We start from the raw sequence: 59339 nt of genomic DNA, 5'->3' as shown, positions 1-59339 counted from the left end.
CACTTGGTGGTAGACTGATTACATTGCATAGCTTCCATCATGGAAGGGAGTGTGCGTTGTTCTTACTGGAATAGACACTTACTCTGGATATGGATTTGCCTTCTTTGCCTACAGTGCTGCTGTCCAAACTACTACTGCTGGACTTACAGAATGCTTTCCTCACCATAGTTGTATTCCATGAAGCTTTGCTCCTAACTAAGGAACTCATTTCAAAGCAAATAACGTATGGAAATGGGCCCATGCTCATGGAATCCACCAGTCTTTCTGTATTCTCAATCATCCTGAAACTACTGGTTTGATATAACAGTGGAAAGGGTTTTTGAGGACTCAGTTACAGCAAAGCTAGTTGGCAACTCCTCACATTGACGGGGCAGTGTCCTCCAGGATGTGGTAAATACTCTAAATCCTCATCTAATTTATGGTGCTGTTTCTTCCGTCATAAGTCTTCATGGGACCAGGAATCAAGAGGTGGAATTGACAATGATATCTCTCACTATGACATTTATACCTATGACCCACTAAGAAAATTTTTGCTTCCTGTGTCTGCACTTTTAGGTTCTGGTAGTTTAGACATTTTAGGTCCAAAAGGAGAAATTATGCCACCAGGTAAGAAAACAATTATTTCATTTGCTTAGAGTCGTGACTGCCACTTTGGCTCTTCATATCACTGAATCAACAAGTGAAGGAAGTTCTATATACTGCCTGGTGTGACTGATCCTGACTAACAAGGAAAAACTGAGTTGCTACTAGACCGTGGGGGTAAGAGGAGCATGTCTGCAATGCAGGAGACTTTCTAGGGGGCCTGTCTACACAAATGTCTGTGAGAAAAGTCAGTGGAAAACTACAAGAACCCATTTCAGACAGGACTTCTAATGGCCCAGATCTTTCAAGAGTGAAGGTTTGTGTCATCACACCAGACAAGGACCATGACCAACTGCTGACAAACGGAATGCAGAATGGATAGTGAAAGAAGACAGTTATAAACACCAGCCACGACCATGTGAGCAGCTGCAGAAATAAAAACTAATAGTAATAGGCATTTCTTCCTTACTCGGATAAGAATGTTTTGTACATATATATTAACTAAATATTTTTGTCTTCTTCTCCTCCATCATCCCCTTTTCTAACATAAGCTATATTCATATAGTTAGCTACATATCTCAGTATTTAAGTTACAGGACAGAAAATGTAGAGTATGAATCAAGAGTAGGAGTAGAATGAATTTCACCCAAAGACAAAAAAGGGCTCTTGTTCGTGTGGGGAACAGCTTGGTGTGTTTTATATCCTCTTCTTTGTAAAAGGTTAACGTTTTTGAGTGTACATTGATAATTGGATCATGTTAGGTATAAGAATAACTCAGTATTGTCATCATTTGAAGATTAAGTATAGTTTACAGAAATGTCTATGAGTGCCAAGTTGACACATAACAAATATCCCATATTTATGTACCTAAAAATAAATAAGAAATATGTCCTGGTAGACATGAGAGCCTTAAAATGATTGATCAGGCTGATAAAAGTAGGATTATAACTTTTAACCAGATAAATTTCCCAATCACTCCTTTATCTAGTTCGTCTATGAATACTAATAAGAATGAGAGTTTGACCTCCCTGGTAAAGCCCAACTCAAAAATCTAATCTAAACCGATCCTCAAAATATCCCTCTTTGTGTTTTTCTTCCTAAACATATCTCTAGAGCTTCATGCATTAGACGCTATCTACCTACCATTTAAAGTGAAGAATTCATAACTGAATATATTCTTCAAAGTATAATTTGACCAGTAAGAAAGAAGTCACGCCTACCATCTCTTGCCATATTCATGCAGCCTAGGATCATCATTTTCGTTGTCACCTCACACTCTTATTTCAAATCCAGCTTCTTCTGCAGTAAGAGCCCAACTTTCCCATCTTCCCCCTTGTGATTCCAACCCCAACAAGACCGCCACACATTTCCCTTTTACTAAAGAATTCATATATTTCCCTATCTCTTTCCTCATTTGTTTACAGCTTACTTTCTAAATCTCTGTAGCATAAGTTTCTCCACTATCTGATTCATGTGTCTCTCTATTCCTTCCCCACTTAACTTTCCTAATAATTTCCCATTCTGATTTGCAGCCCTCAACCGACTGTTTTCTTCTGCCTCATCAGGCAGCTTTCCTCATGGACTGACCAGTACCATCCTCTGACTTAAGTAATTGGGAAATAATCTGACAATGCAAGAGGATGCCCTAGTTTCCATTAAACATTTCCTGGATACCTCAAGCCCCAACATTACCTTACCTGGGTTTCCTCTGCAGAAATGTGGGCAGAACAATAGTATAGCAGTGAAACAGAGAGGGCAGGATGGGTCCACATTCACTCACACATTGGCTACTGATCATCCAAACAAGTCTTTCCTGGGATGCTCATCAGACTTCCTTCTCTAACCCTGGAAATCTCCATTTACTGTTGGGATGGCATAGGTGATATTGTCCCACACAGTCATCACTGTTTACACTAATTACCCTAGGGACAGAGCATCATCAGGAGCAACTGTATGTGTAATTCTGTAATGCTCTGGCAATCTGGGCTCAGATTTTGCACTCCAACAGCATACATCAGGACAGGTTAAGTAAGTGAATTTATTTAACCTCTACTAGTTGGGCCTTGAATCATGATATGCTTCCTCTGCCTTGAAACATATATTTCAGGTGCCTCTTTACACCAAAATGACAATTTGAACTTGGGCAATAAGATTCTCCATTAATGTTACCTGATCAAGAAGCTACATTTAATACCAGCTTAATCGTCTATGAGTCAAGAGTCAAAAGAGAACCTGTTTTCTATTTTCTGCTATTTGGGATCACTCAAGGCACTCTCTTCTTAGCTTCACATCTCCTTTCCTACTGAATCAAATCAGACTTTGCATCTAGCACTGTTTTTTTTTAGAATAAGCCCCTTCATGGCTGCACGAATGTTTCCTCAGGAATGAGACTTGACCTGAAACAAGCCAAACATGAAGGAAGAGGAGCACCGTCTGTTGAGAAATGAAATAGCCCCTAACCCAAAGGACCTATGATGTCCACTGAGGAAAACTGGAGACACTACATATGTGGCATCAGAGATTCCAACCCAGAGGGCACATCCTGAGTCTCTGCTGGAAACCTTTACTCAAGATGCCAATTACACTTGTTGTATGCATTGAGATAAACATTCCCAAAGGGCTTCCTTGGAGTTAGTTTGTAGGGGTCAGAAGAAAGAGTTATTTCAATGAGCAAGTCTCTGAAGACAACATGGGAGTATCTTCTCTAATGGTCAATTAACAGTGGAGAGAAAAATTTCCTAGAGTCTCTGGCCTGTTTTTTATTGCGGAATCAAGTTCTCTCTAGCCCCTTTCCATCCAACCCTTTTGAGAGGTCAGTCTGAGAAATATCTAGTCTCTATTACCCACAGGATCCTTCTGAGGGTTTCCTCATTTACCATATCACAGAAGAGAAGTCAAATAATGGAGATAGGAAATTACCACTAGCATTTCTCAACCTAGCTGTTAGTCATACTCCAATTTTACAGACTGCATTTATATAACATGTGAAAAGATTTCAGGTATAGCAGTAAAAGAAGAAAACGGCATATCCATACGTCTCCTTCTTATTTACTCTCATCTCATTCTCATACCCTGCTCTTTCTCTCCATTATAAGGATGTATTGAACTATTCTTTGTTACTGTATCTCACTCGAGATGCTAAAATATCTTACTTCACTCAGCTTATATTGTTTATTCTCAGTGAAAAACCAATACAGCCTCAATAAAATAATTTAATAATAAAAAATGTGGTTTATAGACACACACACAATGGGATACTACTCAGGCATTAAAAAAGACAAAATCATGCCATTTGCGACAACTTGGATGGGCTTTGAAGGCATCATGCGAAGGGAAGTAAGGCAGACAGAGAGGGACAAATACTGTATGATTTCACTCATATGTAGAAGATAAACAAACAAACAGGCACATGGATAAGGACAACAGATTGGTGGTTACCAGAGGGGAAGGGCATGGAGGGAAAGCAGAAGGGGTAAATGGACATATATGTATGGTGACAGATAAAAACTAGACTATTGGTGGTAAACACAATGTAGTCTATACAGAAGCTGAAATAGAATAATATACACCTGAAATTTACACAATGTTGTAAAGCAATATAACCTCAATAAAATAATTTAGAAAAATGGTTGATAGGTCAGTTGACTAGGCAGAAAGGCTAAAAGCATTTGTCACTTTCTGCTGGTATCAGAAGTTGCCCTCGTTCTTCCTTTTCTTTTTCTGCCTCTTCCTTCCCCTTCTCTCTCCTCCTCTTCCCATGCCTGCTTTTCCCTTCCTAGATAATTCAGTCCTAAAGCCAGTATATGGGGCACAATCAGGTGGCAGCCACATATTGGGTTGCAAGGTCAGAGAAGGGAGTCACAGTTGCTCCAAATCAGAGACAAGGTATGATGCATAGGATCTGCACCTGGAGGAGCATCCTGGCGTGGGCATGGGAGAGCAATCAAGGTAAGAAGGGGATCCATACAGAGGGGTTGCCTGGCGAGAGCAGCCAGAGCCTAAATACGGTGTGGAGAGCCCACATAGGATGAGCAGGGCATCCCTGAGAGGAAAGGGATGGAGTGAGGATTGGCCACATAAAAGGGAATTGATCAAATAAGTAAATATATTGAGGATGACAGAAGCCACCTTTCTCACTGTTTGAGAAAGGAGTCACTGATTCTGAAAGGGAGAAGTCCAATGAACCCTGTGTAGTCAGATTGGAATTAAATGTATTGGTGTAAATTCCTACTTTTCTATATTGATAGATTAGATAGATACAGAGAGAGAGAGAGAGATAGGTTAGATAGACAGATTGATAGATAGACAGACAGACAGATAATGTATGTGTGTATGTGTGTGTGTGTGTGTGTGTGTGTAGTTATAAAAACACATTTCTTACTTCTGTCTGCCAATGGGGCTTAGAAACAGTGAGACCCTAATAGCAATAAGCACACCTCCTGCCAGGATCTTGACTTATATATGTCATTTTCCACTAAAAGGAACCAGGACTCCTTGGAGAAATGGCTGATTCTAAGGCTAGGACTGGGAAAGTACAAGACAAGCCCGGAAGATCTTGTGCTAGAAAGCAGGAGAATGCTAAACAGAGATTGAGACATGTCAACAGGTTGCAGAAACCAGCCTGACGAGCTTTGACTGACCAAGCATGAACAATTTTATCATAATAAAGAATGATGGTAAGAGGTTATGACACATTGCATTAACTAGGAAACATGAGTACATACAGATAGATATAAAAATGGATAAATTGCAATTTGATGATATTTTCACAGTTTCAAAGTGCTACTGCTTAAAATTCCCATTAACTACATAAGAGAAATGGTAGTCTCGCAGTGGAGAGACCTGGCAGACAGCCCCTTAGTCAAGTGATCAGAGAGAGCATCACCAAGAATGGGGTGAATTGACTGAGCATCTCCTGATGGGATGCAGTGAGAAGAACTCAGCGTCACCTCTGTGACAGTGCTGCCAAGGAGGCAAACCTGAAAGAAATCCTGAAATGGTCAGACGAAAACAAACTGAGGAATATTCTACTCCTCCTGTCTGATTGTGTGTAATCTTCAAAAGAGCCGAGGTCATGAAATCCAAAGACTGAGCAAGTGTTCCAGACTGAAGGAACCTCAAGAGAGGTAACACTTAAACACAACATGTGGGCTTAGTTCTCCTGCTATAAAGGACATTATTGGGACTAGTGAGAGGATTCAATGGGGTCTGAGGATTAGATGCCAATAATGTGGCAGCATTAACTTTCTGACTTTGAATGTCAGTTTTGAGTCAATGTAGGAGAATATCCTTGCTTGTAGGAAATACAGCGCACTATGAAGTGTCAGGTGAGCAACTTACTCTGCGATGGTTCAGGAAAATAGTTCTTTGAACTGACTGTTCTGTAAGACGCGATCATTTAGGGGGTGGGGGATTCACAAAGACACCTTTTCGCTTACACAGCTCTCCTCTTCTCTCACCTTAGTCTTACTTGTGTTATTTTAATAGGAGGGGGCAGCACCACACAGTGATTGAGAGATGGGGGCTCTGAAGCTGGACTTCCTGGGTTTTGAATCCTAGTTCAATCCAGAACTGAGTCTAGACCAATCAGTGACTTTGGGACAATGAGGACAAGTCGCCCTCATTGCATAGCTTGCCCAACAGGGTTTGCACTGAATTTCAGCCCCTGAATACCCCTCAGATTAGTGTGATTGTGCACAAATTACCTCGGGTTTAGCCACTGTTGCAGTTCAGGTTTTCTAAATGCAGAGCCTAAGATGAGGATTATGGTGCAAATGGTTTACTGAGAGAGTGTTTTCAGGAGAAGGGAGTGAAGGGAGCTGAGCAGGGTAGGAGGAAAGGCTGAGTGAAGGAGTGGTCTCAGTGGAACCTGATCCCACGGGGAGCTCTGGAGCCAGAATTGCATTACAGAGCAGATCTCACTTTTTGGCAGGGGCCATCATTTGTACCCCATCAGTCAGTCATAGACTGGTCTCCCACCCTCCAGGAGGCACAACTGCCAGGTGAAAGGGCTTTAGTTTGGTCATGGATGGTTCTCCTGAGAAAGGGGCAACTGTGAGCTAGTAATAGCCAAAACTCCCAGCAACTAGACAATGGATGCACAGCCCAGTGAAAGGGATCTGGTACCTTTCCTATCAGTGCAACCATAAACAAGTTACCTAATACCTTAGCACCTTTGTACTTAGCGCCTCAGAGTCCCCATCTGCAAAATAGGGGGATAACATAGCACCTGTCTCAAGTGATGAGGAAATCAGATGTTGTGTGCAACATGTTTAGGGCACAGACCACGAAGCATGCAGTGACAGCTTAATAAATGTCAGCTGTTATTTTCAAAGATATATTATCCTCAGTCCTCAGGAGCCAATATTGGTTTTGAAGTTTGGCCTACAGCATGACCAACTCCAGCTTCATCTTCCATTTTAGGAAATAAAATTGTATACATCCTTCACAGAGTTCTACGTATGAAATCATTGGTGTCACAGCTGATGCCGTTGAATAATTTCCCTAAGAACAATATAAACATCCCCATTCTAGCAGTGACTTTGTCATCACAACTAAGCCTGACCAAACTTGGGGGCATGCACTGCAGTGACTCTAGAGAAATGCTCCCACTGTCTTCATGTGGGCCCTCACCTGCCCTCCCATAGCATTGCTTTTCTGGTCCCAGAATTCTGACAAGTCCCTCTGGTGATATTCAGGCTGTGCCGTCTCCAAAATAGATAACAAGCCAGAGTGAGACAGGTTTATCCCTACAACACTCAAAGATACACAGGGGACAAGGGAAATATCAAATCAACCTTGGTCAATTCAGAGATTCTCTTCTCCTGTGACACACTGGCTGAGACCTTCTGCAGAGTAATTATCATGGGGTGGAAGACCCTCAGTTCGGTGTCCAAACTTCCATATTCACTTCTTTTGGCCAGGAATTGTTCTCTCCATGGAATCCTGTTGGAAGATGCAATAACTCCTGGAAAGTTTAACAGTGTAAGTAAGTCTGCAGGTATGTATCGGTCATTCTATCGATCATCTATCTATATATCTGTCTATATCTCTCAATAAGCTGTCTACATCTACCTATTTATCTATCACCTATCTACATCTATCATCTCTCTCTCTCTCATCATCTGTGTATCTATATAAAAAGATAAGAAATATCTGAGGAGAAGCAGGCATTCCAGCCCCCAGTTGCTTGACTCTTTCCAACCCAGACATATGGAGATAAATTTTGCGATGACCTCTGGTCCAGCCTGTCTGCAACCACATGACAGACTTCAAGAAACAGCTGCCCATGAGGGTATTATGCTTAGTGAAATAGCTTAGAGGGAGAAAGTCAAATACCATATGATCTCATTCATAAGTAGAAGATAAAAATGGCAAACACATAGCAACAGAGATTGGATTGGTGGTTACCAAAGGGAAAGGGGGAGGGGGGAGGGCAAAAGGGGTGATTAGACTCACACGTGAGGTGATGGACTATAATTAGTTTTTGGGTGGTGAACATGATGTAATCTACACAGAATTCGAAATATATTACGATGTACATCTGAAAGTTATGTAATATTATAATCCAATTTTACTGCAGTAAAATAAATAAAAAAAACAGAGAGCTGCCCAGCTGAGCCTAGTCAACCCCAGATCCATGAACAGCATAAACGATCAATATTACTCACTGTTTTGGAGTGGTCTATTATGCCACAATAGATAATTGAAACATCTCTCACTCACTTCACGTAGAGTAATATGTATAGGATGCAGAAGATAATTAGAACTGAGACAAATAGGAGGAAGCAGAAATCACACACCATCATGGCCACAACGTCCTAGTGGCTTCACAGGTCAACTTGACTTATTTGGGAGGAGACTACAAAGTAGTGTGAATGCCAGGAGCAGAGAATCATTGGGGGTGTTTTTGAAAGCTGTCTACCACAGCCTGCAGCCAAAATGTGCCCTACTGAAAGGCATATGATGGGAACACAAAGGCTTGGCATCAAGCTGACCCAACACATAATAGTGCTCAATAATGTCAGTATGCTGTCATTCCCTTTTGCCCTGAACCATGTGACTCCAAAGGACACTCCTGCTTAGACCTCAACACTCCTTCCTCCGAGCTGACCCACAACCCCACTGCTGCTTCCAGTGATTCACTGTAACTTAAAGGTTTTTTGCTTCCTCCAATATCACATGTGGTTCCCTGTAAGTTCCCTTGGCCCTGGCAAATGCACATCTGTTTTGGGTGGTTGTTCCTGTTATCTTTTGCTACCTGACAAATTAACTCAAAACTTGGCAACTTACAACAACCATTTTATTTGGGTAATTGTTTTGTGGGTCAGGAGCTTAGGAAGGGTTTGGTTGGGCAGGTCTTGCTAGGAGCCTTTCACAGAGTTGCCATCAGATGGCGTGCAGGATGTGCCACCACAAGTCTCGACTGGACTGAACATCCAAGATGGCACATTCACCTGGCTGGAGCTCAGTTGGGGCTATGGACCACAGTGCTCCCAGGTGGCTCCTCCAGGTGGTTGGGGTCAGCCTGCAACATGGCTGGGCTCCAAGGGGGGATTCCAGGAAAGCAGCACTCAAGTCTAGAGATCCAGATGGCCTTGTTCTTCAGATTCTCCAGGCACATAAAACAACAAGCTAGGGAGTTAGGCCACACCGTGTGTCATGAGAATTGCTGGAACTCATTCCCCTGGGGGATTTCACCTTGCTTTTCCACAATTTCTTATTCCCCAGATATACATTGTGATTTTTAAGAAATGAAGAGAGAATTCACTTCCCTTTAATTTCATCTTGGAAAGAGATTCTCTGTAAGAGAATCCTAACAAGGAATGTGCCCATATGAGATGAATTAGTCAGCTCAGGATGCTGTAACAAAATATGAAACACTAGGCGGTCTAACCAACACAAGTTTATTTTCTCAGAGTTATATACGCTAAAAGCCCCAGATCCAGGCTCCAGGTGGATTGGTTTCATTTTGAGCCCTCTTCTCTTGGCTTGTGGACGGCCACCTTCCCTCTGTGTGCTCATATGGCCTTTCCTCTGTGCACCTGCAGGGAGAGAGAGAGCTCTGGTGTCTCTTCCTCTTCTAAGGACACCAATCCTATGAGATTATGACCCTACGTTATGACCTCATTTAACCTTAATGACTGCCTTAAAGGCCTATCTCCAAATACGGTCACGTTGGGAGTTAGGACTTAAACACAGAATTTGAGGTGGATACAGTTCACTCCATAACATGAGATAAGAAAGTGGCTCTCCAGTTCAGTCCAGTGTTCAAACATAAGCTCTTTCTTAAGTTAATTATTTTTAAATTGTGATAAAATCATAACATAAATTTTACTATCTTAACCATTTTTAAGTGTGCAGTTCTGAGGGACTAACTACATTCCCATCGTCGTGAGACCATCACAACCTTCCACCTTCGGAACTTCAGAATCACCCAACTGAAACTCTGGACCCATTAAACACTAACTCGCACCCACCCTCCCTCACTCGATCCTCTGGCCACCACCCTGCTACTTTCTGTCTCTATGAATTTGACTATAATAGGTACCTCATATAAGTGGGGTCTTACAGCATTTATCCTTTTGTCACTGGCCCATTTCTCTTAGGATAATGTCCTCAAGGTTTATCCATGTTGTAGTATGTGTCATAATTTGCTTCCTCTGTAAGGCTGAGTAACATTCAGCTGACTGCCATTTCCTCAGGAAGGATTCCTTGGACCTGCCCATGAATCTAAAGCACAGGGAAGTTTAGAGGCCCTTGGGAGGCCTTATAGGGCACAATCATGACTGCTGTGGGCCTTTGATATGTGAAGGAGGCACAGACCCAGAAGGATCCTTCTACCTTGGCTTTCGAGGAGCATGATGTTGGAACTATCTTACATGATGCCCAACACTGAAATGAGGGGTCTATTGATGATGGTGTCAATTTGGCATACTTACACAGTTGAAATTATCCTTTGCTTCAGAAGAGGAAGGTCTTTGGGGGTGCTCTCCAGGGGCTCTGATGAAATTGTGTGGCCTTGGGCTACAGTGGGTGACATACTAACTTTTTTTCTGTTTTTTTTCACCTGAGCACAGAGCCCCACATATACAGCCTCAGGTTAAAGATGGTCCCCAAGTCCTAACTGGCTGAGGGGAGGGATGACGCCTCTCTAATTTACAACAAGGACATTGAAGGTGTCCCCTAAGACCTGGAAATGTCCATATTTACTTTGTGCACTCGTGTTTGACCTGGCCTTTGATATTGGCCCAAACACCCATTCCATGATGCTTCCTCAGAGGAGGGGAAGTGAGGCATTGACTTCTATTTCTTGGCAGAGGCCCAGCTGCTAACTTCCTCCCAGATCTGCCTGTTCCCTCACCACAGAATTAGGGTTTGGGCTGTAATTTGTGGAGATGTTTCTGTGATGATCTGTCTGATTTTTCTCTCTCTGTTCATCCACTTTCCACTCTCAGGGTGCAGTTTAGATAACCCCAGCTGCTTTTCAAAAGTAAAGCCTAGTCTACACTGGGATTGGGATATGATTATTGGTGGCTTTCTTTCACTTTATTCATTTCAACTAGATCCAGAATTTTTACAGAAAGTGTTTCAATACCATCCTACCTAAGATATGCAATTTTTGTAGTAAGTACCTTTTCTTTTCTTCTTTTTCCTCTTAAGTCTGTTTATTTTTACCTTCATAGCTTATGGTGGAAGATATCTATTTAAGCTTCAGGTGGTTCAGCCAACACACTCTGAATTAATTCTCTCCTATTCTGTCTGTGTCCACCATTCCCTCATCCCCTGTAACTTACTCTTTCTCTTTCCATTGGCCTATTCCCCTTTAAAGTTGGAGAGAGAAATCAAGTTTTCTTCATTCATTCCTACTTCCACTCTCCTTTCACACACACCTCCCATCAGGACCTCACATTAGGACTCTCCCCACCTCTTATCTTCCTGCATTACTAGGGCATAAGTAAGACAGAGGGATCGCAATCAATGTCTGATCTCCTGGATCCACCCCTTCCTGCCTTGGCTATTACTAGTGTTGTAGGAAAAGTGGTGTTCCTCAGAGATGCAGTCCTTTGTCAGGAGGGCAGATCTAAGAGACTACGCAAATTTTTTCCTACAAAGTCATACATCTGCTAGTGTGTCCAAGCTTAGGATGATCATTGATAATATCCCTATAGAGAAGCTCTAAATTTCTGTGTCCTTCTATGATAAACAGGAGACAATGAAGAAAACCTACATAGAAAACTACCTAATCCAATCAGTAGCCTGATATACATGGGACAATAAATGATATGCAGAAAAACAGGAAAACCTGCAATAAGATGGCAGTATTAAGCACTCATATATCAATAATCACTCTAAATGTAAGTTAAATGGACTGAATTCTCCAATCAAAAGACACAGAGTGGCAGGATGGATTAAAGAACAAGACCCAACAATATACTGCCTCCAGGAAACACATCTCATCTCTAAACAAAAACATAGGCTCAGAGTGAAAGGATGGAAGATGATACTCCAAGCTAATGGCAAACAAAAGAAACTAGGTGTTGCCATACTTATATCAGACAAAGTATACTTCAAGATAAAACAGGTAAAGAGAGACATAGAGGGGCAATATTTAATGATAAAAGGGACTCTCCAGCAAGAGGACATAACACTTATAAACATATATGCACCCAACACAGGAGCACCAAAGTACTTCAGGCAACTATTAGCAAACCTAAAAGGAGATGTTACCAACAACACAATAACAGTAGGGGACCTCAACACCCCACTTATATCAATGTAGATCATCCAGACAAAAAGTCAACAAGGAGATAGTGGAATTAAACAAAAGACTATACCAGAGGAAATTAATAGATATGTATTGAGAGTACTCCATCCAAAAACAGCAGAGTATAATTTCTTCAAGTGCACATGGAACATTCTCAAGGATAGACCAAATATTTGGAAACAAGGCGAACCTCAATAAATTTAAGAAGATTGAAACCATGTATACTATCTTCTCCAACCATAATGCTATGAAGCTAGAAATCAACCACAAGAAAAAAGCAGAAAAAGGGACAAAAATGTGGAGACTAAACAACATGTTACAGAACAAGAAATGGGTTATCAAAGAAATGAAAGGAGAAATCAAAAAACATTTGGAGACAAATGAGAATGAAACTACACCATACCAACTCATATGGAACGCAGCAAAAGTAGTCCTAAGAAGGAAATTTTTACCAATACAGGCCCATGTTAACAAATAATAAAAAGCTCAAATAAACAATCTTAAACTGCACCTAACAGAATTAGAAAAAGAACAAACAAAGGGCAAAGTCAGCATAAGGATGGAAATAATAAAAATTAGAGCAGAAATAAATGAAATTGAAACAAAAACTGACTGTACAAAGGATCAATGAAACAAGGAACTGGTTCTTTGAGAAGATAAAAAATTGACAAACCCTTAGCCAGACTCACTAAGAAAAAGAACAAGAAGGCTCAAATAAATAAAAGTAGAAATGAAAGGGCAGAAATTACAATGGGTATCAATGAATAGAAAAGATTATAAGAGAATGTTATGAAAAACTATATGCCAACAAACTGGACAATCTAGGAGAAATGGATAAATTCTTGGAATCTTACAACCTCCCCAGACTGAATCAAGAAGGAATAGAGAATCTGAATAGACCAATCACAAGTAAAGAGATTAAAACAGTTATCAAAATCCTCCCCCAAAATAAAAGTCCAGGACCAGACAGCATCTCAGCAGAATTCTACCAAATATTCAAAGAAGATATATTACCCATTCTTCCCAAACTATTTGAAAAAATTGAGCAATACGGAAGTATTCCTAACACAATCTATGAGGCCAACATCACCATGATAACAAAGCCAGATTAGGACAACACAAAGAAGGAAAATTACAGGCCAATATAGCTGATGAACATAAATGCAAAAATCTTGAACAAAATATTGGCAGAACTGAATACAGCAATACATTAAAAAGATCATGCACCATGATCAAGCGGGATTCATACCAGGGGCACAAGGATGGTTCAACATCTAGAAAGCAATCAACGTGATACACCACATTAACAAAATGAGAAACAAAAAATACACGATAATTTCAATAGATTCAGAGAAAGCATTTGACAAGATCCAACATCCATTTATGATAAAAGCTTTCAATAAAATGGGTATAGAAAGAAAGTACCTCAACATGATAAAGGCCAGATATGGCAAACTCACAGCCAAAATCATACTCAATGGGGACAAAATGAAAGCCATCCCTCTGAGAACAGGAACAAGACAAGGGTGCCCACTCTCAGCTCTCTTGTTCAACATTGTACTAGAGGTTTTGGCCAGAGCAGTTAGGCAAGCAAAAGAAATAAAAGGAATCCAAATAGACGATGAATAAGTGAAACTCTCACTGTTTGCAGATGACATGGTTTTATATAGAGAAAACCCTGGAGAATCCATCAGAAAACTTTTAGAAATAATCAAGAACTACAGCAAAGTTGCAGAGTACAAAGTCAACTTACAGAAATCAGTAGCATTTCTATACTCAAATAACGAACTAACAGAACAAGAACTCAAGAATACAATTCCACTTACAATCGCACCAATAAGAATAAAATATCAAGGAATAAATTTAAGCAATGAAGTGAAAGACCTATACAAAAAAACTATATGACATTACTGAAAGAAATTGATAATGACATAAAGAAATAGAAAGATATTCCATGCACATGGATTGGAAGAATAAACATAGTTAAATTGTCCATACTACATAAAGCAATCTACATATTCAATGCAATCCCAATCAGAATCCCAATGACATTCTTCACAGAAATAGAACAAAGAATCTTAAAATTCACATGGGCAAGAAAAGACCCCGAATAGCCAAAGCGATACTGAAAAAGAAGAACAAAGCTGTTGGCATGGCAATTCCTGACTTCAAAATACATTACAAAGAGTAGTATAAAAACTGCATGATACTGGTACAAGAATAGACACATAGATCCATGGAACAGAATTTAAAGCCCAGAAATAAAACCACACATCTATGGAGAGCTAATCTTCAACAAAGGAGCCAAGAACATACACCTGAGAAAGGAAAGTCTCTTCAATAAGTGCTGCTGAGAAAACTGGACAGCCACATGCAAAAGAATGAATGTAGACCATTATCTTTCCCCATGCACAAAAATAGACTCAAAATGGACCAAAGACGTGAAGGTAAGACCTGAAACCATAAAACCTCTGGGAGAGAATATAGGCAGTATACTTTTTGACATTAGACTTAAAAGGATCTTTTCAAATACCATGTCTACTCAGACAAGGGAAACACAAGAAAAAATGAACAAGTGGGACTTCATCAGACTAAGGTGCTTCTGGTATGCAAAGGAAACCAAGATCAAAATGAAAAAACAACCCACCAAGTGGGAGAAAATATTTGCAAATCTTATGTCTGATAAGGGGTTAATCTCCATAATATATAAAGAGCTCACACAAATGAACTACAAAAAAACAAACAACTCAATTAAAAAGTGGGCAGAAGATATGAACAGACATTTTTCCAAAGAAGATATACAGATGGCCAATGGGCACATGAAAAAATGCTCAACATCACTAATCATCAGGAAATGCAAATCAAAACTACACTTAAGTACCATCTTACACACGTTAGAATGGCTATAACCACCAAGACGAAAAACAACAAATGTTGGAGAGCTTGTGGAGAAAAGAAAACCGTCATCCACCGCTGGTGGGAATGCAAACTAGTGCAGCCACTGTGGAAAACAGTGTGGAGATTCCCAAAAAAGTAAAAACAGAAATACCACATGGCCCAGCTATCTCACTACTGGGTATTTACCAAAATAACTTGAAATCAACAATTCAAAGAGACTTGTGCACCCCTATGTCCATTGCAGCATTATTCACAATAGCCAAGGGATAGAAGCAATCCAAGTGCCCATCAACAGATGATTGGATAAAGAAGATGTGGTATATATATGCAACGGAATGTTACTCAGCCACAAAAAAGATGAAATCGTCCCATTCACAACCACATGGTTGAACCTTGAGGGCATCATGTTAAACAAAATAAGCCAGACAGAGAAAGACAAACACCATATGTTTTCACTCAATGTGGAATATAAACAAACTTATGGACAAAGAGAATAAATTAGTGGTTACTGGGGGAAGGGGGTGGAGGGTGGGCACAAGGGGTAAAGGTACATACTTATATGGTGTATGACAAACAATAATATACAACTGAAATCTCGCTATGTTATAAGGTATTATGACCAAAATAAATAAATAAATAAAATTTTTGTGTCCTACCTGCAGAAACAGAATTTTATGTAAATATCATTTTGATTTGTGAAATACCTAGACTTTCTCTGTATTTTACTAGGAATGGCCCAAGCTTCCTATGTCTACATGCCAGGAAAGGAGAAGGGAATGAATAGCCTATGAGGTCTTTTCTCTCCATTGCATTCTGTTTTACTAGTGGTTTCAGGATAATAAAGACAAGCTTTCATTTTTTTCCCTATATTTAATCAAATTGCACCAGTCCTATGTCTGATGGACTGTTAATATGATGGTGCAACATTTTGTTTTCCCCATGAGAAAGATGGGAATACATTTCAGAATGACACGACCTCTTCACATTAACACCTGTATCAGTTGCCATATGAGTTAAAGTCACAAATTTCGCAGGAAGCATTGCATCTGGGGAGGGATGATGCAGATGAGGTCCTTTTACGTAGGAAGTTTGACCCCCTTCTTTTTTTTTTTTTTAAAGATTGGCAGCTGAGCTAACATCTGTTTCCAATCTTTTTTTCCTTCTTCTTCTTCTTCTCCCCAAAGCCCCCCACTACATAGCTGTATATTCAATTGTGAGTGCCTCTGGTTGTGCTATGCAGGATGCTTCCTCAGCATGGCCTGATGAGCAGTGCCATGTTCACACCCAGGATTCGAACTGGTGAAATCCTAGGCCGCCGAAGCAGAGCGCATGAACGTAACCACTCAGCCAAAGGGGCCAGCCACTCTTTTTTCTTTTAGATATCTTCTGCACCTGCCTTGTATTCTTTTCTAGGTATTTGTCTAAAATCTCTCTCATTCTTTGACCCTCTCTTGGGCTTCCTGTTTTTCTCTCCAGAAAAAAAAGTTTTGAAAATGTGGTTCAGAAACATTTTTATCATTTTATTTCATTTACATATATTCAATTTCCTAGGTGGGGCTGGAGCTGCTGACTGCTGACATTCTTTCAGGGTGAGTGAAGGGTAGGGAAATTTCAGCCTCGCTCCATCACCTCACTTACCAACCTATCCTCTCCCTCTCTCTCTCCACACTTCTCCTCACTTCTTTGCTACTATTTTCTGATTCCTACTTTTGTTTCCTCCCTGACTGAAGATTTCTTTGTGAAACTGATCATTACATTACACTGATTTAATTTGTTCCCTATATTGTGATATTAAATGAAACATTCTTTGTGGCCTCACCAATTAGATCCCAAATCATACTGATTCCTTGGTGAGCTGCTGAACGAGGTTCTCAAGGTTAGAAAGTGTGATCTATTTGACCATTAATTTTGTCAAAGACAGAGGAACTGTTATATTTTTAATTATTTCCTCTGAACCCGCTGCTCAATTCTAATAATTGTAGAAACAATATGCGTTTTAAAAACCTTCTATTAAGCATGACATTCATTAGGAGAAGTGAACAAATCATAAGAGCACAGCATGATGAATTTTCACAAAGTAAACCCATCAGGTAACCAGGACACAGATCAAGAAACAGAATGTCTACTGAACAACAAATGGGTCAATGAAGAAATAAAAGGAGAAATCAAAAAATTCCTGAAGACAAATGAAAATGAAAATATGGCATTCCAAAATCTATGAGATACAGCAAAAGTGGTTCTAAGAGGAAAGTTCATAGCAATTCTGGATTGCGGTACCTCAACAAGCAAGAAAAATTCCAAATAAACAATCCAGCAGTACACCTAAAGGAAGTGGAAAAAGAGAAATAAACAAAGGCCCAAATCAGCAGAAGGAAGGAAATAATAAAAATCAGGGCAGAAATAAATAAAATAGACTAAAACTAATGGAAAAAATTAACAAAACCAAGAGCTGCTTCTTTGAAAAGATAAACAAAATTGGCAAACCTTTAGGTAGACTCACCAAGAAAAAAAGAGAGAAGGCTCAAATAAGAAAATCAGAAATGAAAGAGAAGAAATTACAACAGACACCTCAGAAACACGAAAGATTATAAAAGAATACTATGAAAATCTATTCACCAACAAATTGGATAATCCAGAAGAAACGGATAAATTCCTAGAATCATACAACCTTCCCAAACTGAATCAAGAAGAAGTAGAGAATTTGAATAGACCAATCACAAGTAAGGAGATCGAAACAGTAATCAAAAACCTCCCCAAAAATAAAAGTTGAGGAGCAGACGGCTTCCCTAGTGAACTCTACCAGACGTTCAAAGAAGACTTAATACCTATCCTTCTCAAACTGTTCCCAAAACATGGGAGAGAAGGGGAGGCTTCCTAAGTCATTCTCCAAGGCCAACATTATCTTGATGCCAAACTCAGATAAGGACAACCCAAAAAGAGACAATCACAGGCCAATACCACTGATGAACAACGATGCAAAAATCCTCAACAAAATACTAGCAAATCAAATACATCAATACATTAAAAAGATCATACATCATGATCAAGTTGGTTTCATTCCAGGATTGCAGGGATGGTTCAACATCCTCAAATCAATCAACGTGATACACCGCATTAACAAAATGAAGAATAAAATTCAAATTATCATCTCAATAGATGCTGAGAAAGCATTTGACAAGATCCAACATCCTCTTATGATAAAAAGTCTAAATAAGTTAAATGGGTATAGGAAGAAAATACCTCAACATAATAAACGCCATATATGACAAACCCACAGTTAATATCATTCTCAATGGAGAAAAACTGAAACCTATCCCTCTAAGAACATGAACCAGACAAGGATGCCCACTATCACTACTCTTATTTAACATAGTATTGGAGGTCCTAGCCAGAGCAATCATGCAAGGAAAAGAAATAAAAGGGATTCAAATTGGAAAAGAAGAATCAAAACTGCCACTATTTGTAGACAACATATTTTTATATATAGGAAACTCTAAAGAATCCACTAAAAAACTTCTGGAAATAGTAAATGAATACAGTCATCTTGCAGGATACAAAACCAACACGCAAAAATCAGTTGCATTTCTATACCCTAACAACGAAGTAGCAGAAAGACAAATTAAGAATACAATCCCATTTACAATTTCAACATAAAGAAGAAAATACCTAGGAATAAACGTAACCAACGAGGTGAAATATTGGTACACTGAAAACTATAAAACATTGTTAAAAGAAATTAAAGACACAAAGAAATGGAAAGATATTCTGTGCTCTTGGATTGGAAGAATTAACATCGTTAAAATGTCCATACTTCCTACAGCAATCTACAGATTCAATGTCATCTCTATCAAAGTTCCAACAACATTTTTCACAGAAATAGAACAGAGAATCCTAAAATTTATATGGAACAACAAAAGACCGCGAATAGCCAAAGGATTCTTGAGAAAAAAAGAACAAAGCTGGAGATATCACATTCCCTGATTTCAAAATACACTACAAAGCCATAGTAACCAAAACAGCATGGTACTGGCAAAAAACAGACACACAGATCAATGGAACAGAATCGAGAGCCCAGAAATAAACCCATGCATTTATGGACAGCTAATATTCGACAAGGGAGCCAAGAGCATACGATGGAGAAAGGAGAGTCTCTTCAATAAATGGTGTTGGGAAAACTGGACAGCCACATGCAAAAGAACGAAAGCAGACCATTCCCTTACACCATGCACCAAAATCAACTCGAAATGGATTAAAGACTTGGATGTAAGACCCAGAACCATGAAACTTTTAGAAGGAAACATAGGCGGTACGCTCTTTGACATTGGTCTTAGCCGCATATTTTCAGGTACCGTGTCTGACTGGGCAAGGGAAACAAAAGAAACAATGAACAAATGGGACTACATCAAACTAAAAAGCTTCCGCACAGCAAAGGAAACCATCAACAAGATAAAAAGACAACCTAACAATTTGGAGAAGATATTTGCAAACCATATATCAGAAAAGGGGTTATATCCAAAATATACAAAGAACTCATACAGCTCAACAACAACAAAAAAACTAACAACCCAATTAAAAAATGAGCAAAAGATCTGAACAGCGATTTCTCCAAAGATATACGGATTGCCAACAGGCACATGAAAAGATGCTCAACATCATTAGCTATAAGGGAAATGCAAATCAAAACTACAATGAGGCATCACCTCACTCTGGTCAGAATGGCTATAATTAACAAGACAAGAAACAACAAATGTTGGAGAGGATGTGGAGAGATGGGAACTCTTGTACACTGCTGGTGGGAGTGCAAACTGGTGCAGCCACTATGGAAAGCTGTATGGAGTTTCCTCAGAAAATTAAGAATAGATCTACCATATGACCCAGCTATTCCACTGCTGGGTATTTATCCAAGGAACTTGAAAACGCAAAGCCATAAAGATACCTGCACCTCTATGTTCACTGCAGCATTATACACAATAGCCAAGACTTGGAAGCAACCTATGTGCCCATCAAGGGAAGAATGGATAAAGAAGATGTGGTATTTATACATGATAGAATACTACTCAGGCATAATAAATGATGAAATCCGGCAATTTATGACAACATGGATGGACCTTGAGGGTATTATGCTGAGTGAAATAAGTCAGAGGGAGAAAGTCAAATACCATATGATCTCACTCATAAGTAGAAGATAAAAACAACGACAATCAAACACATAGCAACTGAGAATGGATTGGTGGTTACCATGGGTGGTGGAAGGGCAAAAGGGTTGATTAGGCTCACATGTGAGGGGATGGACTGTAATTAGTTTTTGAGTGGTGAACATGATGTAATCGACACAGAATTTGAAATACATTACAACGTACATCCAAAAGCTATATAATGTTATAATCCAATGTCACTGCAATTAATTAATTAATAACAGAATACCCTTCAGGTCATATCAAGTTAGGCCAAAGTGTCTAGACCTTTGTATTCCTTCATCAATCAGTCATTGCTTTGGGCTACCCTGGGAAAGGGTGTGATATTCAGCATGGTGGCTACAGACCAACTTCCTACTCTGGGCCTCCCTCAAAACTAGCAGGCATTCGTGTCACCTGGTATATATGGGTTGAAGCAGAATCTCAGGTGTGGAATATGCTGCTGATAAAAACTGAAAAGCCTTACCTGGCATATACTTTCTTATTTATTAATAAGATGCAATAATTTGTCTTTTATTTTGTGTGTGATGTGCCAACATGCTCCTAATCAGTGGACACAAAAAACTTTACTGAAAATCAGGCAGGCCCCTGAAATTTAGAAGGGTTTATCTACCATCCTCTGGGGTGCGTATGTTTTACCAAGCCTAATTGTGCTATTTATTTTGTGTTCTTGTATGTTATAGTCAGTCAGATGCAGCCACAGATGGAGACACAGGAGATCTTTGGGAAATCAAAGTTTATTATACTCACAGTTCGTAGAAAGAGGTTGGACAGCATGCTATGCAGAGCCACATGGAAAAGCACCAGTGATGGTCAGGAGGCAAAAGGGTCCAGACCAAGGTGAGAGATTAGGCCATAGCCATTACTGGAGTTTCCAAAGGAAGATCAGAGTAAACACTTTAGGATTGGCTAGTTTGAACAATTTTAGTGCGCTCTCAGCTATAGGGATGGTCCCTAGCTTTCTGGACCTGGCCATGGGATGATTAAAGCAGAGGAATTTTGCCTTCTGGTGTTTATGGACCAAAGAGAAGAATGAATCTGAATTGATTAGTTTGCATATCAAAAGCATGCTCCTGGCTAAGCTCTTGCAATCTTCTGGTTGTCTGCTTTCTCTGCCTTTCCACTGAAGGAAATTAGAGTATCATTGCATGCTATCTAGTAAGCTTTTTGACTTTGACACTTAGCTTACAATTGGCAATTAATTGCTCTCACCTTTTCATTATCTTTTTCCATATTATCCATCTAGTCTATCAATAGTCACTCAATTCCATTGCCACTATAGTTAGTATTTCCCATATTTTTCTCAAATGCCTAGTATATCACACAAGCAAATACATCACGTTTCATTATTTCATCATCCGCAATTCATCATCATAATTCATCCAATTAATAATTGGATCTTCATCTTCCCCAGAGATTATCTTTGCTTCCTACACCAGTAATGGTGGGGCCTTCTTTGCCACCTGACCAGAGAGGAGAGAATGATCAGGTGCCAAAACCCAATTTTAATGGTTGTTTTTGTTGTCATTGTTCTTCATCTCCTATACCAACCATTACACATTGGGTTTCATGGGAAGCAAATGCAAAGACAGAGTTTATTATGCAGGATATTTATTAAGGAGTACCCTTGCGATCAGCGCATGTGGAAGGATTGAAGAAAAAGCAAGAGTGCACAGAGGAATAGGTTGAGCTGTGATGCAGGACTAAGGACAATTTGGACCAACACCACAGGGGGTTCTGGAGCTAGAATGGCCCTTAAGAGTTGTTCCGAGTTTGCCCAATATGGTCAGGCCTTTGTAGTCTTACTTCAATCTCTCATTGGATGTGGGTCACCCCAGGAAGGGGTGAAACCTTGGATAAGGAGGCTTTCTGCAGCTGAGCAATCCCTAAAGGGACTGACAGCACCCCTAGCAGCTGGGACAACAAATCCTCCACTGAAGGGGGACCTGGGCAGCACATGCAGTATCCACCACTCACTGTACTGTCTTACCTAATACTATGTTAGCCAAGTTATGTCTAATCTCAGATGATCTAGGATTTTCCTTATCAAGGAATGTTACTGAACTGGTAGGTACATATTCTTAGAATTCTAATTTGCTTCCAATTAGGCACTTCATTTTTCTACAACAGTTGAGATAATTTATGATTTTTCTCCTTTATTTTATCATATGAATTACACTGACTAATTTTCTAATATTGAACCAACCTTGCTGGATGCAATTTGCTCGTATTTTGTCAATGCTTTGTGCATCCATGTTCAGGAAGAACCTTAGTCTGTGGTTTTCTTTTCTTGTATGCCTTTCTTGATTTTAGGATTAGACATGATGGCCTCACAAAAGGAGTTGGGAAGCTGTTCTTGATTTTCTAGAAAAGTTTGAGAAAATTAACAATATTTATTCCATAAATGTTTAGTCTAATTCACCAAGAAAACCATCTGAGCCTGGGTCTTGATTTGTAGGAATGTTTTTAACTATGAATTCAAATTCCTTAATAGATATAGGGCTACTCACATTGCTAATTTCTTCTTGAGTGAATTTGGTAGACTGGATCTTCAAGGAATTTGTCTATTCTATCTATGTTATCAATACATTGCCAAAAAGTATCCATAATATTCTCTTATCATCATTTTAATGACTGTAGGATCTTTAGTGATGTTCCCTCTTTCATTCTTGTTATTGGAAATTTTGGTTTAATTTATTTTCTCAATCAGGCTAAATAAAAGTTTGAGAATTTATTAACTTTTGCACAAAACCACTTCCTTTCTTTTCTTTTTTCCTAGTGTTTTTCTATTTTCTATTTAATCAATTTCTGCTTTTTCTTACTTACTTTCTTCTTGTTTCTTGCTTTAGGTTGAAACTGCTCTTTCTTTTCTAGTTTTTGAGGGTAGAAACATAAATAATTGATCAGAGACTGTGTTAGATTTCTATTACTGCCCTGACAAATTACCACAAATTTAGCAGCTAAAACAGCACAAATATATTATCTTATAGTTCTGTAGATGAAAGTTCCAACTCAGGTATCACTGGATTAACATCAGCATCTCAGCAGGACTGTGCTCCTTTCTGATGGCCTAGGAAATGATCTCTTTCCTTGCTCATTTGGATTCATGTTGGAATTCACTTTTCTGTAGCTATTCAACTGAGGTCTCAGTTTTCTTGCTTGCTGTCAGCTAAGGGCCATGCCCAGCTTCCAGAGGCCACTGCATTCCTTGGCCCATGGTGGCTTTTCTCTATCTTGCCCATAATGAAAGTTCAAGTCCCTCTCACACTTTGGATCTCACCCTTGCCTCCCCCTTCTCTTCCTTCTCCAACTCGTCTCCTATTCCACCTTCTGTCCCATTTGTCTCTCTCTAATCCATTCTTCTGCTTTTCTCTACATTTTTTATAAGAACTTGTATCGTTAGATTGGGTTCACCTGGTTAGTCCAATATAATTTTCCCATTATAAAGTCAGGTGATCAGCAACGTTAATTCCATCTGCCATGTAAGGTAACATATTTGCAGGTTTGGGGATTAGGCTGTAGACATCCTTAGGGACAGTTATTTTGCCCACTACAAAAACCTTTCTTCCTTATAAATATAAGCACTTAACGCTGAAAATTGCACTCAGTTTGAATTGTCTGATATGTTTTTGTGTGTTGTATGTTCACTTATTCAAATCAAAATATTTTCTAATTTTTCTTGTGATCTCTTCTGTGACCTGTGCGTTATTTAGAAGAGTGTTGTTTCTTTTCCAAATATTTGGGGATTTTCCAGTATCTTTGTGGTTTCTAGTTTAATTCCATTTTGATCATGGAATATATATAGTCTTTAAAATTCAAACATATATATATTTAATATTTGACTATATATTCTTTCAAATTTAAATATTTATATATGCTTTTTAATTTCTTGAGGTCTATTTTAAGGCAAAGAATGTGAGCAATCTTGGGGACTGTTCTGTAACAAATTCTAAGGGTAAAGAAAAAATATCACATAGTGTTTACAAGATACACATGTAAAACATAAATATGCAGAAAACTTGAAAGTAAAATGATGGAATGAGATATACTAGGCAAATCCCACTCAGCAGAAAGCTAAATTAGTTATGTTAACATCAGACAAAAGAGACTTTGACAGAAAGCATTCATTGAGGTTGAAAGGGTCACTATATAATGATAAAAGGTCAAATTTGCCAGGAATATATAACAATTCTAATGTTGTGTGACAATATAACCCCAAAACACAGAAAGTAAAAATTGATAAATATGGAAAAATAGAAAAGAAATTCTATCATCACAGTAGTAGATTTCAACTTACTTCTCTCAATTGTCAGTAGACCAAACCAACAAATATAGTAAAAATATAGAATATTTGAGGAATAAAATGTTTTCTTTACTGCACATATGTAGACACCTTGCTGTCAACGAGAAAAAATACATTGTTTTTAAAAACATACCGAACACAGTCATGAAAATTTAGCATGTATTCTACAACAAAGAACCTTCAACTGATTGCAAACTATTGGTGTGATAAAGACCAGTGCAGATGGGAGAATTCAAAGTAACCCAAAGAAGCCCTTCTGTCGAACAACTGTTCTAATTGCCTGTACCAGGTAAGAGGAAAGCAGGGAATTTTCTGTAACCAACATGATTCTTTCAGAGATACTATTAGATTGCCCTTAAGTCTGCTGGAAGGAGAAATAAGAAAATGGCTATAACTTGTAGAAAACAGACAAAAAGAAGGTACTGCAGATGATACAGTTTTAATTATAATCTTATATAAAAATGTAATGTATTAAAATTATTATGTATGATATTCATAAATGGACACCAAAAGATTGCAATGTGTTGCCTCTTAAACACCTAAATGTTCCTAGTTCTTTTAGATTTGGCAAAAGTCATAATCTGTCAGTGCTGCTTTATGCTTCCCCCAAAGTCAGTGCCTCTCCTGACTCCTTTCCTGAGGACTCTGAAATGCTGCCCTTCGTTTCCTCACTTTTGGACATGGCAGATCTATGTGTCTCTGAGTGAGGCACCAACTTAGGCAGCACAATTATTCTGCTGAGCCCTCTTTCTCGATCTGCCTATTTCATTAACTTTCTATGTCTACCTGGGTTATTGGCACTGAATTGATGGCTCTCCACATGCAGCAGCTTGAAAAATACTCTCCTTCCCATGTCCACCTCCAAATTCATGTTAATGCATCACCAAAGTGCAGTATTTAATTATCATTAATTAGAACGTCATACACTTAGAGTCCAACATTAAGAAAACCTATTAGTCCACCCTGAACATGATCTGAATCTTCCTTACTCCCTTTGTTCTTTTCATATGGACATCCCCTCTCAGAAAACTTGGCATTAAGTGACAGTCTTCAAGGCCTCCAGTTAAATAAGTGATTAAGTCCAAATTCTAATGTCTAAGTAAAGACAGCTATTTCTTCTCATTGAATGAGTTTACTGGGCTTTTGCTTTCAATATTGTGTCCTTTCTCTTCAATTATGAAATAATCCTAAATCACATGGTTTGAGCCTTTCCTAAGGATCTTTATGCCCTCCATACAGGGCTTTTTCATCACACTACCAGTATGTTCTTGCCTTTGATTTTGCCACTGAGACAATAAAGAGAACCCCTATCTTTACCCAATGTATCCCTAGGATGGGATCTCTACAATGCATTGCACAGTGAGCAAAGGACTTTGGAGAGTTCCCTCATGTGGTTGCCTGGACCAGGCAATGTGATACCTAACTACACCTGTGTGAGAGAGAGCAGGTCTGTAGCGGTTACTGCAGGAACCACATGGGCCATTTCAGCTCAGATGGGGACACTGCTGGAACGCTACAATTACCCACAGGTAAGGTGTGATGGTGTGGGGAGGAATGGAATCTTTCCTCCTTGGGTGCTGCTCCTAGGTGCCTAAGAAAAGTAAGAAGAAACAAGAGAGTTCATTTCACAGAGACACAAATATAACACAGAGTTTGTGTGAGAGGGAGTGTGTGTGTGTGTGTGTGTGTCTGTCCGTCCTTTATTTGAGTAGGGGTGGGTGTCTTGGCTACCTATTGTCACAACAATATTAATGCTGTGTGACAAAACTTCCTAAAGATGAATGACTTAAAACAATTATTCGTTCTCATTCGTGCACGTGTGAGCCATGGGTCAGCTTGCTTGCTCTGCTTCAAGATGTGGATTTGACTGAGCTTAGCTCCATGCTATGTCTTGAGCTCAAGTTTTCTCCACCTGTGTCGATTCTGAGGCCCAGACTAGAGCAGAAGCAGCTACCCAGCAGAAACTCTTTTCATCTCAACGGTGGAAGCTTAACAGGGCAAGCACAATTGGACAAGCAGGTTTCAAACCCTTGCTCACTCATTTTTACTAATATCCTATTGGCAAAAGCTGGTTATAGGACCAGACCTAAGGTCAAAGGGTAAGGCAGTACTTTCCACCTCTAATAGGAGGAGCTAAAAGTTACATGGCAAAGGGCATGTATAGAAGGAGATAATAATTGAGACTGGTAATTCATTCTACCACATTCTGTGCTTTTGGACCACAATTCTTCATGATCCTCTACATGAAAACTATGCTTACTCCACCCCAAAGAGCTGCAGAAGTCTCATGGAATCACAGCATCAGGCTCAAAGACCAAGATCTCGGCATTCCCATCAGTTCTGGATGCACTTTCTCCTGATATAAGACCTATGAATTAACAAAACAACTTAACTGCATCCCACCCAGCCAGCATAGAAAGCTGGAAAAGCAACAAGATCTGCAGTAAACACTTCCATTCATAAAAGGAAGACTGGGAAGCACAGGGCAGTCCCTGATCTATGCAATTATGAAATCTGTGTCGATGTTGCCAGGTCTTAGGAATAGAGAGAGCTTCTGGATTAGGCCACAGTTTAAATTCCTAGAAGTGTATCTTTATTTTTTTTTCCACTATAGCACACAATTCTTTTCCCTGCCACTTGTAAGGAGGGTGTTCCAAAGTATGCCCTCAGATTTTTCAGTTGTTTCTTGTTGGCAGGGGGACGTTTAGCCCTGATCTAACATCTGTTGCCAATCTTCCTCTTTTATTTTTTTTTTTTCTTCCCAAAGCCCCAGTACAGAGTTGTATATCTTAGTCATAAGTCCTTCTAGGTCTTCTATTTGGGATGCCACCACAACACGGCTTGATGAGTGGTGTGTAGGTCCACGACCAGCATCCAAACTGGTAAACCCTGGGCTGTGGAAGTGGACGGCACTAACCTAACCACTACACCACTGGGCCAACTCTGAGTTGTTTCTTACTTATAGAAAATTGGTGCTCTAGAGGTCATCCCAAATATTTTACATCCCAAAGAGTCTAAGTGTCTTTTATTACAGGCTGCCAGTGCTTTTGCCAATCCAAACTCTCAGAAACTGTGAGTGTTCTGTATATTTGGTTCTAGTCAACTCCATGTGTCAAAAGCCATGCTCAGAGTTCTTTTTAAGACACACCACGCTTTCTACACTTAATCAATGGTACTTGAGATACCCCAGATTGTTGTGGGATCATAACCTGAAACTTACTAGAAGCTACTAGCCACTTTATTTCTTCAGAGGTCTTAAAGGAATGTAATATCAATAAAACCATTTGTTCTTTACTCTGAGGCTGTGTTTTACTGGCAGTGACCTGAATTTGGTCTTCTTTATGAGGTTATATAGTAAAAGCTACATCTATCGATTCTACGAGAAGTGGTTTGATTTTCCAACAGTACAATTTCTAGATTCCGTTTATTCGCAGTAAATTCTACTTTTGCAAATGAGCCAGTTCTTTTCTGAGCTCATCTCTTTCTTATATGTATCTGAGCTCAAATTCTGCCTGGAAAACTATTTTGCTCAAGTCTACGAGTTTATTAGGTATATTTCCTATCTTCTTAATTATCACAGATGACAGTCTCATCACCTTTTTCTGTCTACATAACATGGGGCACCATTTTCTGTCCCCTATAATAGCTTTATGGCCATTTTCCAACCCCCTCTAACAGCTCTCTCACCACCCATAACAGTGTTCCCAAACTACTAGCATATGCTATCCTTTTGTTAAGCAGAAGCCTGCTTCTACTTACCAATTTCTATATCCATTAGTTATTAGCATCATAATACTACATCCAAAAACTTATATAGAACTCTGTAACTTGCAGCAATTATTTATTCTCATGAATGTATCTCTATGTTGGTTGGCTGGTCAGCGGATCTAGGCTGGGTTCTGCTGAGTGCAGGTTTTGTTCCTTGCTGGTGGTTGCTCTCACATCTGCTGTACGTGTTCACCTTTTGAAGCCCAGGCTGAAGGGGCAGTAAAGTCCTAGGAAAAAAATTTTCTCATGATAATGGGAAAAGTGCAGAAAGTCAATCCTCATTGAGTAAGCACATTTCAAGACTTTGCTTACATCGTGTCCACTAACACACCATTGGTGTAATCAAGTCACACGCTGAGTATAAACAAGGTCAAAGGATAGGGAAGTACATTCCACGTCTAGCAAGAGTAACTGCAAAGTTATAAAACAAAGGCCAATAGTACAGTGAGGGGTGAAGGATTTGGGTCAATAATTCAATCTCTTGCAGAGAGTGAGAGAGAAGGAGAAAATGGGCATGCCCTAACTGGCTAAAGTTTTGGGGATTTCTGAGCTCTGGCAATTGTTTTGCAGAGAACTTTCAGAGGGAGAGTGAGGCATAAAAGTGGAATGAGCAAAGCTTCTCTGTGATTCCTTTCAGCAGGGAACTCTTGAGCTGAACAGCAACCAGGCAGCTTGGCCTGATGCCCATTAACAGTTAATTGAAGTTAGATGGGCTGATAATTGTGCTTCATTCCGTCCTCATGTTGCTTCCTCTGATCTCACATGGGATCATGCTTTTCTTTTCCCACTGAGCTCTCCTATGGCTTCTTTGATCCCATCCTGAGTGGCAAAGGCCAGTTTCCATCTCTCTATCAGAGGGCCCCCAGAAACACAGCACTGGCCCTTGGCACGGTCTTGTTGCTGCTGCATTTTGATTGGATCTGGGTTGTGCTGGTTGTTTCAGAAGACAAGAAGGGGGTTCACTTTCTCTGGGGCTTGAGAGGAGAGTTTGATAAGAATGGCATCTGTATGGCCTTTCTGGAAAAGTTTCCTGTCGCCAAGGGGATGTATTTCTCATTGGCCTGGCCATTTCACTTCAGGGAAGAGATTCATCAGCAAACGTGTTTGGCATCTATGGTGACTCTGACATATTCCTAGGACTGAGCTTTTCAGAGTGGAACCTTTTGGTGACAGGGAATGACTGGATCACTATTTTGCAACGGGATTTTATCTTTAGTGAAAGTTATCCCCTGCTTGGCACATTCTCTCACCTTTTCACAACTGGATAGTGAGATCCCTGGTTTCACACAGTTTCTCTAGATAGATACCCTTCTAAGTACCCAGAAGACTTGTACCTCACTAAATGATAGAACTTGTATTTCAATTGCTCAGTTTCTGAAACTGACAGTGAAAACTCAGACGACTGTTCACCTAATGCCTCTTTGGAGTCTCTCCCTTTGCACAAGTTTGATGTGACCATGGCTGGCAGGAGTTACTGTGTATACAATGCTGTGTATGCTGTGGGCCAAACTCTTCATATGTTTCTTCTTCAGCAGTCAAGCATGCAACCAATATGAAACAGAGAGGGGCCGGCCATTGCCTCAGTGGTTAAGTGCACACGTTCCACTTCGGTGGCCGGGGGTTAGCCAGTTCGGATTCCGGGTGCAGACATGGCACCGCTTGGCATGCCACACTGTGGTAGACGTCCCACGTATAAAGTAGAGGAAGATGGGCACGGATGTTAGCTCAGGGCCAGTCTTCCTCAGCAAAAAGAGGAGGATTGGCAGCAGTCAGCTCAGGGCTAATCTTCCTCAAAAAAAAAAAAAAGATAAGGAACACAGAGAGGCTGGTTTTTAACCCTTTGCAGTTAATGTTGCAAATCGAGCTGCTCCTCATCTGATGATCTAGAAATTTTAGATCCAGTCCAAACACATAGTTAAATATCACTTTTTCAGAACTTCTATAGGAAATCAGCGTTTTGGATTCTTTCTTCAGAGTTACAGTAGCTTCTTTACTAGTTTCACTGCCTAAGATGGAGATCTAGTCTTATATGCTTTCAAATTCAATTTGTTCATGTAGAAAAAATCATAGAGCAATAGATGCCCACAGCAGGGATGAAATTCTGAAATTTATGGGCCAAAGGGAACTCTCTGAGTCACAAAGAGCCTCAGAGTATTGCCAATCTTGTGGGGTTTTTGTTTTTCATCATAGGTCTGCAGATCTTCCGTGATGGCCATAAATGTGAGTAGAAAGAACACTAGTTCTCAAAGTGCCTGTGTCAGGTCTGGCACTATAGTAGCTAGCTTAAATGTTTTATCTTATGCATATTTATAGAGAGGGAGGGATGTTTGATATATGACATATATTTGTATGTGTGTATGGTTAATATTATATAATAATTTATTTAGGCAATATTTTTATCCCCAGTTAGCAGAAGAGTAAAGAGAAGTTTTGAGAGACTACTATTGACAAATGAGTGAATCTGAATTTGATTCTCTGGCGAATATTTTCTGAATTTCAAGCATAGATGTTTTTTGTTCTCATGTTCTCAAGCATCCATTCATGTAAGTGACTGACAAGAAAGTGCCTATGTTGGGTCTGGAATTAGTGGCTAATTTACAAAATTTATCTCATAACAATTCCGTGTGTATATATATCTGTATGTATATCACATGCGTAAATCACATAAATATTATATGATATTTAAGTATTTTACATTTAAGTTTTAGTTTATCAAGTTACATTCGTATGCATTACCTCATTCGATTCTTATAATACAAATGAGTACTTTTAAATTTAAAGTTTAAAAAAGATAAGGAACTTTTCCAAAGTCACACAGCTAACAGATCTCTCGTGTCCAAATCTAGGATTCTTTCTACAACCTGACTACAACTTTTCCAGCTCCACTCCTTTCTGAAGAGGGTCGAGTTTGACAACAGTGCTGCGGACCTGGTATATTTGGATCAGCAAAGAATCTCTGTGAAAGAGTAAGATAGAACTTTTGGAACTTTCCTGGGGCGCTTGGGCTTCAGGTGAAAATAGAATAATTTGTCCCACAGGCTCCACATGGTCAAGATTTTTCATATATGAAGAATTGATAGACTGGGCCACTGGGTTTACAGAGGCTGGTTGGACACAGTTTCACTGCTGGATATTCATGACCCACGTCTATTGAGAACAGAGCCCGGCCGTGGGGACTTTCAGGACCTCTTTCAGCTCAGTAGGAGAAGCACAGTGTCCTTCCAACTTGAGTAACTATCTAAACTTCCTTCAACTGGAGTAACTTTTCTTCCCTAAGAGCAAACACGTGTGAAAACAATACATCCAATCAGGTGTATACTTCTCAAACTTGTTATAGTTAACATCATACAGCAGTTAAGAGCAACCAGCCCAGTGATCAAATGGGCTGTTTCTTTTAAATGTAGTATTATTGTGAGTTTTTACTGTCCTTGGTTTTAGTGAAAGTGTTCCTAGTGGGTTTTTTCCATTAAAACTTGTTTGTAGTAAGTTTTTCATCATACAACTTCTTAAACTTCTATATGAATTTTGTTTATTCTTTTATTGGGGTAACAATTTGTAACATTTCATGAATTTCGGGTATACGTCATTGTATTTCAACTCCTGTATAGACTCCCTCATGTTCACCACCAAAACTCTAGTTGCCATTTAATGAATATCTCATTAATGATGAGAGTGCCCTGTATTAAAACCAAGCTACGTTTTTACATAAATTTTAAAAATGTGATAAAATACGCATAACCTAAAATTGGCAATCTTAACCATTTTTAAGTGTACAGTTCAGCATTGTTAAGCACCTTCACATTGTGTGCAACCAATCTCCAGACCTGTTTTCATCTTCCCAAACTGAAACTCTGTACCCATGAAACAACTCCACAACCCCTCCTTCCCCAGCCCCTGGCAACCACCATTCTTCTTTCTCTTTCTATGAATTTGACCACTCTAGGTATCTCACATAATTAGAATCATACAGTACGTGTCGTTTCATGAGTGGCTTCTTTCATTTAGCATAGTGCCCTCAAAGTTCACTCATGTTGCAGCATGTGTCAGAATTTCCTTCCTTTTTAAGGCTGAATCATACTGCATTGTATGTATATGCCACATTTTGTTTATCCATTCATCATCAGTGGATACTTGGGTTGCTTCTACTTTTGGCTGTTGTGAATAATGCTGCTATGAACAGGAGTGTACAAAAACACTTTGAGATCCTTCTTTGGATTCTTTTGGGTATACACCCAGAAATAGAATTGCTGGATCATATGGTAATTCTACTTTTAATTTTTCAAGGAACTGCCAAATTCTTTACTACAATGGCTGTGCCATTTTACATTCCCACCAAGAGCACATAAGAGTCCCAATTTCTTAACATCCTCACCAACACTTCTATTCTGTTTGTTTAATAATAGCCACCCTAATTGGTGTGAAGTGGTGTCTCATTGTGGTGTTTGCTTATGTTTTTAGGAAAGGGTGAGATTTTTTTTCCTGTATTATCGAAATAAAATTGCCGCATGACATTCTGTTAATTGAGGGTGTACAACAAAATGATTTGATATATGCATATGTTGTGAAAAGATTACCACAATAATTTTAGTTAACATTCATCACCTCACAAAGTTACACATTTTTTTCTTATTATAAGAACTTTCAGGATCTATTCTCTTAGCAACTTTCAAATATACAATATGGTATTTGTAACTACTGTCGCCATGCTGTACACACATCCCCAGAACTTATTCATTCTACAACTGGAAGTTTTTACCTTTTGACCACCTTCACCCAATTCCCCAACCCCACCCCCAACCTCTGGCAACCACCATTCTGTTCTCTGTATCTTTGAGTTCAGTTTCTTTAGATTCCACATATAAGTGAAATCATACAGTATTTGTCTTTCTTTCTCTTATTTCACTTAACATAATGCCCTTAAGGTCCATCCATGGTGTCACAAATGTCACGATTTCTTTCCTTTTTATGGCTGGCTAATAGTCTGTTGTATATGTATACACCAAATTTTCTCTATCCATCTATTCATATATACACACTTAAGTTGTTTCCATGTCTTGGCTGTTGTGAATAATGCTACAATGAACGTGGGAGTGCAGATATCTTCTAGATAGTGATTTCACTTCTTTTGGATATATACCCAGCAGTGGAATTGCTGGATCATATGATATTTCTATTTTTAATTTTTTGAGGAATCTCCATTCTGTTTTCAATAGTGGCTGTACCAATTTACATCCCCACCAACAGTGCACAAGGGTTCCCTTTCTCCAAATCTTCTCCAAAACTTGTTATTTCTTGTCGTTATAATAACAACCATTCTTGACAGGCATGAGGTGGTGTCTCATCGTGGTTTTGCTTTGCATTTCCCTGGTGATTACTGGTGATGAGCATCTTTTCACTTGTCTGTTGACATCTGTGTGCCTTCTTTGGAAAAACGTCTACTCAGATCCTCTGCCCATTTTTTAATCTGATAGTTTGGGGGTTTTTGCCACTGAGTTGTATGAGTGCTTTATATATCTTTGATATTAACTTATCAGATATATGATTTGCGAATATTTTCTCCCATTTTGTAAGTGGCCTTCTCATCTTGTGGATGGTTCTCTATGCTGTGCAGAAGCATTTTAGTTTGATGAAGTCCCACTTGTTTATTTTTGCTTTTGTTTTTGCTTGTGTGTTTGTTGTCAAATCCAAAAATTCATTGCCAAGACCAATGTCCAGGAGCTTACCCTCTATGTTTTCTTCTAAATGCTTTATGGTTTCAGATCTTACTTTCAAGTCTTTAATCCAATTTGAGTCTATTTTTCCTAACCATATCCCTAATGATTAGTGATGTTGAGCATCTTTTCATGTGATTCTTGGCCATTTGCACACCTTGTTTGGAGAAATGTCTATTTACATTCCTTGCTCATATTTTAATGGAGTTCTTTTATTGTTGCTGTTGAGTTGTAGCCATTCTTTATGTATTCTGGATATCAACCCTTATCAGATAGATGGTTTACAAATATTTTATCTCATTCCATACGTTGCCTTTTCACTCTGCTTATTTTACAGTGTCCTGAACAGAACTTTTAAATTTTGATGTAGTCCAATTTATCCATTTATACTTTTGTTCTCTGTGTTCTTCCATCATATCCAAGAAATCACTGGGCGAATACAATGTCCTAAACCTATTCCCATATGGTTTATACTAAGAGCTTTATACATTTAGGACTTACATTTAAGTTTTTGATACATTTTCAATTAATGTTTGTTTATGATATAAGGTAAAAGCCTAACTTCATTCTTTTGCATATCCAGTTTTCCCAGCCCATTTATTGAAAACACTGTCATATCCCTATTGAATGATCTTGGCATCCTTGGGGAAAATGATTTGACCATACGTATGAAACTTTATTTCAGGGCTCTCTATTCAATTATAGTGGTCATATGCCTGTCTTTATAGCAGGACCACACTATTTTGATTACTGTAGCTCTATATTAAGTTTTGAAATCAGGAAGTATAAGTCCTCCAGTGTTATTTTTTTCAGGATTATTTTGGCTATTTGAGGTTTCTTGTTTCCACATGAATTTCAGGACAGGTTTTTCTATTTCTGAATAAAATGCCATTGGGATTTTGATAGACATTGCATTAAATCTGTAGGTCACTTTGGGTCATATGGACATCTTAACAATAGTAAGAATTGCAATCCATGAACCCAGGATAAATTTCATCTATTTATGCTTCTTTAATTTTTTGCAGCAGAGTTTTATATTTTTCAGTGTACAACTCTATCAGTCCTTGGTTAAGCTAATTCCTAAGTATTTTATTCCTTCGAATTGCTACTGTAAATGGAATGATGTTGGGCTGTTACCTTACACAATATGGATATAAAAGTTAACTGAAAATGTATCAAAATCTAATATAAGAGCTAAAACTATAAAACTCTTAGAAGAAAACGTAGAGGAGAAGCTTCATGACATTGGATTTACCAATGACTTCTTGGAAGGACACAAAATGTACAGACAACAAAACTAAAAATAGATAAATTGGATGGACTACATCAAGATTTTAAAAGCTTTGTTCCTCAAAGGACACAATCAAAGAGTGAAAAGGTAATGCATGGACTGAGATAAAGTATTTGTAAACCATCTATCTGATAAGGAGATACCATCTGGAATATATAAAGGATGGTTACAATAATACATTGTTACATCTCTTTTTCAAGGGGAGCCCATGTAACACTGTATTATTTGCATTTGACAGATGCTAGCATTACATGAATAATGATCCATAAACTTGGCTTAGATTATTTAATTCTCAGATAATCTTATAGGAGTCCTTACAAGGCCATGGTTGCACGTGTAGAGAGAGGTAGCAGAGGAACAACCACCTGTGTGTAACTTGGATTGTGAGCTGGCTGTTTATGCAACACCCTTGTGCCTTCAGAAACAGCACAGGCACAGTTTCTGTAAAACTTCATTCTATTTGATATTGGAGTGTTACAGGGTACATCCAACCTTAGGGCTAGGTGGGTAAGAGGACACCCAACTCCTGATGGGTGGCTCGCCATATCTCAGAATGCCAAAAAGCTCTTTCTCAAAGGGAAAATACTTACTCATGAAAGAGAAGATAACTAATCTCGCAAACTTTAAGTGTTATTCTTCTGAGGAGGGTCCCAGGGATTCATGACATTTTTAACTAGTGAGGGAAGAAAGATATAGAATTTTGTCCCTCATTTTGGCATCCCTCAGACCACGAGGCTCCAGGAAAGTTCACTTAGATATCAGCCCTCTGCACTAACATGGAATTAATATCCAGCTATCTGAGACAAATGAGTCTTACGAAGCCATCCACTGTATTATTCACTTTCATAGTCCCCTCCCCTATCTGAATTAAATGTCATGAATGTCACGTGGGATAGTAAAACGATCTAGGTCCCTTTCATCTATTAATCCAAGCAACAAATCGTTTTTGAGCATTTATTTCGTGTCAGGCTCTTATCTTGGCTCTGGTGAGACAATAGTACACAAAGTAAAGTCCATCCCTTCAGGGAGCTTACATTCTAATAAAACAGACAATAAATAAAATACAACAATATTGTGGAACATCATGAAAGTAGTGTAACAAAGTGGAAGCAGGGGACAGAGATTGGAGAGTGCTGCTTTGGATAGGGAATTCAGGGAAGCATGGTTTGGCAGGGTTACACATAAAGAGATCAAAAGGAAATGAAAGAGGGTGTAGCACTTTCAAAGCTTGATCACAGACTTCTCGGTCTCCAGAAATGTGAGAAATGAATGGTTGTTGTCTAAGCCAGCTACTCTGTGGTATTTTTGTTATTGTGCCCCAAATGGACTAAGATAGTACTCTAAGGTGCCTAGACGGCTGAGACCAAGTCAGAATACTGGAATTGCATGTTGACCACATCACTTTTGCAGTAGTGATCAGAGACCTGGACCCTTGAAAACTCTTAAGGGTTTACCCAATCATTTTGAGGAGCTTATGCCATTCTACTCTTATACTCAGGACAACTGTAATTGTTGTCTTTGAGTGATAACATCTCTCCCCAGCACTCTCCTCAGAGCTTTAGCTACATCCTTGTTCCAGAGAGTATAAATCAAAGGATTCAGTGTGGGAGTAATGATGCTATAGAACACAGAACCAACTTTGTCTTGCAATGGGGTACGCTGGGACCTGGGCCTCATATATGAGAACATGCAGGCACCAAACCAGAGGGAAACCACAGTGAGGTGAGAGCTACAAGTGGCAAAGGCATTTCTCTTACTCCCAGCTGAACGAATCTGAATGACACTGTGGAGGGTGAAGGCATAGGATGTAGAAACCAGCAAGATGGGGAGGAGGAGAAGGATGATGCTGCTGATGTGCACTGTGGTCTCATAGACAGTGATGTCTCCACATACCAACTTCACAACAGCTGGAAACTCACAGTAGAAGTGGTGGATTTTTCGAGGCCCACAGAAAGGGAACTGAGTCAAGATCACCGTGTGAATTAGGGAATGTATGGATGCTCCCAACCATGACACAAGAGCCATCATAAGTCCCACCTTTCTGTTCATGAGAACAGTGTAATGCAGTGGATGACAAATGGCAACATAGCGGTCATAGGACATCAGAGCTAGGAGAAGACACTCAGCACCACCCACAGACAAATAGAGGAAGTGCTGGGTGGCACAGCCCACAAAGGAGATGGACTTCTTGCCAGATAGGTAGTTGGTAGCCATCTTGGGGATGGTTGTGGAGACATGCATCCCATCCATGAGGAGAGCTGGCTGAGCAGGAAGTACATGGGTGTATGAAGCTGGGAATCTGCAAATATGAGAATGGTGAGGATGTTGTCACTCGCCGCAATCAGGAAGACCACCATGGTCAAGAAGAAAAGAAAGAGGTGAGTGAGGGAGTCATCAAAGAGCCCTTCAAGGATGAAGTCTACTGGAGAGGTCTGATTCCTCTGCCGTATCTCCCCTTTCTCTGTCCCTGGGGAAACAGGAAGTGGAGAAGAATTTTGATATCAGAAATAGTGGAGTTCAGCATACCTTACAATAAGACCTTTTGATTTACCACACAATTTTTGAAGACATTTTTTTCTATTTCTAGTTATTCAATAGCCCAAATTCTTGAAATAGCCCTTTAAAATGAGAATGTCAAATCTTTCTTCACAAACATGACACTTAGAAATTCCGGAATTTCTAACCTCTAAGTGCCAAAAATCAAACAAGAGCCTCTCCTCATTAAGAAAGAAATACACACACACACATATATACTTTTTATAAGTATATATATATATATATATATATATGCTTTATAGAGAGAGACTAAATGTTTACTAAACTAAATTATATTTAGTATAATATATATTATATATGTATATATATATAAAGTACACATATATGCTTTCTTACTTATTATGTCAGAGTTTATCCAGAGAAGCTGAACCACTGAGAGTTTTATACATACATATGTATATATACATATATACATATGTATGTATTTAATGGGATTGTACAGAAATTTTGCATTATGCAATAGTGAAAGCTGCTTAAGCGGTCTATATAAGGCTGTCACCCTTGTGCCTGATGCTGGAACTTCAAGTCCATGGCACAAGCAGTCAGGAAGCTATAAAGTGGATATAAAGTGTGGTAGATCAAGGGCCTGCTGGAACCCACAAGAATGAGATATAACCCCAAAAGGGCAGACTGAAAGCCATGTCTGTTCTTGTTGCCACTGGAATTGGCAGTGTGATTGTCTTACAGAAGCTGAGGCCCATATTCAGGAGCCTAAACACACACACCTGGCCTGGAAGTCAGAGGCGCTAAAGGAGGATCCAGGGGAAGGCAGAACAATTGCAGGCCCACCTGCTGCTTCGCACGGATGAGGAGAAGCAGCAGATCAGACGCCACCTCTGTACACTACAAAATGGCTGCTTCTCTTCTGCCTCTAAAGCTCTGGGACAGTCTCTCCTGTGACCCACCTTAACCAGAAACACAAAAAATGGGAATTCTGGGAAATGTAGTCCATCCTAGCCAAGTTGACACATTACGAAACCACCAGAGTCCATCTCCTGTCAATCTGGCACAGATGCACATCTCCTAAAGCCACACTTCATCCCAAAATAAACACAACAGTCATCCTTTTACCTAACATGATATCACTATCACACATAGAACCAAAAACATGTGAAATAGTCATATAAAAACAAGGAAGAAATATCCATTCCTGCTGTCCACAGAATGAGACATCCTATCCAAGTGCTAACCCATTCTGTGGAAGTCAGTTACACTCTTGCTCAGTCACTCTCGTTCATGATAATGGCCTCACAAACAGAGTAGCCACAGAAACCAGGATGAAGGCTACACATGGGCTCAGCAACATGGACTCCTCCTATCACTGAATCAACAAGCAAAGGAAGTTACTATACACTGCCTTGCATGGCTGATCCTGACTAGCAAGGGGTTACTGAGTTTCTACTACACCATGGGGATGAGGAGAAGCATGTCTGGAAGGCAGGAGATTTTCTAGGGGGCACCTCTGTACTCAAATGCCCTGTGATGAAAGTCAGTGGAAAACTATGCAAACCCAATTCACACAGGACTGGTAATGACCCAGATCCTTCAGGAATGAAAGTTTGGGTCATCCCACCAGAAAAGGAAACATGATGAAATGCAGACAAAGGAAATATGGAATGGTGCGAAAGAAGACTGTTATATACACCAGACATGACTATGTGAGCAGCTGCAGAAACAAAAACTGTAGTAGTAACAGGTATTTCTTCTTTCTTTTTTATGAATATTTTCTAAATATAATTAACTGAATTGTTTGAGTTTTCCCCCTCAGATATCCCCTTTCTAACGTATGGTATATTAATGTAGTTAGGTTCATATCTAAGTATATCGGTCATAAGACATAAAAAGGGGAGTAGGAACCAGATAGAAGTAGAATGAATTTCAACCAAGACAAGGAAGCGATTTGGTATCTTCTTAAATGGAAAGGGTTGGTGTGATTTATATCCATTTCTTGGGAAAAGGTTAACAAGTTTTTGATTGTATGTGGGGTAGTCGCACTATGTTATATGGAAGGAGAACTTGGTATGGTCTTTATTTGGAGATTAAGTATGGTTTATGAGATATATATGGGTGCCATGTTGACAAATAACAAAACCACCATTGTTATATACCTGAAAACAAACAAGAGATATGTCCTCAGTAGACCTGAGTCTCTTTAAATTATGGATCAGGCTGATCAAATTAAGATTATAACATTTAATCAACCAAATTCTATAACATTTAGTCAATCACATTCCCTCTTGGCCCTTTATCTCATTCTCACAGGAATGCTGATCAGAATGAGCGCTTCATCTCCATGGTGAAGCCCAACTTGAAAAATTGATAATCTAAATTAATCTCCAAAATATCCACCCAATACCTCTTTGTATTTTTTCCTAAACATCTCCTAGATCTTCTTGCTTTCCACATTATCTGCTTACCATTTAGAGCAAAGAAGTCAGAACTGAATGTTTTCTCCAAAGGATAAATTGACCAGTAAGAAAGAGGTCACATATATTATCTCTCTCCAATTAATGCAGCCTAGGGTCATCTTTTTGGCTGTCTCCTCGTACTGTTATTTCAAACTCAGCTTCTTGTGAATGAAGGGCCCAATATCCCATGTTCCCCCTGGTCACTCCAACCCTATCAAGCCATCCTTATATTTCCCTTGTATTAAAGTATTCATCTACATCTCTATCTCTTTCCTCATTAATTTCCACCTTTTAAATGTCCATAGCATTGTTTTTCTCATCATCTGAGTCCTGTCTCTCTGCCTCCCTTAGACAACTTTCCTAATAATTTCCCATTCTGATTTGTGACCCTCAGTTGACTTTTTTCTCTGCTTTCTCAGCCAGCTTTCCTCACAGACTGACCAATATCACCCTCTGACTTTAGGGATGAGGGAATAAGCTAACAATCTCAGAGGTTGCCCTAGTTTATAGTGAAGGTTTCCTGAACACCTCGAGCCCCAAAATTATCTTACCTGGAATTTCTGCTGCAGAGAATTGTGAAGAGAACAAGTATAGAAGTGAAATGGCGAAGGCAGCATAGATCCACACTAACTCAAACATTGGCTACTGATCATCCAAACAAGTCTTTTCTGAGGTGCTCATCAGAGTTCCTTCTTTAACCCTGGTAATCTGCATTTACTGGTGGAATGGCATAGAACACCATGTCCTACACAGTCATCGTTGTCTACACTAATTATCCTAGTGACAGAGCATCATCAGGAACAACAGCATCCGTAGTAATGCTCTTGCAATCTGGGCTCAGATTTTGAACTCCATCAGCACACATCAGGACAGATTAAGTAACTGAACCTATTGAACTTGTAATAGGTGGGCCTTTGAATAATGAATATCCTTCATCTGCCTCTAAATATATATTTCAGGTACCTCTCCATCCAAAAGGACAACAAAAGCTTGGGCAAAAAGAATTTCCATTAATGTTACCAGATTAAGAAGGTTCATTTAATACCAGCTTAATCATCAATAGGTCCAGAGCCAAAAGAAAATCTGTTTTGGAGTTTCTGCTATTTTGGATCACTCAAGGCACTCTCTTCTTAGCTTTACACCTCCTTTCCTACCAAATAAAACAAGAATTTGCCTCTAGCACTGGTATTTTTTAGTAGAATCCCCTTCTTGACTGCATGAATCTTTCCTCAGCAGGAATCATAGCGGTAAAAATGAGAAGAGACTTGGCCAGAATGAGCTAAACATGAGGGAAAAGAAGCAAACATCTGTGAGAAATAAAACAGCCTTCTAACATAGAGGCCCTATTATGTCAGCTGAGGCAAATCAAGGGCACTCAATGTATGGTATCAGGGATTCAACCCAGAGGACACATCCTGAGTCTCTTCTGGAGAGCATTACTTCAAGATGCCAATTACACTCCCTGTGTGCATTGAGATAAGCATTCCCAAAGGGCTTTCTTGGAGTTCGTTGGGAGGTGTCAGGGCATGAGATATTTCAAGGAGCATCACTCTGATGGTAACATGGGAATGACTTCTCCAAGGGCCAATTAAGCATGGAGAGAAACAATTCCTAGAGTCTCTGGCTTGTTTTTCATCTTGAAACACAGATCTTTCTAGCTCCTTTCTATCCAACCCTTTTGAGAAGACAGACTGCAAAAAATCTAGTCTCCTTTGCTCATAGGACACTTTTGGGGGTTCTGCCACGCGCAATATCATAGAACAGAAGTCAAGGAAAGGGGCAGGCAATTGCCAGTAGTGTTTCCCACTCTAGCTCTTGGTCATACTCCAATTTCATATTCAACATTAATGTAACATGTCAAAAGACTTCAGATACAGATATCAAAGGAGAAAATGGCATGTCCCTACATCTCCTTCATATTTACTCCCATCTCATTGTCATACACTGTTCTTTCTCTCCATTATATGTTGAGCTATTCCTTGTTTCTCTAACTCAACTCAGTTGCTAAAATGTCTTGTTTCACTGATCTTATCTTGTTTATTCTTGGTGTAGGTTCAATGTATCATCACTCTCTTCAAAACCTGCTCTCTAATGCTTTTACCTGGTGCTCTTCTTCTCACCAGAATATAATATCTCTGTGGTTAAGACAATGGTGGCATTTATATAATTCAGTAATTTATTTGACAAATATTTGATGAGCTTCTGCTATGTCCCCAGTGTCGTATTGGGTAGCATGGTATATGGTGATTAACAAGCAACCATGGTCTCTCCCCCCCATGGAACTTACTGGTAAAACTAATAAATAAACATTGTATACCATATGGGGTTAAGAATTTGTAGTAATTAGAAGACATCATCATCATGGTGGTGTGAGAGGATCCTTGAGTCTCTGCTCTTCAATCTACAATGATTAAAACATTCAAAACTCAACAAAAGCTAAATTGCACCAAACACCAGGGTGATGGAAAGATCTACACATCAGTACATGCAAAGAAAGTGAATTGCAGCACATAGAAAAGCCTAAATGAGGGAGCAGTGGAGGCAGCACCCAGGATCCAGGATCCCCAGCCATGGCAGATGAGCCAGCCACCCCTGATCCCAGAGGACACAGTGGTCTGCAGCAGAGGTGTACGTGTGACTGCAGCCAGGCAGGTGCAGTGACACCTGTGGCTACAGGAAGCAGAGGAGCTACAAAGGTGGAGTCCCATGATCCCAAACCCCTGTCCTCAGCTCAGAGCCTGGTGGCACCAGGTGTGCACAGCACTCCCACTTCCCAACAGCAGTGTTTCCTGGGACCAAAGGGTAACAGGCAACAGCTGAGACGGTGCTGCTTGTACCAGTCTCCCTCACCACCTCCCCAACCCCAATCCCCACAGCTGTGCTGGAGCTTCCCACTCAGTAGATCTCAGATGTGGCTTTACATTGACCATTTCCCTGTCCCGAGAGCAAAGCCAGCAACCACAGAAATGCAAGCAATAAAAAGCCATCAGTGGGCCCCAGAAGGGCAGGCAGCAACAAAGAGAGTATCCATGTGACACAAAATAGAGGAGCTGGAGGATAGAACTTGCAGATCCACAAATATAGCCAGACATAGCTCAGGTAAGAGAAATCAAAAACAATTACTATAATGACACCTACTGAAAACAAAAAAAGGCTTCTAATCTCTAAGCAATTGAAAAGTTTGAATCAAAACAAAACTGTACCTAAATAAAAAACGTATTTGCTACAGAAAACAATCCTCCAAAAACCAAACATAAAGTCATGGGAGATTCTGATCTAATGGACAAAAAATTCAAAATAGCTATCATGAAGAAACTCAGTGAACTTCAAGAAAACTCAGAAAGATGGTTTCATGACCTCAGGAATGAAATCAATGAACAGAAGGAATACTTCAATCTCCAAAGAGATCGAAACTTTCAAGAAGAACTAAGCAAGAATTCTGGAGGTGAAGAACTCGATGAATGAGATGAAGAATGCATTGGAAAACATTGTAAAAAGAGCATGTCATGTGGAAGAGAGAATTAGTGAGTTTGAAGATAGCTATAAATGGGGCAGGTAGAAGAGGAGAGACAGCTAACACTTTTTAAAATGTAGAAATTCTACAAGAACTATCTGACTCATTTAGAAATGACAACATAAGGGTAATGGATATCACAAAAGGAGGAGAGAGAGAGAAGGGAGTAGAGAGCTTATTTAAAGAAATGGTAGCTGAGAACTTCCCAAACCTGGGGAAGGAACTGAATATACAAATCCATTGTGCAAGTAGAACACTCAATTATCTCAACACAAAAGGACCCTCTCCAAGACACATGATAACAAAACAGTCAAAAATCAATGACAAGAGGATTGCTGGGAAGGTGGTAACATAGGACTCTGAACTGACCTTCTCTGATGGACACAACAAATTTACCCCTGTGGAATGATTACCTCTGAGACTGTATAAAACGAACCCCGACAACAAAGAACGACACTGACTGAGTTGTAAGAGGCAGAGATACCTTCCTGCTGAGGAAAGAGTCACATTCTTGCCATGGTGCTTCAAGCCAGAGACATTTTAAGGTATGAAGCTTTTCCTGGAGGAGCAGGGGATCTGAGGGGGAGAGCGATGTCATAATAAGCAGCCTTCAAATTCAGCACAACCAAAGACAAGTACCTGGCTTTGCTGGTTATTAAACCCAAAGGAGAATATCCCCCAGAAAACCTATTGAAGAGAAGAGAAAGAAAAGCCTGCTTTCAAGGGGCCCATGCAGAAATTCACCCATTCTAAAAACCAAACAAAATCACCAGAAAGAAAGGTGCATAGTCCTTTGGTTAAAAAAAAGACTCACTGGATAAGCTCTGAGCACATCTCAGAGAGGCAGAAGGTGATTGGGATCACCACCCCAGGGAGTGAACACTGGTCGGAGCCATTATTGTGACATAATACAGGCCTCTGAGACAGACAGTGGCAGATGCAATTGTATTTCTTCCCATGGCCTGTTAGCTGAGGGGTTTAGCCTGCCCACTAGAGCAGTGATTTAATCCAGCTCATCCAGGGAAGGCGCCCTGCCCTAGGGACTCACCCCACCCACTAGCCAGCCAACAGGGAACTTGTGGGGCTGTGTAGGTGGTGTGTTCTGGACCTCCACAGCAAGACAAGCAGGTCTGCTTCAGCAGAGCAGGGCATGTACACAGGGTGGGCCTGTGTTGATGGGGTTTATGGTCCCACAGTGGGGTGGTGAGACTTCTCAGGTGCAGCAGGCTTGTGCTGTTGGCCTTCTTATACAACAAATAGGGAATCTGCCCACCTTCCAACACCTGAAATGATTGTGTGCTCCCATCCCCGAGTCTGGCATCATAAGGTTGAGCTCCTGAGAGAGCTAACAACAGCCCCGCAGACCAAAGGCCCAAAGAAAATGTGAGGCCGTGACACTGGCAACCAGCCACACTGGGGCCTGACTCACTTTATAGCAAAACAACAGCAGGTATGTGCTATTAGACCTTTCAGCCAGCTGTGTTGGGGCTCACTTCACCCAATAAAGTGAGTAAAGTGACCGTAGCAGCAACACACAGCTGAGCCTTACAATCACCTGGTCAGGGGGTCAGCCTCACCTTCATATGCACCTTCAGCAAGACCTAACTTGCCACAGCTTCTAGTCTGTAAGCCCGGCCTGCAGACTGTGGACTCGCCAGCCCACATGCTTACACAGGCCAGTATATTAAAGTCAGTCTCTCTCTCCACATACGTATACACACATCTGTGTATGTGCACACATGCACGTGGGTGTGTATCCTGTTGCTTGTTTTCGGGAGAAGCCTGGCAATCACATTGCTGAAGTCCCTTTGTCCTTCACTTTTCCATTTCAGAATCCATGTCATTCGAGGGCTTTAGAAACCCAGCGCCATAGGAAGTTTGCAGATGAAGCCTTTGTCCAATCCAGACCTTGTACTGCATGTCGTGTGCTCCCAGCACCGCCAGGGAATTCTGGGGAAAGCCCAGGTGACCCTTTCCTAGCTGAAGACACACAAAGGACCCCAAAGCCCCTTACCTGCAACAGGCCAAACTGAGGAACAGAAAGCTCACCCTCCTGAGGGCCGTTCGACAACATGGTCAGCAACCAAACTCCTGCAAGACAAAAGCAATATATGAGGCGTCAGGAAATAAACCCAAAGCAGTATTTGCAGAATGTGGACTTCCATGCCAGAAAGGGCTGTCGAGAATATGTCACATTTCCTTTAACACACTTCTTGGGGAAGTCAACATGTTACCTGTCTATTGTGACCCTTTAGCACTCGCACTTGATACATGCTCCTTCCTGCACGGTCCTCTCCTTTCATGCTAAATGCTTCCACTCTACAGTCAGTCAAGAGAAGAAAAATGATGGCGTGTGCATGCCAGAGGGAGTCAGCACCCTCACAAATCATCAGGAGCATGTGAATTTCTGCCGTCACTTGTGTGGAGTGGGGGACGCCCCTAGCTACGCAGCAGCCAGGCAAGGATAACCGGGAGCAAGAGGTCTAGATGACTCCTTCGACAACTTTTAGCAAGGATTTGCTGGGTGCATTCTGATTTGCTTCCAGAGAGGTCTGTGTGTTTGTGTGAGGGAGAGAGATGGAGGGAGAGGGAAGGGAAGATGATTTCATGGTTTGAAAGCTGCTGGGAAAGCTGATTCCCACTAAATGCAGGAAAGCCATTGGACAAAATCCAACGCCCTTTGTGATCAAAACACTCAGGACACTAGAAACACAAGGCAGCTCCCTGAGCCTGGGAAAGGGCATCTGTGAACAAGACATAGCTCACATGCATCATACTTCACGGGAGAGACTGGAAGCCTCGTCCCTGACGTCAGGACAAGGTGAGCAAGGGCCACTCCCATCAATTCTATTTTACATTTACGCGAGGTTTTAGCCATGTCGGATAGGCAAGAAAATGAAATAAAAGGCATCCAGATTGGACGGAGTGAAGTAAAACTCTCTCTATTTGCAAATGACATGACCATGTATATAGGAAATCAGAGAAAACACAGAAAAAGTATTGGAACGAATAAACGACTTCTGCAAGAGGGCAGGATACGAGATCAGTAAAAAAACCCAAAACCACCACCAATCTACGGAACTACAAGTTGGTGCAGCCACCATGGAAAACAGTATGGAAGTTCCTCCAAAGATTAAAAACAGAACCACCATATGATCCAGTAATGCCACTTCTGGGTATTTACACAATGGAAACAGAAACATTCCTGCAGACAGACATCTGCCCCCCATGTTCACTGCAGCATGATTCACAGGAGCCCAGACACAGAAGCAACCCACGTGTCTGAGCTATAGATGCAGAGAACAGGTTGTCAGCTGCCAGGGGGAAGGGGTAGTGGGTGGGCAAAGGGAGCAAGGGGGTCAAAAGGTACAAATTCCCTGTTCTAAAATGAAGAAGTCCTGAGGACTTAACGTGCATCGTGGTGACTAGAGTTAGCAGTACTATATTGTCTACTGGAAAGTTGCTAAGAGAGTCAATGTTAAAAATTCTCAAGACAAGAAGAAAAATTTTGTAACTATATGAGGTTGCAACAGCACAGAAAACACTGACCATCTTAAACTAGATTTTCTCCATTAAAACAGGTTGTTGATTAATCAGTCCTGGTGCTCAATTGCACAGACAGCACTGTGCACACGCCAGGCAGGAACCCATGGCCCCAGGAGGTCCCCAGAGACAAGAATCCTCAGAAACACTGACACCGGAAGCAAGCAGCCCTTCAATAAGGACAATCTGGCTTCCAGCAGCCCAAGTAGCTTGATTACCGAGTCAAGGCCAGCCCGGCAGCCCACGTGGTCCCAGCAGCAGCTTACTAGTCCACCAGTGCTGAAATGTGACCCCAAACCTGCATTGGGAAGACAGATTGGAGAGATTTGCCCCCTGTTACCTTGTGAGACGACCTTGCAATGAAGCTCTTCTTTTCTCCAAAGCCAAGGCCATAGTCCTGGCTTCTATGCGCATCAGGCAGCAAGCCCTTGCTCAGTAACAAGGCGATGGATTCAAACTTGACTCATGGCAGTAGGATTTGGGAATATACACATATATGGAATCATTATATTTTACACCTGAAACTAATATAATATTTCAATTAAAAAGTCAATTTTATTTCTCCATGCTAGCAATGAAAAACTGACAATGAAAGTAAGAAAATAGGTTAATTTACAATAGCATCCAAACCAATAAAATCCTTAGTAATAAATCTAACTTAAGAAGTACAAGACTTGTACAACAAATGCTCCAAAACATTATTGAAAGCAATTAAAGAGGGCCAAAATACATGAAAAGACTGCCCATATTCATGGATCAGAAGACTTTATACTATGAAGATGGCGATACTGCATGGAGAGAACTGCAGAGCCAAGGCAACCTCGAGCAAAATCTCAGCAGCCTCTTTTGCAGTAACTGACCAGCCAATCCCGAAATTCATAGAGAAATGCAAGGGAGCCAGAGGAGCCAAAGCAACCTCGAAGAAGAAGAACAGGACGGAGAGCTCACACTTCCTGCTTTAAAACTCATTGTGAAGCTGCAATAATGAAAACTGTGTGGTACTGACAGAAAAATAAACACACAGATAATGGAACAGAACTGAAAGACCAGAAATAAGTGTTCATGTTTACAGTCAGTTAGATTTTGATGAGAGATGAGACAGTTCAAAGGGACAAGAATAATTTTTCAACAAATGGGATCTAGACAACTGGATATTCACATGCACAGAAGGAAGTCAGGCTCCTTCCTCACAGCACTTCCAGAAATGACCTCACAGAGATCCAACACCACATAGGAGGCAGAACTACACAACTCCTACAGGAAAACACATGGGATCACAACTTCTGACCTGGAGTCAGGCAATCGTTTCCCAGGGATGACACCAAAAGCACTAGTATAAAATAGAAAAGAAATAAATTGGACCTCAACAAAATTAAAAACACGTGTGTCTCAAACGAGAGTATCAAGAAGGTGAGAAGACAACCTGCTGAATGGGACAATACCCAAGAGAATCACAAGTATAATAAGAGACCTGCGTATAGAAAACATACTGAACACTTAAAAGTCAATACTAAAGAAACTACAGGTGTGGACTGAGCAAGATGGCGGGGTGAGCTGACCTGGGACTGTCTCCCCTCCAAACTGCAACAAAGGACTAGAAAAAAACTCAATTTCAGCAAATAAACCTAATGCCAGGGTGTTGGAGACCTATAGTATCAAAATTATGGAGGACAGAGACCCTGCTGCTGGCCTCAGAGGAGCTGGAACGCAGTAGGAGAGAACTTCGCTCCCTCCCCTAGAGTCTGGGATTGCTGCCGCGTGAGGGAAGGAGCAGGGGAGGGGCCGCACAACCGGGGTATCATCCAGGACTCCCGCTGGTGGTACAGTGGAAACCTGCTGACGGGGGAAATCTTCCGTGTGTGGGGACCCCACATACCTAGGGCCCTGGGAGACCAGAGAACAGAACTGATCTGAATCCAGATCGGCCTGAGACAAAAACTGCCCCTCCCCCAGGCGAACTGAGCTGGGCGCCGCCATCTTGCCCGAAGGCGGAGAGCTCAGAACATGCAGCTCTCGACCCCCATCTCGTGGCGACAGGCTGAAACTGCAACCGAATTCTACCACCATGGGAAAAAACTGCTCCTCTACCATCCAGCAACTTATAAAAGCTCTAGACCAGAAGGAAAACAATAAAAACACAGAATTAAGTCCTGAGGACTTGGAAACAGGTAACTTAAGTGAAAATGAGTTCAGAGCAGCTATAATCAAAAAACTCAATGAGGTAGAGAGAAAGAAACAAGCCAACGAGTTCTGGAGTTGCTTCACAAAAGAGATTGAAATTATAAAGAAGAATCAAACAGAATTATTAGAGATGAAAAACACAATGGACCAGATAAAACGGAATACGGATTCCCGGAATGCCTGGGTAGACACCATAGAAGAGCAAATTAGCATAATCGAATATAGACAGGCTGAATGGCTCCAGACAGAGGAAGAAAGAGAACTAAGAATTTAAAAAAATGAGGAAAATCTCCAAGAGATAGTGGATTCAATGAGGAGAAAGAATTTAAGGATCAGAGGAATTCCCGAGAACATGGAAAAGGAAAATGGAGCAGAAAGTGTGCTTAATGAAATTATAGAAGAGAACTTCACAAATCTAGGGATTGAGGGAGAAATGTGTGTAGAGGAAGTTTTCAGATCTCTTAGATTTGTCAATGTAAACAGACCTACTGCAAGGCATATAGTAGTACAAATGGCAAAAATGAAAGACAAAGAAAGAATACTCAGGGCAGCAAGACAGAAGAAAATAACCTACAAAGGAACCCCTATCAGACTTTCAGTGGGTTTCTCTACAGAAACCTTACAGTCTAGGAGAGAATGGAGTGACATATTCAAAACTTTAAAAGATAAAAATCTTCAGCCAAGAATACTCTATCCAGCAAGAATATTCCTCAGATATGAGGAGGAAATTAAATCTTTTCCAGACAAACAAAAGTTAAGGGAATTTGTAATCAAAAGTCCTCCACTACAAGAAATCCTCAAGAAGGCTCTCATACTTGAAAAAAGAAAAAATGGAGAAAGGGGTCACAAACCACAGAGTAGTGAGATAGATAAATAGAATGAGAATAGGATAGCAAATATTCAACTAAAGCATTAGGATAAAGGTAAGGAAACTACCAAAGCAAAGAGGATCTTATCACTCTAACTACAAATTCATAACACGAGTTGGAATAAGAAACAAAGATAATAATTTAGGAGGGGAAGAGCAAAGGGACTAAATCAGTCTAGGCCAAGTAACTAAGAGACCACCAGAGAATAGACTATATTATACACGAGATTCTAAATACAAACTTCAGGGTAGACACTAAACTAAAAAACAGGACAGAGACACAAATCATAAATAAGGAAAAATCTATGAAACCCAGCGTAACAAATTGCCATATCAAATGGGTAGGATAAAGCACACAGGAAGAGAAAAGCAGGAAAGCCAGATAATGAGCAACAGATTGACAGCTTTAAATCCACATGCGTCAATAATCACTCTCAATGTAAACGGATTGAACTCTCCAATAAAAAGACACAGAGTGGCAAAATGGATTAAAGAAAAAGATCCAACAATTTGTTGCCTCCAGGAAACACACCTCAGCCCCAAGGACAAACTCAGAGTCAAGGGGTGGAGGATAATACTTCAAGCTAATAGCAAGCACAAAAAAAGCAGGTGTTGCAATTATTATATCAGACAAAGCAGGTTTCAAAATAAGACAGGTAAAGAGAGACAAAGTGGGACAATATATAATGATCAAAAGGACACTTCATCAAGGAGAAATAACACTTATAAATATCTATGCACCCAACATAGGAGCACCAAGGTTCATAAAGCAACTATTAACAGACCTAAAGGAAGATGTTAAAAACAACACAATAATGGTAGGGGACCTCAACACCCCACTCACATCAATGGACAGATAATCCAGACAGAAAATCAATAAAGAAATAGTGGAGCTAAACGAAAAACTAAAACAATGGGACTTAGTAGACAGATATAGATCACTTCATCCTAAAACAGCAGAATACACATTCTTCTCAAGTGCACATGGAACATTCTCAAGGATAGACCATATGTTGGGAAACAAGGCAAGCCTCTACAAATTTAAAAAAATTGAAATAATAACAAGCATCTTCTCCGATCATAATGCTATAAGGCTAGAAATTAATTACAAGAAAAAAGTTGTGAAAGGCACAAAGATGTGGAGACTAAACAATACACTACTGAACAAGCAATGGATCATTGAAGAAATTAAAGAAGAAATCAAAAAATACCTGGAAAGAAATGAAAATGATAACATGCCATATCAGCTCATATGGGATACAGCAAAAGCTGTATTAAGAGGAAAATTCATCACAATACAGGCACATCTTAACAAACAAGAAAAATCCAAAATAAGCCATCTTAAACTACACCTAACTGAACCAGAGAAAGAAGAACAAATAAAGCCCAAAGTCAACAGGAGAGAAATAATAAAAATCAGAGCAGAAATAAATACTAGTGAAATGAAAAAGGCAGTAGAAAGGATCAATGAAACAAAGAGCTGGTTCTTTGAGAAGATAAATAAAATTGACAAACCCCTAGCCAGACTTACAAAGAAAAAAAGGGAGAAAGCTCAAATAAACAAAATCAGAAATGAAAGAGGAGAAATAACAACAGACTCTGCAGAAATACAATGGATTATAAGAGAATACTACGAAAAACTCTATGCTAACAGAATGGATAACCTAGAGAAAAAGGATAAATTCTTGGACTCCTGCAATCTCCCAAAGCTCACTCAAGAAGAAGCAGACAATTTGAACAGACCAATCACAAGGAAAGAGATTGAAACAGCAATCAAAAACATCCCAAAGAATAAAACCCCAGGACCAGATGGCTTTCCTGGGGAATTCTACCAAACGTTCAGAGAAGATTTAATACCTATCCTTTTCAAGCTATTCCAAAAAATTAGGGAGGATGGAACACTTCCTAACACATTCTATGAGGCCAAAATCACACTGATACCAAAGCCTGACAAGGACAGCACGACAAAAGAGAACTACAGGCCAATATCACTGATGAACATAGATGCAAAAATTCTAAACAAAATTTTGGCAACCAGAATTCAACAATTCATCAAAAGGATCATACATCATGATCAGGTGGGATTCATACCAGGGACACAGGGATGGTTCAACATCCGCAAATCAATCAACGTGATATGCCACATCAACAAACTGAGGAATAAAAACCACATGATCATCTCAATAGATGCAGAGAAAGCATTTGACAAGATCCAACAGCCATTTATGATAAAAACTCTGAACAAACTGGGCATAGAAGGGAACTACCTCAACATAATAAAGGCCATATATGACAAACCCACAGCCAACATCATACTCAATGAGCAAAAACTGAACGCCATCCCCCCAAAAACAGGAAAGAGACACGGATACCCTCTGTCACCACTCTTATTTAACATAGTACTGGAGGTCCTGGCCAGAGCAATCAGGCAAGAAAAAGGAATAAAAGGAATCCAAATAGGCAGGGAAGAAGTGAAACTCTCGCTGTTTGCAGACGACATGATCTTATATATAGAAAACCCCAAAGAATCCATTGGAAAACTCTTAGAAGTAATCAACAACTACAGCAAAGTTGCAGGGTGTAAAATCAATTTGCATAAATCAGTAGCATTTCTATATTCTAATAACAAACTAACAGAAAAAGAACTCAAGAACACATCACCATTCACAATTGCAAGAAAAAGAATAAAATACCTCGGGGTAAATTTAACTAAAGAAGTGAAGGACCTATATAATGAAAATTACAAGGCCTTTCTGAGAGAATTGAATGATGACATAAGGAGATGGAACTACATTCCATGTACATGGATTGGAAGAATAAACATAGTTAAAATGTCCGTTCTATCTAAAGCAATCTACAGATTCAATGCTATCCCAATCAGAATCCCAAGGACATTCTTTACAGAATTAGAACAAAGAATCCTAAAATTTATATGGGGCAAGAAAAGACCCCGAATTGCTAAAGCAATCCTGAGAAAAAAGAACAAAACAGGAGGCATCACAATCCCTGACTTCAAAATATACTACAAAGCTACAGTAATCAAAACAGCATGGTACTGGTACAAAAACAGGTGCACACATCAATGGAACAGAATTGAATGCCCAGAAATAAAACCACAAATCTATGGACAGCTTATCTTTGACAAAGGAGCTGAGAGCATACAATGGAGAAAAGAAAGTCTTTTCAATAAATGGCGCTGGGAAAACTGGAAAGCCACATGTAAAAGAATGAAAATTGACCATTCTTTTTCACCATTCACCAAAATAAACTCAAAATGGATCAAAGACCTAAAGGTGAGACCTGAAACCATAAGGCTTCTAGAAGAAAACGTAGGCAGTACACTCTTTGACATCAGTAGTGAAAGGATCTTTTCGGACACCATGTCTTCTCAGAGAAGGGAAACAACAGAAAAAATAAAGAAGTGGGACTTCATCAGACTAAAGAGCTTCTTCAAGGCAAATGAAAACAGGATTGAATCAGAAAAACAACCAACCAACTGGGAAAAAGTATTTGAAAGTCATACATCTGACAAAGGCTTAATATCCATAATATAAAGAACACTCACAACTCAACAACAAAAAATCAAACAACCTGATCCAAAAATGGGCTGGAGACATGAACAGACATTTCTCCAAAGAAGATATACGGATGGCCAACAGGCACATGAAAAGAGGTTCATCATCGCTGATCATCAGGGAATTACAAATCAAAACTACACTAAGATATCACCTTACACCCATTAGAATGACAAAAATATCTAAATCTAATAGTAACAAATGTTGGAGAGGTTGTGGAGAAAAAGGAACCCTCATCCACTGCTGGTGGGAATGCAAACTGGTGCAGCCACTATGGAAAACAGTATGGAGATTCCTCAAAAAATTAAAAATAGAACTACCATACAATCCAGCCATCCCACTACTGGGTATCTATCCAAAGAGCTTGAAGTCAGCAATTCCAAAGTCCTATGCACCCCAATGTTCATTGCAGCATTATTTACAATAGCCAAGACACGGAAGCAACCTAAGTGCCCATCAACAGATGATTGGATAAAGAAGATGTGGTATATATATACAATGGAATACTACTCAGCTGCAAAGCAGAACAAAATCATTCCATTTGCAATAACATGGATGGACCTTGAGGGAATTATGTTAAGTGAAATAAGCCAGTTAGAGGAGGATAATCTCTGTATGACTCCACTCATATGAGGAATTTAAAAAGATGGACAAAGAGAACAGATTAGTGGCTACCAGGGGAAAGGTGGGGTGGGGGGTGGACACAAAGTGTGAAGTGGTGCACCTACAACACGAATGATAAACAATGATGTACAACTGAAATTTCACAAGATTGTAACCTATCATTAACTCAATAAATATAAATAAAAAGATAAAGAATTAAAAATAAATAAAAAATAATAAAGAAACTAATAACTTAAAAATGGGGAAAGGAGCTAAACAGACATTTCTCCAAAGAAGATACACAAGAGGCCGAAAAGCACAGGCAAAATGCTCAAGATCCTTATTCAGAAGGGAAAAGCAAATCAAAGCCACAATCAAGATATCACTGCCCATCCACTAGGACGGTGGTAATTTAAAAGGTAGATAGTAAGAAGTGTCGACAAGGATGGGCAAAAATTCGAATCCTCATACATTGCTGTCGTGAAATAAAACATGGTGCAGCCCTTTGGAAAACAGCCCAGCAGCTCTTCAAAATCTAGACGCAGTTTCCATACGATGCCACAATTCCACTCCCAGGTATGTACCCAAGAGAAATGGAAACATATGAAAAGTTTGAACACGAATGTTCATAGCGTCAGGATTCACAAGAGCCAAAAGTTGGAAACAACCCAAATACCCCTCCACTGGTTAGTGGATAAACAAAACACGGTATATCCAGACAACAGAATATTATTTGGCATAAAAGAGAATCAATTACTGACATGTGTTATAAATGCGGATGAACTTTGAAACATCCTACATTAAAGGAGCCATCAAAGGACCTGTATTGTATTATTCCGTGTATATGAAATGTCCAAAGTAGACAGAGAGAGACAAGAGTAGCTGAGGGGTTGCCTAGGGCCATGGGGATGGGGGAATGGAGAGTGACTGCTCACGGGTACAGGGTCTCATTTCGAGGGGATGAACATGTTCTACTATTGTGGGGATGGTTGCACAGCTCTGTGAATATCCCACAAACCACTGAATCGTAAACTGAAAATGGGTGGATTACACGGCATGGCAGTTATATGTCAACAAAGCTGTTTCAAAAAAGAAAAAGAAGAGCAATTTTCTTTTAACTTTGCAATGTGTCTTTGTCCCACGATAAGTAGCACGAGGCACTGGCTACAGCTGAGTCCCAACCAATCCAAAGGATGTGGGTCACAGCCCCACAAAGCCCACCCCCAGGGAAATGGGCAAAGACATCCTCAGAAGGAAAGGATGGGGGATGCTGGTGTCAGGAATGGGGTGCAGACTTGCTCCAGCCAGCAGCATGGGCGGGAGCAGCCCTAACCCTAGCCTTCACACTAAAGAAATTTTGCCTTGAATTTATGCCTCGACCTTCCCAAGGGAAAGCAGGTGCAGCTTATGGTGTCTCTTTAGGCAAGAGGGTAGCTGGCAGAGGACAGAGTGGAAATTTTATCTTTTGATTTTCAAAGCAGCTATTCCATGTGGGAAACACACCGAAAGGGAGAAAACGAGAGTGCATATGCTGTAACATTCTCTCTAATTCAATCACTCCAAGACACGGAGGTTTCCTTAGAAACTTGCCCAGAACAGAGCTGGAGATGGGATTTTAAACAACAGGACTTGGAACAAGTGAACATTATTGACTCATTGGTGTGATAGTCAGGGACCCACGAGGGTGAACACAGATCCTGCTGAAAGATGAATGAAAGTGCCCAAGGGCATCGATGAACTCTCGTGAGACAGAAGGAGCAGGACCTGTGCAGTGAGCATGGAAATGGGAACTTTCCATGACACACAGGCTGTGAGCGAGTTTCACTGGAACCACTCATCTGAGAGCTCGGCCTCTCTTGTCTGTCTGTTTACCAGTTTAGACCCTCAAGGGGAAAAAACTATTTTTGTCTCCTGTTTCATGTCTTCAGGAACATTTGGTAACTTAAGGCATCAGCTGTCAGAGCTGCAGGAACTTCTGGAAACCACTTAGGCCCTCCAGCCAAGCCCGATGTTACAGATGAGGAAACTGAGACACAGGGAGGCTCCAAGGACACGCTGGTAGTGTCTCTGACAGCTAGCCCAGGGCCTTTCAACCTGGCGAGACATGAAAATCTCTGCTCCCTGTGCCAGGAGTGGCCTGATCATTAGAACAAGACATTTTCGAAGAAAGCTGCCTGTTTACCATCAAGTGACCCCCAAACAAAACTTGAAGGATACCAGTAACTTTTCACATCATTTTAAAGAAACAAAGGTTGGTGCTTTATTTTTGCAAAGGGTAAAATATACCATCATTTTTGTTCTTTCCCCAACGCAGAAAGGAAACAGTCTACTGGACAGGACAAAACTCTAGGGCGAGTTGCCATTTTCAGTTTATCCCCACGGACATTTGAACCAAACGACTTGAGTCCTGACCCCTTCGTCCCTATAGTCCCCCACAGTAAACGCATCAACTCATCACAAATGAGCAGAGACACATTGGTCTCCTCCGCCAGGTAGCATCCACATTCGCGACAGGTGTGCTCCTGCCACCAGGTCCCTGTCCCTCCCTCAGGGGTCCAGACAGGGCCGGACACAGGGGTGGCAGCATGGTGCCGCCTTTGGTGGCGGGCAGCAGCTCTCTCACCTGTGGGCTCACCAGGCCAGGGCCGTGTCCTTCACCGAGGTGACGGAGGTCTCCTGCTGTCCCTGCAGACGCCGACGAACAGCCCTCGGTGATAAAGGACCGGGACACGGAGCAAAGGGCCCCTGTCCCCTGCGTCCGGCCCACAGGGCGAACCACAGGCGGGTCGCCGGGCTCAGAGGCCTTCTCTCCAGCCCCGGAGCCTCTTCTGCCGGCCTCTGGGCGCCGGCTGGCCCGGGACACGGGGCCGAGGCTTCTGGGGGAACGGGCCACCTCTCTCTGCTCCCCTCGCCGTGCCCACAGCCTGGCCCCTGGGACCCGGGACCTCTCAGCAAGCCCCACCCAACCTGGCCATGGAGCAGAAGGCGGGACAAGACCCTTGGGAGCGGCCCTTGGGCGCCATTGGCGGTGCACATGCGCGCGGCGGGCGGTCACGGGCACGCGCTTTCTCTGGCCGTGTGCACAGGGCCAGGAAGCGAGCCCGGCCGACCTTGGGGTCCGCCCATGTCCGCCGCTGGAGGGAGGCCGTGCGGCTCTGAGCGCGTCCCCGCCACAGCCCGCGGGGAGAGCCCGGCCATGGCCAGGCCAAGCTGGGCTGCTGCAGCCCCACCACCCGCCCCTCAGGGGACAGTGGGGAAACGGAGGCCAGGAGCGGCAGGGACTGGCGGGGCCCTTGAGCTGGGCAGAGGCCCCAGGACAAGAAATAGAGCCTCCTCCCGTTTGCATCGCGGCGTCTGTGTTTCCGTTCACTGGCTTATTCATCCACTCATTCACTCATGGCCTCACTCACTCACTCACTCATTCATCCAGTCATTCATTCATTCAGGCCTTCGCTTGTTCCTCATCCGTTCATTCGTTCAGGTAGGAATTCATTCTTTTAATCATTCAGCCAGTGGCCTCTATTCCCTGCTTGTGTGCCCAGCACTGTAACTTCACCAGGGAGCAAAACCCAATATGTTTCCTGCCCACGTGGAGCTCAGGTCCCTTGTGTGACAAGAAGAAAACGTCAGAGAAATCCCATGCTGGGCGCTGCCATCTTGGGTGACCCTTGATCCCATGTTCAGGCCCAAGAGCCCATTACCACGTTTCCTCCAGGCTGCAGGCAAAGGCGGACCCTGAGGGCAGCCGTGGCTCAGGGAGCCCTGAGGAAGATGCCCCATGGGGGCTGAGGGTCTCTGGGCTCAGGGAGGGGAGGCAGGCGGCACAGGGAGGGAAACAGGGTTCCTGGGCCAGGCTGCCGAGAGGCGGGGTGAGTGGGCGCCGGGAGCCGCCACCTTGGCTCTGAGCTTGTGTCTTTGCCTCTGTGCCTCTCCCTGGTGAGAAAAGCTCAAACCGTCTACACTACCCCCACCCCTCACCCCTCGCCCACCCCATCCCTGTACAGTCCAGAGTGGTGAAAGCCAAGGAGGGGAGAGGCAGGGACAGGGGGAGCCCTGGGCACCGCTTCCCTCACTCCAATTAGAAATGTCTGCTCTGGCTCCACCCTCGGCATGGGCTCCCCTGGTTCACTGCAAACCTCCTTCTCCCTCAGCCCCAGTCCTCACCCACAGAGAGTTGGGCGGGACTGGCTCTGCATCTCCATCCTCCACGGGGGGCTCCCAAGTCCCCCAAGAGGTGCTGCCCATGCCACTGCCCTCCGCCCAGGCACTCATCCAAGCTGGAGAGGTGTGCATACATCAACTCTCAAGATTCAGGGGTTCCAGAGCCCCCCAACCACAAGCAGGCTCCCCTCCCACCCTCTTCAGGCCACAGGCCTCTGGTGGAAGAGAGGGAGCCGGGGAACTCAGAGATGCCAACTGTGGCCTCCCCACCGGGCAGCATGGCCTCAGTGACCAGTGTGGCGTCCACAAGGAAATGCAGCGTCTGGGGGGGCTCATCCCCTGTGAGGTGACAGAGGAAGCCATGGAGGTCAGCAGAGAAGGCTCTGGAGAGACAGGAAAGTCGTGGCCCCCACCC

At 40.9% G+C, this 59339-nt stretch overlaps 1 long non-coding RNA gene and 1 pseudogene across 1 annotated transcript; both read right to left on the bottom strand.

Moving 5' to 3' along the window:
* Positions 1-28559: 28559 nt before the first annotated feature.
* On the bottom strand, positions 28560-57832 carry LOC138921109 (uncharacterized). The gene is made up of 3 exons (XR_011433392.1): positions 57387-57832; positions 46008-46084; positions 28560-28740 (listed from the first exon to the last, which is right to left on the bottom strand). It is a non-coding gene; the product is annotated as an uncharacterized lncRNA (long non-coding RNA).
* LOC138921099 (olfactory receptor 2AE1-like) lies at positions 36885-45658 on the bottom strand (annotated as a pseudogene).
* Positions 57833-59339: the final 1507 nt, after the last annotated feature.

This window comes from Equus caballus, chromosome 27 (assembly GCF_041296265.1).
Source record: "Equus caballus isolate H_3958 breed thoroughbred chromosome 27, TB-T2T, whole genome shotgun sequence".
Taxonomy (NCBI): Eukaryota; Metazoa; Chordata; class Mammalia; order Perissodactyla; family Equidae; genus Equus; species Equus caballus.
This window is presented reverse-complemented; position numbering and strand designations above follow the sequence as displayed.